Source organism: Lathyrus oleraceus, chromosome 3 (genome assembly GCF_024323335.1).
Source record: "Lathyrus oleraceus cultivar Zhongwan6 chromosome 3, CAAS_Psat_ZW6_1.0, whole genome shotgun sequence".
In the NCBI taxonomy this organism is placed as follows: domain Eukaryota; kingdom Viridiplantae; phylum Streptophyta; class Magnoliopsida; order Fabales; family Fabaceae; genus Lathyrus; species Lathyrus oleraceus.
Genome location: NC_066581.1, coordinates 403,736,189 through 403,808,277, shown reverse-complemented (window position 1 = coordinate 403,808,277; position 72,089 = coordinate 403,736,189). Strand labels below are relative to the sequence as shown.

General features: G+C 36.9%; 1 protein-coding gene, 1 long non-coding RNA gene and 1 other non-coding gene across 3 annotated transcripts; 2 read left to right on the top strand and 1 right to left on the bottom strand.

Annotated features, from left to right (window-relative positions):
• Positions 1–28,851: 28,851 nt before the first annotated feature.
• Positions 28,852–28,957, top strand: LOC127134178 (small nucleolar RNA R71). The gene has a single exon (XR_007807935.1). It is a non-coding gene; the product is annotated as a small nucleolar RNA R71 (small nucleolar RNA).
• Positions 28,958–33,142: 4,185 nt separating this feature from the next.
• LOC127127952 (uncharacterized) lies at positions 33,143–34,052 on the bottom strand. The gene is made up of 2 exons (XR_007805563.1): positions 33,601–34,052; positions 33,143–33,514 (listed from the first exon to the last, which is right to left on the bottom strand). It is a non-coding gene; the product is annotated as an uncharacterized LOC127127952 (long non-coding RNA).
• A 628-nt stretch (positions 34,053–34,680) lies between these two features.
• On the top strand, positions 34,681–36,994 carry LOC127127951 (ras-related protein RABA4d). The gene is made up of 2 exons (XM_051057214.1): positions 34,681–35,109; positions 36,376–36,994. Exons 1-2 carry the CDS (start codon positions 34,883–34,885, stop codon positions 36,815–36,817), a joined length of 669 nt encoding a protein of 222 aa, XP_050913171.1. The 5' UTR covers positions 34,681–34,882; the 3' UTR covers positions 36,818–36,994.
• The last annotated feature ends 35,095 nt before the right edge of the window (positions 36,995–72,089 follow it).

The following is a 72,089-nucleotide window of genomic DNA, read 5'->3' as shown; positions in this document are numbered from 1 at the left end:
GACAAACATCGATCATATTCAAATGCACATATTAATTCAAATTAAATCAATGGACGTTTACGCAAACAAAACAGAAAAAGTAAAACAAAAGCATCTTTTTTTTTGGAAACAAAATTGTATTGATTTTGAAAGAGGGCCTACAAACAGGCAATTTGTGTACAAAGAGACAGAAATCCTAGTAAGAGGAAATTGTCAAAAAAAAACAAAGAGAAAGCTATGCAGAAAGAGTCCTATTGATTTTAATTCCACTACTGTCATTATGTCTTCAAGCCTCTCATCTCCTGCTGTCGGATAACAGTGATTGGCTTGTTCATTCCTTTTGACTTGGGTGAAGCTGACCGAGGACGGGACATAGTCATACGCTTTAATCCCTAATTTTTGCCTGGACCGCCTTTTCAGGTTTTCAGTCCACCAAGATACCCTTTTTTGCCCAAGCCGCCTTTTCAGGTTTTCGACTTGCCGGGTGTACCTTTTCATATGTTTATCCCTAATTTTTGCTCGAACTCTTTTGGTTCGCCGGGATGCCCTTACTTTTGCCTAGATACGTCGACCTAGCGGGTCTCTTTTATGCGTAGTATTTTTTGACTATGTCTGCGTTCACGGGATGTGGGAAGTCTTCGCCATCCATCGTAGCAAGTATCATGGCTCCACCAGAGAATACCTTCTTAACTACACATGGCCCTTCGTACGTGGGGGTCCATTTGCCTCTGGGATCACCTTGTGGTAGAATGATACGCTTGATCACCAAGTCGCCAATTTGATACACCTGTCTCTTGACCTTTTTGTTAAATGCCTGGGTCATGCGCTTCTGATATATCTGCCCATGACAAACAGCCGCAAGTCTCTTTTCATCAATCAAATTTATCTGATCGAGTCGAGTCTGAATCCATTCATCCTCGTCTAAACCTGTCTCTTTCATGATTCTTAGAGAGGGAATCTGAACTTCCACCGGTAAGACGGCTTCCATTCCGTAGACTAAAGAGAAAGGAGTTGCCCCTGTCGAAGTGCGTACTGAAGTGCGATAACCATGAAGAGCAAATGGTAACATCTCATGCCAGTCTTTGTACGTTACTGTCATCTTTTGTATGATCTTCTTGATATTCTTATTAGCAGCCTCCACGGCGCCGTTCATCTTTGGCCGGTACGGAGAAGAGTTATGGTGTTTTATCTTGAACTGTGTGCAGAGTTCAGTAATCATCTTGTTGTTCAAATTAGTGCCATTATCAGTGATAACTCTTTCAGGGACGCCATATCGACAAATAAGGCTATTCTTGATTAACCGTGCCACCACATTCTTAGTGACAGAAGCAAATGAGGCTGCCTCTACCCACTTTGTAAAGTAATCAATAACAACCAGAATGAAACGATGTCCGTTGGAAGCAGTAGGTTTAATCTCTCCAATCACATCAATGCCCCACATTGCAAAAGGCCAAGGGGCTGTCAACACGTTTAAAGGAGCAGGAGGCACATGTACCTTATCCGCATAGATCTGGCACTTGTGACAAGTTCTGGAGTGATGGTGGCAATCAGCTTCCATGGTAGACCAATAATATCCTGATCTCAGAATCTTCTTGGCCATTGTATGTCCACTAGAGTGAGTCCCAAAAATACCGTCATGCATGTCTTCCATAATCTTTTCTGCTTCCTTTTTATCCATACAACGAAGCAAAGTCGAATCATGATTACGTTTGTATAATATTCCATTACTCAAAAAGAATCTAGCGGAAAACTTCCTCAGAATTTTTCTGTCATTGATGGACGCCCCTTCAGGGTATTCCTGAGCTTCTAAATATCTTTTTACTTCGTGGAACCAAGGTTTCTCTTCTACTTCAGCAGCGTTAAGTTCATAACAATATGCTGGTTCATCTAGTCGTTCAATGGTGATCCTGGGAGCTTCATTGTCCCATCTGACTCTGAACATAGATGACATGGTGGCCAAGGCGTCTGCCAACTGATTCTCCTCTCGTGGAATATGTTCGAATGTAATCTCTTCAAAGTATGGGATTAATGTCAACACCTGCTCTCGATAAGGGATGAGATTCAGATGTTTAGTGTCCCATTCTCCTTTGATCTGACTGATTACTAATGCTGAGTCTCCGTACACACTCAAAAACTTGATTCTCAGGTCTATAGCAGCTCTGAGTCCCAAAATACATGCTTCATACTCGGCCATATTGTTGGTACAATCGAAACATAGTCTAGTAGTGAAAGGCGTATGACAACCCTTGGGGGAAACGATTACAACACCAACACCATTGCCCAATGCATTAGAAGATCCATCAAAAACCATAGTCCATCGGGATCCCGGTTCGGGTCCTTCATCCGGTCCAGGTTCTTCATAATCAGTAACAAGCATGACATCCTCATCTGGGAACTCAAAATTCATAGATTGTTAATCATCCACTGCTTGATGAGCCAAAATGATCAGCTAGCACGCTTCCTTTGATTGCTTTCTGGGTAGTATACTGGATATCATACTCTGTTAAAATCATCTGCCATCTCGCTATTCTTCCTGAGAGGGCAGGTTTCTCAAATATGTATTTGATGGGATCCATCTTAGAAATCAACAAAGTGGTATGATTCAACATATACTGTCTTAGTCGGCGAGCAGCCCAGGCCAAAGCACAACAAGTTCTCTCGAGCAGTGAGTATCTTGTTTCACAGTCAGTAAACTTTTTGCTAAGGTAGTATATGGCATGCTCTTTTCGACCAGACTCGTCTTGTTGCCCCAACACACACCCCATTGAATTTTCTAACACGGTCAAATACATGATTAGAGGTCTTCCTTCAACTGGTGGCATCAGGATCGAAGGTTCCTGGAGATACTTCTTGATTTTGTCAAAAGCTTCTTGACATTCGTCATTCCATATCATCTCTTGATTCTTCCTCAGTAGTTTGAAGATGGGTTTGCAGGTAGCAGTTAAATGGGAGATAAACCGGGCGATGTAATTCAAACGTCCCAAGAAACCTCTGACTTCCTTATCTGTACGGGGCACTGGCATTTCTTGAATAGCTCTCACCTTAGCCGGGTCAACCTCAATTCCTTTACCACTGACAATAAATCCCAAGAGTTTACCGGATCTTACTCCAAAGGTGCATTTGTTCGGGTTCAATCTCAGCTTGTATTTCTTCAACCTCTCAAACAATTTGTACAAATGATCGAGATGTTCTTCTTCAGTATGAGATCTGGCTATCATGTCATCCACATATACTTCTATTTCATGATGAATCATATCATGGAACAAAACCACCATAGCACGCTGGTACGTTGCCCCGGCGTTCTTTAAACCGAATGGCATTACTTTGTAACAGAAAGTGCCCCATTGCGTCACAAACGTAGTTTTCTCCATGTCTTCAGGTGCCATCTTAATCTGGTTATAACCCGAGAATCCATCCATGAAGGAGAATACTTTGTGTTGAGCGGTATTGTCTACCAGAACATCAATGTGCGGGAGTGGAAAGTCATCTTTGGGACTCGCTTTATTCAGATCTCTGTAATCGACGCACATTCGCACCTTACCATCCTTCTTCGGTACCGGTACCACATTAGCAACCCATTGAGGATAAGAAGTAACAGCCAGAAAACCTGCATCAAATTGTTTCATAACCTCGGCTTTGATTTTCTCAGACATTTCAGGACGCATGCGGCGAACCTTTTGCTTAACAGGACGACAATCTTCCTTCGTTGGCAAACGATGCACTACTATATCAGTATCCAATCCTGGCATGTCTTCATAAGACCAAACAAAAATCTCTACATAGTCATGTAACATCTGAATCAATCTTTCTTTAATATTGTTTTCCAAGCCTGCTCCTATTTTGACTTCTTTCTTGTCCACTTCAGTACCCAGGTTTACAATTTCGATTGACTCTTCATGCGGCTGTATAGTCTTCTCTTCTTGCAGTACCAGTCTGGCAAGTTCTCCAGGTACTTCACAATCTTCCTCACTTCCATCCTCGGCTTGGTAGATCGGATTTTCAAAGTCATAATGAACAGTAGTAGAACTATTATCAACAGGATCCAGAGTGGGTATGGATCTGCAATTCGTTACGTGAGTGTGTGTAAGAAAACATAGCTTTTTCGGAAGATGACAGGAAAGATAAAGAGCGCAATATTTGAATGCAAAAAGTCCATTGATTTATTGAATGTGAATATGCTTATGAAAATGACAAAACCCTTAACAAATTAGCTATTGTGCCTCGGGCATAGACACAATGCTTTAAGAAGTTCAATTGTAAAAACTAAAAAAATTTGCAACACTAAAATAGACAATAACAATTACTCCTGACTAAAGGAAATCGGGATAGTGTCTTCATCCCTCCAATTATCGAGTCCGTCACCAATTGTTGGGAAAATCCAGCTATCCAGGTCGTAATCGCTATCAGCATCTTCTACAGCATTAACCTGATCTTTGACCATCCTTTCAGAGTTAAATCCCAAACCAGACTTTTCAGACTTGTATGGTACGTTGATCAGTTGACCCCAACCAGTACGACCACCATTTTCAACCACGGCTTGAGCGTCCTTCAGAGAAATCATGGCAGGAGGAGCACGAATAACCTTGGGCACAAGGGGAGTTGGCTTAAGGACAGGACTGGGCGGGTGAACCATTTCAAATGACTGAGTGGGAGTCTCAAAGAATTCGCCGTCCATCTCGACGTATCTGAAGGCCTGCACACTACTGACAATATACTCTTCTTCTCCACACACAGTGACAATCTTACCCTCTATTGGATACTTCAGCTTTTGATGGAGAGATGAAGCTACGACACTGGCCCCATGAATCCAAGGGCGTCCCAGCAAGCAGGAATAGGCAGGACGAATGTTCATTACGTGAAAGATAGTGTTGAAGACTTGAGGTCCTATCTCGATAGGGAGAACCACTTCACCATGGACAACACTTTTCGCACCGTCGTACGCACGCACCACAGTATCACTAGGTTTCACTTCGATGCTCTTACAGTCAAGCTTATCGAGTACAGCTTTTGGTAGCATATTCAAAGAAGAGCCATTATCGATCAACACATGAGCCAAGGTGATCCCCTTACACTCAATGGAGATGTGCAGAGCTTTGTTATGATTCTTTCCTGCTGGTGTCAGATCAGCATCGGAAAAGCCTAGGCCATTGTCAACAGTCAGGTTAGCAACATAGTTTTCGAACTGATCAACGGATGTCTCCTGAGGTACATGAGCGGTCTTCAAGAATTTGATCAATGCATTGGCATGAGATTCAGAAGATAACAACAAGGATAACATCGAAATTTTAGACGGAGTATGCCCCAGCTGTTCTACCACATCAAAATCACTCTTACGGATGATTTTCAGCATTTCCTCCACTTCCTGCTTGGCAACATCTTCAGTAGTAACTTCAACCGGTGTCTTTGACTGAGAAGGGTTGGTTACTGGTTCCTTTCCTCGAGTTTCAGGGACGGGAGGTGAGATTTCTGGAGAGAAGATCCTTCCACTTCGAGTAACTTTACTAGTCCCAACAATGTCATTAGGATTAGCAGAATTACCAACTTGCTTTACACCATGGATGTAAACATCACCTCCATAATTCCACGGAATGGCTTTGCTGGAGGAATACGGTACTGGGCCAGGTGCAGTAATGATTAGGGGAGCTACCTTGGGCTCAGCAGTGATCTTCACAGGCACTCTAGTAGCGGTAATCTTCACTGGAACTTTGGACCTAGCAATCACAGATATTTCTTCAGTAGGGTTTTCCACCTTAGGAACCTTTTCGAAGAGAATTGTGCGATTATCCATCAGCCGTTGAATACCATTCCTCAACTTCAAGCACTCGTTGGGTCGGAGCATACAGCGATTGCAATTTTCAGCACAACCTGGAAATAAACCAGCTTGCAATAAATTCTTCTTGATGATCAGGAGAGGAGATGTTAAATCAGCTACATTAGAAATGTGAGAATTGTCATCCACAGCATTAACAGTCTTGTCATGGTTAGGCATAGGTGCAGTGATGACATTAGGAGTCCCTGGAGGATCAAATTCAATTTCACCAGCGTCGATCATATCCTGAATCTTATTCTTCAACGACCAACAATCGTTTGTATCATGCCGGGGGCTATCGGAGTGATAAGCACACCTGGCATTGGGATTATAACGAGAAGAAGTAGTGTTGGGATTCGTAGGAGGATCTCTGAGGGTAATCAAGTTTGCTTTTAGCATACCCTGCAGTGCCTGTGCTAAAGTCATATTGATCTTGGTAAACTGCCTTCTTGGCCTGTCTTGTCTGTGCTGGAAGTTTTGAGATGGCGGTGCTGCAATCGTAACTGCTCCAATGGTATGGTCACGATTTTTCTTGTTACGACCCTTTTGACCGTACACAGCATTTGATTCGTTCCTCCCCTGGTAGGACCTATTGGTGCTTGCAGAGGTAGTCGCCTGTATCTTTCCACTTCGAATGCCGTTTTCAACACGTTCACCTGTCAATATAAGCTCAGTGAAACCCGATGAAGAACTTCCCAGTAGATGGCTGTAGAACGGGCCAGTCAATGTACTCATGAACATGTCCACTAATTCTCGATCAGTCATAGGGGGTTTGACTCTGCCAGCCAAATCCCTCCATTTTTGAGCGTATTCTTTGAAGCCTTCCTTAGATCCCATAGTCATATTCTGCAACTGTAGCCGAGTAGGCGCCAATTCAGAATTATACTGGTAGTGTTTGTAGAAAGATGTCGCTAAATCAGTCCAGGTGCGGATGCTAGAGCTTTCGAGCTGATAATACCATTCCATCTGTGTGCCAGATAGGCTCTCTTGGAAGAAATGGATCCATAGCTTCCTATCAGTGGTATACGGCTGAATCTTTCTCACATAAGCTCTCAGATGCATCTGAGGACAAGACGCACCATCGTACTTAGTGAAAGTGGGGATCTTGAATTTGCGAGGAATGACCACATCAGAGACCAGTCCCAAGCTTTCGAAATCCAGACCGGGCGCCTTCTGACCCTCCATAGCTAGTGTCGCACCTCAAAAATTATGATAATGCGATCCTCGCGATGGAACGCAGAAAAAATGTTGTTCGAAACAGAGTCGCCACCGAACTTTATTCATTCCAATGAAGGAATAGGAAAATATCGAGAAAACCTTTAGGAAATAGAATAATGGTCGTCGTAACCATATTTGGGTTCGGGAGTCGATTACGCAAGGGGAAGGTATTAGCACCCCTTACGTCCGTTGTACTCAACGGGAACCTCTTAGTCTGATTTTTCTATTTGACTGTTAATTGACTGTTAGTTGCTTGCTTCGAGTGATTAGAGTTGATGACAGATATGGATGAAGACCTCAGGAGGGGAGAAATGAGAGGTTTTTTATTAGTGTGCTCGCGAAGATACAGCAATCTCCTGCCTACGTATCCTTATGGTGCAATAAGGAAATCAGAGCATTCGTAGTTCGGGCTACTACGAATATTTGGTGTGTTTTGTTTTGATGAACGACTGTGTAGGTCGGCGTTCTAACGGCTAAACGCTGGCATGTCTACTCTCGGGGGAGGCTCTAGCACTGGTTTGTTGTGCGCATTAGAAAGGATTGACAGTGTTCTTTTGATGGGGTTTTGGTTTGGTTTCGATCGCACGGGGGCGAGAAGTTAGGTTTAATTTGTTGAGATGTTTTGAGAGAACGACGAAAGATTGAGCAATGTGGTGTTCACCAATCGTCCAATTCTTTCGAGGAGTAATAAGGCGTCCGCCTTCTACTCCTTTTTGGTTCGAATTATTTTGAAGGTTTGTTTGTGGGTGTTGAATATGCACGGTAGTGAGGCGTACGCCCCCTACTTGCTTATCCAAAGAATAATGAGGCGTACGCCACTTATTCCTTTATCCAAGTTTATTTAACGTGTTTTAGTCGGAAGTCGATAATTTGTGCAATATGGCGTTCGCCAATTATTCAAATAATCGAGAGATGTCGAGGCGTACGCCTCTCATCTTTTATCATCCGAAGTTTAAATTGTAAAAGATATGTTTGGATGTCGTATTTGATTTGTGAAAATAATTTGTATTTTGGGTTGGTAGGTTTGGATTTATTCGATTGTGGTTTTAAATTGATGACGAAGATTCGAGCAATGTGGCGTACGCCAATTATTTGAATAATCGAGAGATAATGAAGCGGATGCTCACTATTCTCCTTTTCATCTGAAATATGGAATTAAAAGGATTTATGATTTGTAGTTGATTTAGAAGATGTGATTTGAATATTGTATGATTAAGGGTTTTATTTGAATGACGAAAATCCGAGCAATATGGCGTACGCCAATTATTCGAATAGTCGAGAGATAGTGAAGCGGAAGCTTACTATTCTCCTTTTCATCCAAAATATGTAATTAAAAGGATTTGGAGTTTGTAGAAATGATTTAAAATATTATGATTTGAAATGATTTGAATTTAAAAATTAAATTTGATTTTGAAAAGTGATTTGAAATTGTGTGGTTTAAGATTTAATCGGATGACAAGAACTCGCGCAATATGGCGTACGCCAATTATTCGAGTGCTTGAGAAATAGTGAAGTGTACGCTTCCTATCTCCTTTTCATCTCAAGTTTATGTTTGAAAAGAGAAAAAACTTTAGAAGTTAAATGGTTTGGAAAAAGGTTTGAAGTTGTGTGATTGAATAAATGAATTTTATTTAGTGTATTATTTCATCTACTCGATTAATCAATAACCAAGTAGGTTTCATTGTAAGGAAGCCCAAGAGTAAGCTATGTGAGGTTGATGGCGATGCGAATAGCAATCGACTTACAAGGGTGTTTTAAAAATGGGCTCGATATTAAATCGAGAATTGTATGATTTGTGCTTTTTTGAAATTGGTTTATGTTGGATGATGAATTGAAATCGAAATAAAATTGGAAATGGTTTATGAAATGATGATGGAAAAGAAAATCCTTTGATTATTATCAAATTTTAAGTAAGTTGATTAATCAAATTAATTAAAACTAATTATCAAAATTATTTAATTATCTCAAATAATTAAGTTAATTAAGGTTAATTAATTAAAACCATTAATCAAACAAAAACTCAACTAATAATATTTTTTATGACAAAGAACAAATTAGTGACAAATTTGATTTAGAAATCGAATCGGAATCAGTTATAAAATGTGTTCAAGAACCGGTTCATACATAGCAACAATGAATTGGAACGTCGTATGTGAGATAGAAACGCGGTAAAGAAAATGAACAATTGATGTGTGGAAATTTGGGTGGTAAACCAACATGATATTGCCGAAACCACTATCAAAAATATGATTTAACAATAGACAAACTCATTTACAGTGACTAATGACCGAAAATATCTTATCATTTTAATATAACCGCAGGCATACTATGGCAATGTAAGCTGAAAAACTTAATTAATAGAATAAACCTCAGGCAATCAATACATTCATGGTGGTATAAGTCTCAACCTTAACGTGCTACAAATAACAACACATTTATGACCATACACATCCTAAAAAGCCAATGTGTTGCAGTAAAACAAATTGCAAATTCTTGCGTATTACAGAGAAGCAAAAATGTTCGATATTTTATCCAATCCAACAAGAACTTCATTACTATAACCAATATTAGGTCCAATGTTCTGTTATTTAAAATCTATAGTTGCAACAGGCCACGGTTAACGTAAAGTATTACAAAAATACCAGTTGCTCAATTGAAATTCATGGGTATCAAAACAACATAAAAGCTAATAACCAAAATGATCACCAGCACATACCCTACTCAAAATGGTATGGAGCAAAACAATTTCCATATTCAGAATCAAAACGGTATAGGGTACACAGAAAAACAATTACCCCAATAATAGCTTCAAAATGATCCGTAAATTCAACCAGCTTAAACACCCAGAATTAAAACAGTTAAGCATGTACATACCCTATACATTCCAACCAATATATATGATCAACAATAAGTTCTACTTAGCAGATGATTGAATTGGATGAGAACACCACTATTATACAGTCAAAGGGACTCGAAACCGTTACCCTAAACGAGGATCTCCATCGCTGTAAGCTGCTGGCGTGTTGTGTCGGAATGAACGGTTTGTGCTGGACGGCCTTAGACGGTCGGATCAAGTGATGAGATTCCAAACCGATCCACAATCTTGAGCCAAACTTTTCTATCTCTGCTTCGATTTTGACGCTTTAGCCATACTGAACATAGAAACCGGCCATTGGGGCTTACGAGAACAAAGTCGCCGAAAGGAATCGACCTGCAAAATAGCAATAAACTTATAACCTATCCAAGGTCCAAAACAGCCGTTAGCATGATTTTAGGGTAGCGGTTGTCGAATAGGTGGCGGTGCCGAGATTTGGTTGTTGCTGTCGGAGGTGTGGTAGCGATTTGAAGGTAAACGGTGAATTTAGGTTGAAGGACGGTTTAGTGGTTTGATGGTTTTTGAGAGGGTTTCGTGAGAGGATGACGGTGAGGTTGTGGTGGAGGTTCTATGGTGACGGATGGCGGCGGCGGTAATGGGTTTTTTGAGGGTTGGGTTTTGGAATGGACGAGGATGAAGGTGGCGTTTCCGGTTTTACACGGCGGTGGAGGTGTGAGTCAAATGGTTTCGCGGCGGAGAAAAAAAAAGTGAAGGGTTTTTGAGCTATGTGAGGAGAAAGGGTTTGGAGGATGGAGATGAAGTGTGAGAGGCGGAGTCTTGAGAGTGAATGAGGGGTTTTTTTCTTGAGAGAGAAATGTGTGAAGATGGTTTTTCAGAGAGTGAGAAATGTGAGTGAGGAGTGAATGGTGAGGTGCCTGTTTTGGTGAGGAATTTGAGTGGAGCTGTGAGTGAGCTGTGTGGGAGTCCGCTGAAGAGTGGATTGTGAGGTCGTTCCTTTTTTTTTGTGCAGAGTGAGAGAGGCATTTTAATACGTGAGAGAAAGAAGAGAGATTCCTCAGGATTTTTGTGAGATTTTTTTAGATTGGAGAGAGAATGAGGTGTGTGTACGGTGTGTGACTGTTAGAGAGATCCTGAGAGGGATTTTTGTGAATTTGTTTTTAGTGGATTAGGGTATCCAATGTAGAATATATATATTTCATAATTATTATTTACTCAAATGACAAATCCTAAAAAAAGATTAATTAATATTTAAAAAAATTAACTAATATTTAATTTTAAACACATTCTAATTATTTAATATTTAAAGAAAAAATAATGACCCATTAAAAATAGAAATTGAATGCAAATTTGTCCAGGAAATTAAATCAATCATACTAAAATTATCAACACAAAACACATTATTTGAAAAATACATTGTTTCCTCAAATTTTAACGATTCAACTGATTTTGTCTGTATTCTCAAATAAATTCATTCTGACTGACATTTTAGGTGTTTATTCATGATGCAATGTATGTCATGCTATGCATATGATGCTAAAATTAAAAATGAAATTAATTCTACGAAAATCTAAATATGCCCAGACAAAATTGGGGTACGACAGCTGCCCCTATTTAATTATCTTGAATTAGAAGGTAAGAATGACAATGGTCATCATACATTCGTGGTGGAAGGTAATTAAATACGAAAGGATCCAAATTTTGTCATTTGAAATGCAATGGAATGGATGCAGGAAGAAAATGCAACGAAATCTACAACACCAAGGTAATAGGGGTAGAATGTCAAACCAATGCCAACCCTCGAGTCAACACTCAAGCCTTGCAAAGGTTATTTCTGATGTAAAGGCAAATGTGCATGTTTTCTGACACCAAAAGGATGACAGTGGATTTAGTTGCTATCACCAAAAGGATGACAGAAATTCACCATGATTGTCAGGATTGTCATCACCAAAAGGATGATGGATAAGCCGAGCTTCAAAAGTAGTCATCACCAAAAGGATAATTGTTACAGTGGATACAACAAAGATCTCCATCACCAAAAGGATGATGGTAAGATCAACAACAAATCTCGCTATCACCAAAAGGATGAAAGCTAGACACAATCCAAAGATTTCCATCACCAAAAGGATGATGTCCGTCCCCAAAAGGATGAAGTTTATTCTGATAAAGTTTCCCATTACTGAGAGTATAGTATCAAGGCCATCACCAAAAGGATGATATTTAACTCATCAACTTCGAAGATCACCGTCACCAAAAGGATGAAGGTAAGATCCAACAACAAAACTTGCTATCACCAAAAGGATGATAATAAGTCGAATAACTTCAATGATCACCATCACCAAAAGGATGAAGGTATAGTCACACAACAAACTTGTTACCCCCAAAAGGATGATAATAAGTCACACAACTCAAAGGATCCCCATCACCAAAAGGATGATAGTAAGATCAACACCAAAACCTTGTTATCACCAAAAGGATGATAATCACCATCACCAAAAGGATGAAGGTATAATTAAAAGATAAAACCTGTTACCACCAAAAGGATGATAATAAGCACACAACTCAAAGGATCACCATCACCAAAAGGATGAAGGTAAGATCAAGACACAAACTTGTTATCACCAAAAGGATGATAATAAGTCAACAATCACCATCACCAAAAGGATGGAGGTTTAATTAAAAACACAACTTGTTATCGCCAAAAGGACGATAATAAGTACACACGCAATTGATCACCATCACCAAAAGGATGAAGGTAGGATCAAGACACAGACTTGTTATCACCAAAAGGATGACAATAAGTAAACAATCACCATCACCAAAAGGATGAAGGTATTGTTAAAAGACACAACTTGTTACCACCAAAAGGATGATAATAATCACACACGCAATTGATCACCATCACCAAAAGGATGAGGGCCTAATAAAGACACAAACTTGTTATCACCAAAAGGATGATAATAAGTCAACAACCACCATCACCAAAAGGATGAAGGTATTGTAAACAACAAAACTCGTTATCACCAAAAGGATGATAATAATTCAACAATCACCATCACCAAAAGGATGAAGGTATTGTAAACAACAAAACTCGTTATCACCAAAAGGATGATAATAAGTACACACGCAATTGATCACCATCACCAAAAGGATGAAGGTAGGATCAAGACACCAACTTGTTATCACCAAAAGGATGATAATAAGTCAACAATCACCATCACCAAAAGGATGAAGGTATTGTCAAACGACAAACTCGTTACCACCAAAAGGATGATAATAAGCACACACGCAATTGATCACCATCACCAAAAGGATGAGGGTAGGATCAAGACACAAACTTGTTATCACCAAAAGGATGATAATAAGTCAACAATCACCATCACCAAAAGGATGAAGGTATTGTCAAACGACAAAACTTGTTACCACCAAAAGGATGATAATAAGCACACAACGCAATTGATCACCATCACCAAAAGGATGACAGAAGGATCAAGACAAAAACTTGTTATCACCAAAAGGATGATAATAAGTCAACAATCACCAATCACCAAAAGGATGAAGGTATAATTAAAAGACAAAACTTGTTATCGCCAAAAGGACGATAATAAGGACACAACGCAATTGATCACCATCACCAAAAGGATGAAGGTAGGATCAAGACACAAACTTGTTACCACCAAAAGGATGATAATAAGTCGACAATCACCATCACCAAAAGGATGACAGTATTGTCAAACGACAAAACTCGTTATCACCAAAAGGATGATAATAAGCACGCAACACAATTGATCACCATCACCAAAAGGATGAAGGTAGGATCAAGACACAAACTTGTTATCACCAAAAGGATGATAATAAGTCGACAATCACCATCACCAAAAGGATGAAGGTGTTGTCAAACGATAAAACTTGTTACCACCAAAAGGATGATAATAAGCACACGACGCAAGTGATCACCATCACCAAAAGGATGAAGGTAGGATCAAGACACAAACTTGTTATCACCAAAAGGATGATAATAAGTCAACAATCACCATCACCAAAAGGATGAAGGTATTGCCAAACGACAAAACTCGTTATCACCAAAAGGATGATAATAAGCTGAAACAGACTCAATGATCTCCATCACCAAAAGGATGAGGGTAAGATCAAAACAAAACTCGTTATCACCAAAAGGATGATAATGAGCCCATAACTCAAACGGTCACCGTCACCAAAAGGATGAAAGTAAGACCAATCAACAAAACTTGTTATCACCAAAAGGATGATAATAAGTCAATAGTCACCATCACCAAAAGGATGAAGGTACTACAAACAACAGAACTCGTTATCACCAAAAGGATGATAATGAATCCACAATCACCATCACCAAAAGGATGAAGGTGAGATCATAACTTCAAAACTTGTTACCACCAAAAGGATGATAATAAGTTATAATAACTTCAAATACTGCTGACACCAAAAGGATGACAGTGGGGTTGGATTTTTCAAGTGTCACCATCACCAAAAGGATGATAGCTTAAACCAAACTCCATAGTCTCTATCACCAAAAGGATGATATTAGATTGAACTGGACGTCATCACCAAAAGGATGATGATTGAACCAAAATGACGAGGATCTTATAACCATAAGGATCGCCGACACCAAAAGGATGACGGTAGGCTGTAATAATTGTAGAGGTCACCATTCACCAAAAGGATGAAGGTTGAACCAAAACTTCAAGGATCTTCGACACCAAAAGGATGACGGTAAGATCACAAATGTCAAGGATTTACCATTACCAAAAGGATAACGGTTACCGTAAACAGGACAATGATTAATATTATTCCTCAATGGACTTTCACCAAAAAGATGACAGTGAGAACAATATTAGAGAACAAGGCTACTGACAAAGTTCAGTAAACCTGACTTGTTGGGTATTGTTGGAACTTTACTGGTTAAGACTTGCTAAGGGTATCGACAACAAAAGGTTGCAGAATAAATATTCTTTGGGGAGGTGTAGTTTCTGTCAACAAAAGGTTACAGGAAACGACTTGTTGAGGGACGCTCAACGTGAAACAAGGTAAGTGTTTGGAGAAACATTGTTTGATTAAGCTGAGGATAACATCTTATCAACAAAAGGTGGAAGGATGTAACTCAATGGGGAACGCCCGATAATAGGGTAGGAACTCACTCAGAGAAAGTGACAATGACTCAACTGAGGGTTGGCCTGGATGCCTACGACTAAACCTTGGATTTTGATTTGTGCTATATGCGTGAATGATATGTATGCGTTATGTATGAGGTGATGCATGTGATGCATGTTTGAATGCAAAGACCGATTGGCTTGTTTGGGATTGGCCCCCCTTCTCAAAGGCAATGTGTTTTGTGGAAACCAGCGTTGGTTGTATTTGTTTTTGTGAAGGTGCCACCAAGGTGGGCTTTGGTTTTTCTGATAATTGTCGATGTGGTTTGGATTATTGGTTGGTGGAAAGGATCTGACTTCCCGACACTCGGTAGTTGATGATATGATGAACACGCAACAGATGCGGATACTCTTGGTGCCCCAAGTTTGATCTCTTGCTGATATATTGTGCATTTGTCTTCGAGAAGATCTCGATTTCTTCTTTTGAGATGTCTGGCCAGCCTATAACTGAGCATAGCGACGTGATCAACGCATGATGATTGTGCTTTTGTCGTGCCCTAAGGATTTTTGTCAAGATGTGATATTGTACTGGTATGAACTTTCGACATCTTGGTTGTGAATTCAAGCAGTCACTAATGTCTGATGTAATCTGCTTGACTGACTTGAAGATATGAAGGGAAACTGCCCCTTGCAACTTGTCTTGCCCCCTGATTAGCCTTTGAGGGACCTGCCCCGGGCGGGCTGAGTTTTGAAGTGTTTTTCCTCCCTGATCGACCGATGCTTGGATATTTGTCTTATACTTACTACTTCTTAGGTCAACATAATCAAAATGATGCCATGCCCCTGATTCACAGGATGGTTTTCATTCGTGTCAGCACCAACGATCAAGTGCCCCTTGAATTGCCCCTTGTTGAAATTTTCTCGATGTCAAGTACTGACTGACAATTAAGAATTGTTATTCAAGAAATGGTGATTTTAATGCAACAGTTATGCAAGTTTTGAAAAACAATCATTCATTTGGAGTGTCGTGGTAGTGTGTGGCGAGTGGATCATGTGTCCAATCGTGGTGCTTGATTTAGCTAGCGTGTGAGTGATATAGTGAGAAGAGAATATTAGCAAATCTTTAGGAGTCAGTTTACTCAACCTTGTTGTAGTATGCTTTTAGAATAAACCCTACTTCAATTAGGTCTTTTGAGGGTTGTAACGTGGCTTGGTTCATGGTTATTGAAACAAAAGGATATAAGGCTCAAATTTTATTTTAACCCACCCCTTCTTCATGATGATCTCCAATCCTACGTTCAGTTAATTCACACACATTCGTCTTTTTGCAGGTGTAAGGATAAAGATGGTGATTCAAGGTCTCTTGAAATGGCAGCCACCTTATTTCGTTTTTCTGGATGTCGGTGACCCTTTGATTTTGGTATGGTGGTCACTGAATCTTGTTTTGTTTTGTTGGAGACGTTCATTGTCTCTTTCGATTTTTGTTTTGATCCCTAACTTTTGCATGGACCGCTTGTTGAAGCTTTAATCCGTCGGGATTGCCCCTGTTTTTGCCTAAGTCTCCTTTCAGGGTGTTTGACTTAGAGGGCTCTTTCTTTGATTGATTTTTTTTTGAATTGTGACTGCCAAGTCATTGGTCATTGCAGAACAACCGACATAAAATTTGGATTTGTATGGTTCCTTCGACACTTCAGGATGTGTGCGAAGAATATCATGTGGTTGATCCTTGTATGGGATATTTCACCTTTGTAATTTGAATGCGTAGTCAGATTAACTAAACACTACCCTGCCCCTGGTTAAGCGTAAGGGTTTTTTAGATCTGAACGAAACTCCTACTTCTAGGCTCGAAGTGGTTGACTAGGGATTAAATCCTTATCTCTCCAGTGTTTAGGGATTTGAAACAATGCCTGTACATCATCAGTAGGATTTTATCCGAAAGCATTCAATCAGCAATTATGAGTATTTTGTTTTCGTCATCCTCCTTCCAACATTTACTAATAATAGTGTGATAAAGGAGGTGAAGTGGAAAAGTATGTGTTTGTGTTTTTGCAAATGTGATAGATGAGTGGATATGAAAGATTGATTCAAAGCATGCATAATCATCACATTAATAAAACCAGATACAAATAACAATGTTTAAAGCATACAGTACTTAAACAAACAAGAAAAAATTACAAGAATGCAAAATGGTAAAATGGCATAATGATTGCCTTCATTCAAATGAACCGGCCTTCATCTTTCGATTTTTCGTTGGGATTTTTCATGCTTGTTCAGGCCGGTGGGAAGCTTTACCTTCGAGCTTCACTTGATTCTGCATGCGTTGGCATGGGGTTTGTTGCAATGTTTGGCCTCACTGGCGTGAATGTAAGTGCTTTACTATCGACCAAATCTTGAACCTTGTGCTTGAAAGCCTTACAGTTCTCTATTGTGTGCCCTGGAGCACCCATGTGATACTCACAGTGAGCCTTGGCATCGTAGCCTGGAGGATATGGTGGAGTTACAGGTGTTATCTCCTTCAGAACAACCGAGCCATCCTTTAGCAGGTAGGGGAGGATCTTGCTATATGATACTGGCAAAGGATCGAAATGTCTTTCTGGCCTCCTTGCCCTCTGCTGGTTAGGTTGACGTGGTTGTGGAGCACGTTGATGTTGATTCTGATGTGGGTGCTGGTGAGCCGGCTATTGATATGGTTGTTGATATTGTTGCTGATGTGGTTGCTGATATGGCGGCTGATACGGTGTCGGAATGACAGCGGCAACCTGATCGTAAGGCATAGGAGCATACGGGCGTGCCCTATATCCTCCTCCTCCCATTACAGCATTGGTCTGCCCTTCTGGCTTCTTTGGGAGATTGGGATATGGTTTCTTCATCCCACTTGAAGCGTTGGCAGCGCAAGGTAGTTTTCCTTTCCTGATTTGGCTCTCGATTCGTTCGCCTACGGAGACAACCTCAGCAAAAGTAGGGAAACTGGATCCTACCATTTTCTCCATGTATTGGGTATGCATAGTTCCCATAAACATGTCAATTAGCTCTTTGTCAAGGAGAGGAGGTTGGACACGAGCTGCAAGCTCTCTCCAGCGTTGTGCGTATTCCTTGAATGACTCGTTGTTGCGTTGAGTCATGTCTTGCAGTTGTGTGCGGTTGGGCGCTAGATCAGTGTTGTACTGATAATGCCTGAGGAAGGCTTCAGCAAGGTCTCTCCATGATTGGACCTGACCTCTCTCCAGTTGCATGTACCACTCCAAAGATGCCCCACTGAGGCTATCTTGGAAGTAATGAATCAGGAGTTGATCATTACTGATGTGGGCGGCCATCTTACGACAGTAGGCTCTAAGGTGTGTTCTTGGGCAGCTGATCCCTTTGTACTTGTCAAAGTCCGGGACTTTGAACTTTTGGGGAATCACGAGGCCTGGCACCAGACACATATCAACGGCGTCCAAATCGGGAGTAGTGTGAACCTCCAAGGACTTAAATTTCTCTTCCAGATCCTGGAGTCTCTCAACAGCTGGGTCTGGGAGATCTCCAACAGCAGGTTTGGCTGGTTGTGGCATGAAGAAGGCGTCATATGGATCCTCATCACCCATCATGGATCCATGTCGAGCAGATGTAGCAGAATGCTCGTGGGGGTTCAGGTTGACCATGGGAACAGGAATAGGGATCGGTCCTCCTCTAGGCTGATTAGCGTTACCATCAAGGTCAATCACTCCAGGGATATTGAGCGATGGCGATCCAAACTAAGTAGCAACTCTTCTGGCTTCGGCGTTAGTCTCAGCATCTTTCTCCTTCTGGGCTAAGAGTAACATGGTTTCCAGCAAGCGATCCATCTTTGCCTGCATGGAGTCAATGTCGGTCCTCATTGAAACCTGGTTTACCTCAAGCTGTTCAAGTGTCATCTTGTAATTGCGGCGTGTCTCGTACCGGTGTCGAGTAGTCAGTGTTACTGGACAAAGGGTAGAATATGGTGTGAGTTTTTGTTTCTGGGAAGATGATATGCAATGCATGTTGATGATATGCAAATGCATGAAATTTGCCATGATTTTTTTCACAAAGGAATACAAATACTCAAGATCATTCACAGGTCGAGTACATCAGGATAACAGGAAGAAGCCTGGGTTTCTATGATCACAAGAAATTCCCCAAAGGTAGGTTCTAAAGTTATGTTTTCAAGGAAGGAACTTAGACTCACGGATCAAGTTCAAAACTTCCTCGCAATGGTGGGCTAGCCACATCGTGATGGGAATTCTGAAATGATCTAATCTAAGTGGGATTCTTGTATTGTACGAACAGGGTGTAGACCCTTCGGTTCAATACTACATAATCACCGATCATGAAAACAAAACTTGGGTTTAAGGAGAGGTTCCTAGAGTCACGGATCGTGTTTAGAACCTCCCCCACAATGATGGGCTAGCCATATTGTGATGGAAACTCGAAACAGATCTACTCTAGGTGGAGTCTTCGTATTGTCCCAATGAGGCGTACGCCCCCCGGTTTAATACTACACAACTCCGGGTTCTAAGTTTTTCTCGAAGCTCGGGTATGGAGCTTATCTCACAACATACACCAAGTCCCATATCAAAGTATCAAGATAAAATACATACAACACAAGCAATCAGAAAAGAATACAGAGAAATAAACATGGAAGAAAAGAATATCTTCCAATAGTCCTAGCAAAATTAGACTAAGTTAGGCTAGACTCTCTCTTGCTTGGAGCAGGGTCCCCAGCAGAGTCGTCAGTCTGTCGCACCTCAAAAATTATGATAATGCGATCCCTCGCGATGGAACGCGGAAAAAATGTTGTTCGAAACAGAGTCGCCACCGAACTTTATTCATTCCAATGAAGGAATAGGAAAATATCGAGAAAACCTTTAGGAAATAGAATAATGGTCGTCGTAACCATATTTGGGTTCGGGAGTCGATTACGCAAGGGGAAGCTATTAGCACCCCTTACGTCCGTTGTACTCAACGGGAACCTCTTAGTCTGATTTTTCTATTTGACTGTTAATTGACTGTTAGTTGCTTGCTTCGAGTGATTAGAGTTGATGACAGATATGGATGAAGACCTCAGGAGGGGAGAAATGAGAGGTTTTTTATTAGTGTGCTCGCGAAGATACAGCAATCTCCTGCCTACGTATCCTTATGGTGCAATAAGGAAATCAGAGCATTCGTAGTTCGGGCTACTACGAATATTTGGTGTGTTTTGTTTTGATGAACGACTGTGTAGGTCGGCGTTCTAACGGCTAAACGCTGGCATGTCTACTCTCGGGGGAGGCTCTAGCACTGGTTTGTTGTGCGCATTAGAAAGGATTGACAGTGTTCTTTTGATGGGGTTTTGGTTTGGTTTCGATCGCACGGGGGCGAGAAGTTAGGTTTAATTTGTTGAGATGTTTTGAGAGAACGACGAAAGATTGAGCAATGTGGTGTTCACCAATCGTCCAATTCTTTCGAGGAGTAATAAGGCGTCCGCCTTCTACTCCTTTTTCGTTCGAATTATTTTGAAAGTTTGTTTGTGGATGTTGAATATGCACGGTAGTGAGGCGTACGCCCCCTACTTGCTTATCCAAAGAATAATGAGGCGTACGCCACTTATTCCTTTATCCAAGTTTATTTAACGTGTTTTAGTCGGAAGTCGATAATTTGTGCAATATGGCGTTCGCCAATTATTCAAATAATCGAGAGATGTCGAGGCGTACGCCTCTCATCTTTTATCATCCGAAGTTTAAATTGTAAAAGATATGTTTGGATGTCGTATTTGATTTGTGAAAATAATTTGTATTTTGGGTTGGTAGGTTTGGATTTATTCGATTGTGGTTTTAAATTGATGACGAAGATTCGAGCAATGTGGCGTACGCCAATTATTTGAATAATCGAGAGATAATGAAGCGGATGCTCACTATTCTCCTTTTCATCTGAAATATGGAATTAAAAGGATTTAGGATTTGTAGTTGATTTAGAAGATGTGATTTGAATATTGTATGATTAAGGGTTTTATTTGAATGACGAAAATCCGAGCAATATGGCGTACGCCAATTATTCGAATAGTCGAGAGATAGTGAAGCGGAAGCTTACTATTCTCCTTTTCATCCAAATATGTAATTAAAAGGATTTGGAGTTTGTAGAAATGATTTAAAATATTATGATTTGAAATGATTTGAATTTAAAAATTAAATTTGATTTTGAAAAGTGATTTGAAATTGTGTGGTTTAAGATTTAATCGGATGACAAGAACTCGCGCAATATGGCGTACGCCAATTATTCGAGTGCTTGAGAAATAGTGAAGCGTACGCTTCCTATCTCCTTTTCATCTCAAGTTTATGTTTGAAAAGAGAAAAAACTTTAGAAGTTAAATGGTTTGGAAAAAGGTTTGAAGTTGTGTGATTGAATAAATGAATTTTATTTAGTGTATTATTTCATCTACTCGATTAATCAATAACCAAGTAGGTTTCATTGTAAGGAAGCCCAAGAGTAAGCTATGTGAGGTTGATGGCGATGCGAATAGCAATCGACTTACAAGGGTGTTTTAAAAATGGGCTCGATATTAAATCGAGAATTGTATGATTTGTGCTTTTTTGAAATTGGTTTATGTTGGATGATGAATTGAAATCGAAATAAAATTGGAAATGGTTTATGAAATGATGATGGAAAAGAAAATCCTTTGATTATTATCAAATTTTAAGTAAGTTGATTAATCAAATTAATTAAAACTAATTATCAAAATTATTTAATTATCTCAAATAATTAAGTTAATTAAGGTTAATTAATTAAAACCATTAATCAAACAAAACTCAACTAATAATATTTTTTATGACAAAGAACAAATTAGTGACAAATTTGATTTAGAAATCGAATCGGAATCAGTTATAAAATGTGTTCAAGAACCGGTTCATACATAGCAACAATGAATTGGAACGTCGTATGTGAGATAGAAACGCGGTAAAGAAAATGAACAATTGATGTGTGGAAATTTGGGTGGTAAACCAACATGATATTGCCGAAACCACTATCAAAAATATGATTTAACAATAGACAAACTCATTTACAGTGACTAATGACCGAAAATATCTTATCATTTTAATATAACCGCAGGCATACTATGGCAATGTAAGCTGAAAAACTTAATTAATAGAATAAACCTCAGGCAATCAATACATTCATGGTGGTATAAGTCTCAACCTTAACGTGCTACAAATAACAACACATTTATGACCATACACATCCTAAAAAGCTAATGTGTTGCAGTAAAACAAATTGCAAATTCCTGCGTATTACAGAGAAGCAAAAATGTTCGATATTTTATCCAATCCAACAAGAACTTCATTACTATAACCAATATTAGGTCCAACGTTCTGTTATTTAAAATCTATAGTTGCAACAGGCCACGGTTAACGTAAAGTATTACAAAAATACCAGTTGCTCAATTGAAATTCAAGGGTATCAAAACAACATAAAAGCTAATAACCAAAATGATCACCAGCACATACCCTACTCAAAATGGTATGGAGCAAAACAATTTCCATATTCAGAATCAAAACGGTATAGGGTACACAGAAAAACAATTACCCCAATAATAGCTTCAAAATGATCCGTAAATTCAACCAGCTTAAACACCCAGAATTAAAACAGTTAAGCATGTACATACCCTATACATTCCAACCAATATATATGATCAACAATAAGTCCTACTTAGCAGATGATTGAATTGGATGAGAACACCACTATTATACAGTCAAAGGGACTCGAAACCGTTACCCTAAACGAGGATCTCCATCGCTGTAAGCTGCTGGCGTGTTGTGTCGGAATGAACGATTTGTGCTGGACGGCCTTAGACGGTCGGATCAAGTGATGAGATTCCAAACCGATCCACAATCTTGAGCCAAACTTTTCTATCTCTGCTTCGATTTTGACGCTTTAGCCATACTGAACATAGAAACCGGCCATTGGGGCTTACGAGAACAAAGTCGCCGAAAGGAATCGACCTGCAAAATAGCAATAAACTTATAACCTATCCAAGGTCCAAAACAGCCGTTAGCATGATTTTAGGGTAGCGGTTGTCGAATAGGTGGCGGTGCCGAGATTTGGTTGTTGCTGTCGGAGGTGTGGTAGCGATTTGAAGGTAAACGGTGAATTTAGGTTGAAGGACGGTTTAGTGGTTTGATGGTTTTTGAGAGGGTTTCGTGAGAGGATGACGGTGAGGTTGTGGTGGAGGTTCTATGGTGACGGATGGCGGCGGCGGTAATGGGTTTTTTGAGGGTTGGGTTTTGGAATGGACGAGGATGAAGGTGGCGTTTCCGGTTTTACACGGCGGTGGAGGTGTGAGTCAAATGGTTTCGCGGCGGAGAAAAAAAAAGTGAAGGGTTTTTGAGCTATGTGAGGAGAAAGGGTTTGGAGGATGGAGATGAAGTGTGAGAGGCGGAGTCTTGAGAGTGAATGAGGGGTTTTTTTCTTGAGAGAGAAATGTGTGAAGATGGTTTTTCAGAGAGTGAGAAATGTGAGTGAGGAGTGAATGGTGAGGTGCCTGTTTTGGTGAGGAATTTGAGTGGAGTTGTGAGTGAGCTGTGTGGGAGTCCGCTGAAGAGTGGATTGTGAGGTCGTTCCTTTTTTTTTGTGCAGAGTGAGAGAGGCATTTTAATACGTGAGAGAAAGAAGAGAGATTCCTCAGGATTTTTGTGAGATTTTTTTAGATTGGAGAGAGAATGAGGTGTGTGTATGGTGTGTGACCGTTAGAGAGATCCTGAGAGGGATTTTTGTGAATTTGTTTTTAGTGGATTAGGGTATCCAATGTAGAATATATATATTTCATAATTATTATTTACTCAAATGACAAATCCTAAAAAAAGATTAATTAATATTTAAAAAAATTAACTAATATTTAATTTTAAACACATTCTAATTATTTAATATTTAAAGAAAAAATAATGACCCATTAAAAATAGAAATTGAATGCAAATTTGTCCAGGAAATTAAATCAATCATACTAAAATTATCAACACAAAACACATTATTTGAAAAATACATTGTTTCCTCAAATTTTAACGATTCAACTGATTTTGTTTGTATTCTCAAATAAATTCATTCTGACTGACATTTTAGGTGTTTATTCATGATGCAATGTATGTCATGCTATGCATATGATGCTAAAATTAAAAATGAAATTAATTCTACGAAAATCTAAATATGCCCGGACAAAATTGGGGTACGACAGCTAGCATACGTTCTTCCAGCAACTTGTACTTGCCATCTCTTGGAGAGTACTGTTCATTATCATAATCTTCATCGTCGTTCTCAGAGTTGAAGAGATCAACATCCTCCTCTCCTGAATCATTTTCTGTCTCCTCTTCTTGATCCTTCGGAAGTCTAATCTTAACTCCCGCAGCTTGTCCTTTAAACCTTCTTCCCGGGTTAATGTAACTCACAGGTTTTTTGTCTTTCTTCTTCTCGAGCAAGAGAGCCTTCAGTTCCTCCTGCCCCTTGGATAAGCTCAACATCATCTCCTGGAATTGAGCATTCTGAGCCTGGAGATCTTTGACAGTTTGTTCGAGAGCCATTTTTCTATTTGCAACGAAGATCGTGAGAATATTGATCTTTTAGGATACCTGTTATGCAATGTTATGTTATGCTATGCAATGTATGAAATGTTTTCAAGGACTCCTGGAATTTAACTTTGCGTGAACCACCAAGAAAGGACTTTTATTAATAATTTTTAATCAATGTTCATTACAATAAATAATAAAATACAATAAAAGCTCAAGTCTCCCAGGGGCGGCTTCTTTTCGGGCGAAGATATGTATTGAGTCTTCGTTCCTCATTAAGCTGGCAGGTGAGTTCCAACACTTTCTTCCTTTCAGCACAGAACTGGGCTTCAAAAGTATCCCTTTCCTCCCTCAACTGGATCCAGGATCTCTTTAACTCTTCAACATCGGTAGGCATATCTGGATAAGGAATGATCTGAGGAGTACCTCCTTCAACTTCTGGTTCAACAATCAGCGGTCCGACTGCAAGGTATGGCATGACAAGTTCACGAGCTCTGGCGCGTACCCATCTGAGATAAGGTTCCATAGGAATAGAGTTTTTCTGTCCTAAAGTGCTTCTTTTCACCATGCCCCAGGCTCGTACAAATCTCTGACGGAGACCTTGGAAATCGTTGTCATAGTCAAACACAGTGCCCTGGATAATTATTTCATGTGGACCATCTCTTCGAGCATAACCAAACTGACGTAGGGCTAAAGCTGGGTTATAAGTAATACCTCCTCTTATCCCCAAGAGTGGTACGTTAGAAAATTCTCCACAACGGTCAATGATGATAACATTTTCTTTGAGATGAGGACACCAACGGATGTCTGAATGGGAGAGTGACATTATCCTTTGAGACCATTTCAGATTTCGCTCATTCTTCAAGATTGATTGAGGAAGGTGAGAAATAAACCACCTAGACAATAACGGTATGCAGCACATGAGAGTCCCTTGCCTCTTCATAGTACGGTTGTGAAGGGAATGCAAAATGTCTCCGAGCAAGGTAGGCACAGGGTTATGAGTGAGGAATATCTTAATAGCATTCACGTCTATGAATTGGTCTGGATTAGGGAATAACACCAAACCATAAATTAGTAATGCTAGGACATCTTCGAAAGCATGGACATCCATAACTTTTAGGAATTCTCGGGCCTTATTTATCAGAAATTTGGCAAGTAAACCCTTCATTCCACTACTTGTTACCCAATTGGCTTCAATGTCTGACTTTGTCACGTGTAAAGCTGCGGCAACTTCTTCAGACTTTGGACTCCTTTCTAAACCACTGAAAGGTGTTTGATCAAGAATAGGTATCCCAAGCAGCCTGGAGAATTCTTCCAATGTGGGCACCAACTGATAATCTGAGAAGGTGAAGCAATGATGTTTAGGATCGAAGAACTGGAATAGAACTCTCATCATATCTTCTTTGAAACCAGTGGTAACCAAATTGAGGATAGAACCATGTCTCTTGATGAACTGAGCATGATCGGGAAGCTCTGACACCAAATCCTTTAGTTGAGGAAAAATTGCTACAAAATTGATCCGGATGGTCTTCCTGGAAGCCATAACATGTCTAACAGAGCAAAGCTAAATCCCTAAGTCCTTGAAATGGTTAGTACAATGTCATGATGTTATGATGTTATGATGTTATGATGTTATGATGTTATGATGTTAAGTAAGTAACAAATACAAACAAGTCACACAACGATCCTTCCTAGGTTTTAAGGCTTGCATGAGTTCCATAGATAAGTACCCTCCCCACTGAAGTTTGGTTGGTTCAACCTGTCCTAGATCAGTAACCGGGTTCTAGAAGGATCTCAAATCATTGACCTTCCTTTAAGTCCACTTCAGTGCAACACCAAGTGGTTGACCGAAGCTTCTCTAAAGTCCAATCTCAAAGAGTGTAGTATCGAGTCTCAACCAACCTCAGTCGGAACCGAAGTCAGTTATCTCACTACTTTCTAATGGCTAGGATGAGTCAATTAGGGTTCTAAAGGTCTGGTTAATGCTTTGACGACACCACGCGGAAGCCAAATGTTTCCTCAAGTAAACATGAGGAACATCAGGACATCCAAAGTGTCACATTAACCGTAGCCATCATTTTGACCATTCCAGTATACGCCGGATAGTCGCGATGATCTATTGCTACTTACCTAAGGTACACTAGATCCGGGTGTAGGATCTTTCACTCAAGCATAAAATACCCAAGCAATCCCTTAAAAGTAAATCAGACAATTTGAATAAGTGATCTTGTTTTTAAGGTAACCTCTCTTTTCAAGGGTCCCCAGCAGAGTCGCCAGTTCTGTCATACGGTGAACTGACTTTTTGTGTTTATTGCTTTGGAAAGCAAATGTCGCGGTTAGCAAGAGTCGCCACCGGCTTTTCTTTTATCCAATAAGGAAAGGTGGAAAAGAACAGGAAAGACCTTGATTAGATTTTTGGGTTCGGGAGGTACATTATACAAAGGGAAGGTGTTAGCATCCTTTGTATCCATGGTTATCCATGGGCTCTTAATTGCTGGATCACTTATGTTTGTCTGAAAAAAGTGTTTGTGAATTGCTTAAAAAATGTTTTGAAAAGAGAATTTAACTTTGTAATGATTCTTGTATGAATGTATACAAAGTGGTTATCTCGTTTAGTTTTGAAAGTTACTTAGAAAAATATAACTCGGTAATGATTCTAGTATGAATGTATACCAAGTGGTGGTTTTCTCAAGATGTTTTGAAAGGTGTGGGGTGTGAAAAATGTTTTAGGTTGTGAGCCAGCAATTAAGGGTTATACCTACCCAAGGTCTTTATGGGCATTTCCTATCCTTATGAGGGTAAAATTGTCCTTACTATTGAGAAGTAAGTAGTTTTATCCTTTGGATGTAAAAGGGACATCGTAGGGTCATCGATTGGTCATTGAAGGCAACATTTGTAAGGATACCTTAGCATTCGAAGGGACGATCATCATTTAACCGTAGGCTACAATGAAGGGTCATCGAGGGGCAAAATCATATATTCGCAGGCAACATCCGAGGGACTATGATTTATTTTATAGGGATATGATGATTTAATCGAAGGGTCTTTGCTAGGTGTATCCCCACATTCGCGGGACATGACCATAATACCGTAATATCGTAAGGCAACCATGAGAGGTCCAAGATCACGTATTCAAAGGCAATATTTTACAATCGATTAGGTTGTTGTAATCAATTAGGTAATTAGGTCCATATTAATTAAGTAATCAGGATGAATCTCCACATTAAAATCAATTAAGTAAATAGGATGAATCTCCACATTAAAATCAATTAAGTAAATAGGATGAATTTCCACAAGGGTATCCCACAAATAAAGTGGGATACCTAGCAAGCTATCTTCTTCGGGAGTATGTGAGTCTTTACAATATTCAGCAAACAGGTCAGAATACCAAATGGGGGTGCAATCGAGGATTACACCGCAAAAGAAACACAACAGTAGGAATGTCAGGCAAAATAACGCATGATTAAAATAGAACAGATCAGACAAGCATAGAACAGAACCGCCAAAATATTAGCGACTGTCACGTTCGCCTCTGCCTCGCCTAGCAAAGGCTTAGCGAATACTCGCTACATGCTCGCTTAGCGATGTGCTAGCGAGCGGTTGCGGGTTTTGAATTTCAGAACAGTACGATCTCAGCATGCTGCACGCCCTATGGCATTCAATTACAGAAATAACATGGTCCAACATTCAGGATATTCAGGCACATTTAAACTCACATGCAAACTCTAATTACATATCCAGAAATTCAATCATGATGCATTATGTAGTGAGATATTATAGATTGGAAGCATAAAACAGTAGTGATGCGCAAACCTATTTGCAATTGAATTGCAACGTTGAATTGGCAGGTCACTTTTAGTATCGGATTGAGTTGGGCGGAGGTAAACCTTGTGCAGATGAGTTGCCTTCAGGGTTTCCGTTAGGGTGCTCTGAATTCTCTTGGTTAGCCTCCAAGGTTTGATTGCTAGGGTTCCGGTTCGTCTCCTTCTGTTGTCTTTCTTTCTGACTGAAATGTTGGTATTTATAATGGTTTGTTGTGACCTAATGGGCTCAGAACGAAGCCCAGAATTTTCTGGTATTCGCAAGCTTCGCTAGGCGAGTATTGTAGCGAAGGGTTCACTAGGCGAAGGAGTTGCTCGCCTAGCGAGCATGCCAATTTAGGCCATTTTTTGGATTTGGCCATCTGTGAGCTGGGTCTTGGTTCCTTTAAGGTCAATGCCTTGGAAAATAAGTTGGGGTGCCTCAAAAAATGTCTTGCAAAATTAACGGGCGAATGGGGTATGACAAGTTGCATCTAAAAGTATTTTTGGTTGCGGTTGAAGTCCAGTACGGAAGATATGAATTTGAGTAAGATCATCAAAACCATGGTTAGGACATCTTCTCAACATTGACTTGTAACGCTCCCAGGCTTCATAAAGAGATTCACTTGAACATTGAGAAAATACAAAAATTGTGGTTTTGGCCTCCATAAATTTGTTATGTGGAAAGAACATATCAAGAAATTTTTCCTCAAGTACATTCCAATTTGTCATAGTCTGAGTTGGTTAATCAAGATACCACTTTTTTGTTTTCCCAATCAATGAATAAGGAAACAATCCCATGAACACTTGTTCTTCGTTTGCTTCTAGAGTTCCAAGTGTACCGACAGTCTCATAGAACTTGATAAGGTGAGTATATGGATCTACATGGTCAAGCTCGGTAAAAGAATTTGCATACAAGATTTGTAGCAATTCGGTCTTCATTTATGGATTTCTCGCATTTTGTGTGGGTCTAAAAATATAGGCATTTCTTATTGGGTTGTTGACATAAGGCCCTCTTATGAATATTGGTTCACCCATAGCTTCTTCAATAAGAGGAGTTACTGAAGAAGTAGAATTAGAAGTTCCTTCATGTTGGTTTCTTTGTTTGGCTATTTGCTTTCTCTTTCTGGTTTTGTTGTTGTCCGAGTTGTTCTTTCAATCTCAGGATCAAAAAGAAGTTGTTCTTTCGGTAACTTTCCTCGCATAAACAGAGTTATAAAATGTTAACCACACAAATTAAAAAACACGGGGGATAATAAATAGAATGGTACAGTACGTAATTACTTAAGACAAGATAAATTATTGCTATGCTTGCAATATCTAAACACCAATCCCCGACAACAACGTCATTTTGTTAGAATACGGATAAAGTATTTTTGTATCGTCTCCACATGGATTAGTGTGATATCATTTCCGTCCCACAATTAATATTGTTATAAGGTATGGTTTAAAAGGGTTTTTGATTGTGAAAAGAAATAACTGCTTTAAAATATAACAACGGTAAATGATTTGGAAATTAACGGATAAAGAAACATGTCAAGATTAGATTTCATTAACTTTTCTCATATATACCCAATCAATCTAGTATATGAACATTGTTATCAATCACGATAATCACGTATCACTCTTCAACACCAATCATGTCTAACTGGTGTTGTGGGTTTTCAACCGTATTGTTTAGTCGATGATCTCGCAACCTATTAAGCAATATCGTAACTTTAAGACTTGATATAAGTGAATATCAAATCCCAAATCTATGTCTAGACTTTGGTCTTTGATAGATGATGATCTTAGGTCAAGGTTTGAAAGATATTTCTCAATAATAGTTCAAACCATAAAAGAAAACATGAAAACAAAGATACATCTATATTGATTCATAACTAGTTCGTATAACAAGGATAAAAAAAAATACATACGAGTATTGTTAATTACATCTAATCCAGACACAAAGGATTTAGCTACACATCATCATGGTAGCTAAATTCATAAGAAAGAAGAAGAGATGAATCAACATCAACAATGATTTCCCGAGTATTCATGTGTATCTAGCTTTGATTCTCCAATTTCTGAGTTTCTCAGAGTTTTTGGTGTATTTGATTCCCAAAGTTGGTGTCTAACCCTAAAAAGATGAAGTGAGGGGGCTTTTATAGAAAGACAAAAACGCATACCGTGCTAAGCCCCATCAGACCGCGCTTAGCGAGATTAGAAGATAAAAAGGAGCAAATTGTCTTAAGTGCCGCTTAGCACCACTATACCGTGCTTAGCGGGGTAGATCTTGTCCAGAAAAACTGGGTTAGGCTATGACCGCGCTTAGCCCCACCTGCAGGCATGCCTTTGATCCAAAATTGAATGTTGAAGTCATTCTTTGGCCGTTTAACTTCTAAAGCTCCTTCAATGCAACAAAACTACTAGATGAGATGAAAAATTGATTAAACTTCACAAAATTCACATGATGAAATTATAACACTATATTTACACAAAAGTTGAGGGATTGACATTCAAATCCAATGAATTAAGCTAAATAAGTGCCACTAAATTATACAAACAATCAATATAATTTGACCCTTATCAAGGTACCCCGCCACAACTAAATGACCAATCCAACTAGAAGCATGATATATGATATTATATTGAAGTGGTGCAATTAGTAAAGTAAAGTAATCACTTGCTCACTCAAGTGATCAATCCAATAAATTCATTAAGAGATAATTATAATAACTACAAACATCTATTTATAACATACTTGTGTGTATCCTAACTTAACACTTTAATTCTTATTTGTTATACATCACCAATATTCCTACATGACACCTCTCAAACTCGTCTTCACTTATTAAAAGGCTAAATCACATACTTATTCTTTATTGAAGATCCATTCACATACTAACAAAGGAAAAAACATATTAATCTAACTATTAATTATTAACTTTTATATTTATTATTTTCGTAAAACTTATAGAATTTACTTATATTTTTCTTAAAATAATTTTTTTTATTTATAAAAATGAGAGAAAAGAAACTTAGATATATCTTTTCAATATAGTATCTCTAAAATAATCTTTGTTTCTCTTTGTTTAAAAAATATTAATGGTACAGTACTTTTTATCATACCATTTACAACAACAAATACTCTCATTAAAAGATGATGGGTGCTTTTAACATTTCATTTTAAAATCACATTTCAAAAACTTAAATATGATATTGTACCTATATCATTTTCTTACATATTTTTTTACCTATTTATGACAATCATAACAATTAATAAATTGGAATAACTTATTTTTATCTTAAGGAATATTTCGAAGGAGATAGATTCAAGATTGATTTTAAACTAAATTTTCTAACAGCACCATAATTACTCCAACTAAATATATTTTCTAAAATTTTAATATTAAAAGAGATGTGTGAACCTTATGGTGTGTTTGGTTCGGGACAGATAGATGGGAGGGGAGAGAAAAAATATTTCTAATAAAACGTGTTTGGTTCAAATTTTAAAAATGGAGAGAATACTTATAATTAAATGGTAAGTTATAAATTTTTTAATCACTCAACATTTGAAATTTTGTGTTTCATTATTTTTATATATATTTTATTATCAAAAAATATTTATAAATTTTTTATCTTTGAATATCATATGACTTATTTAAGATTGTAAGGATAAAAATATAATTATTAATAAAATTTCTCCTTTGAACCAAATATATATATATATATATATATATATATATATATATATATATATATATATATATATATATATATATATATATATATATATATATATATATATATATATATATATATATATATATATAATTAAAAAAATTCTCCCCTCTTTTTTCGTTCCATAAAATCCATCCCCTATTCCCCATTTGTTTGAAACAAATACACCCTTGATTTCTATCAAATTTCATTAATGACATAGATAATAACTAAAATTTGATAATGTTGACATAAATTCGTAAAGTAATCAAAAGTTGTATTTAATAATAATTATAAATAAAAGCTTTAAATTTTATTCAAGACTAAAAGTAAGTATATATTTATATAACTTAAAAATAAATATTTAAAATAAAAATACGTGCCACACATCAAAAAAAAAACAGTCATTTGCGACGTGATTTTCACGTCACAAAGGTGAAAATCACGTCTCAAAACTAAATTAACGTCGTAGTTTTCCACGAGGCAGTAGCAGTTGTGACAACCTTTTTGCCACGTGAAAATCACGTTACAAAGTTGCGTCATGATTTTCACGTCACAAACATTTGTCACGTGATTTTCACGTCACAAACTTTTGCTGCAATTATGCTACAAAGCAGGTGTATTGATCAAGCTTGCAGGTTTGTCACATGAAATTCATAATCAGTTTTGCGTCATGTTTTCCACACGCTATTAAATTGAAAAATTATAATTGATTAGCGTCGTGTTTTCTATGTCACAGATTAATTTTTTATTAAAAAATATTTAATAAATAATTAAAATACGAAATTAATAATTAAAAAATTATAAATTTATTTATAATAAAAAATATTAATTTCAATTAAAAATTAAAAATACTAATATCTTTAAGAGATTAATTACTATACACTATCAGTGTAAAAAGTTTTACACCGTCGGTTCATCACCATCACCCGTTTGTATTACTTTATAGATTTTTAAAATAAAAGTCAAACTTCTTTTAATATCCAACGTCTATAATTAACTGATGGTGTAAAACCCTTTTACACTGACAGTGTATTTCAATTAATCTCTATCTTTAAATAATAATTAAAAATATAATTTTCAATTAAAAATGATTAAATTCAATATAATTCCAAATATTTTATAAAAATTAATATTTAAAAGTAAAATAATAATAAAAAAATCAATCAACATCATCAATCATAGCTTTCTCCACATCACTGTCCATTGGATTATTTGTTTGATTTCCTTGTTATGAGAGAAATTATCGTATTATTTCTTCCATCTGAATTTGTCTCTTCTTCATTTCCTTCATTCTGGCATTTATCGCCACCTCACATTCTGTGCATCGCGTCTCGTCTCAGTTAGCGACAATTGTTGCACTGTTTTCATTATCTCGAGTGTCATTTGTTGTGGACGTGACAATCCTTCTGCAACTCTTTCAAATGATATATTCCCTAAAGTAATTGCCAAAATACCTTAATGAAGCAACACAATATATTTTATAGAGATGCAATTTCTTGAATGAATCTCTTAATAACCTAATATAAAAAAAATATTAATAACAAAATGAAATTGAATTAAACAAAAAGAAAAGAAAAGAAAAATAAAGGAAACAATTTCTTACCTTTTAACTAATTGGATGATGGATAGAAAATTGAAGTTTAAGATTTAAGGTTGAAAGAGAGAAGGATTAAGTATGAGATTGGAAGAGAGAAATAAAGGAGCGGAGAATGAGACTGAGATGAAGAGTGAAGATGAAGTGTAGTTTTGTGCATGGAGGAAGAGCGTTGCAAATTATATATCAGAGCCACCGTCGTGAAAATCACGTCGCAACTCAGCGACATGTAAATCACGTGGTACCTGAAAGTGACAGTTGTCTTGCGATGTGATTTACACGTCAGTACTATTGAGATGTCAGAACGACTCTTTATCCTGACCAAACACCAATTCACTTAATCAAGATTCCCACTTGATTTCTTTGATTTTCTAAAAAGTATTTTGCGACGCGATTTACACGGCACAACTTAATTTTTATAAAATTCGAATCTCCCCTCATGTGAAATTACTGACGTTTTTTTTATTTAAAAATATATATTGTGACGTGTTTAACACGACGCAATCTTTTAAAAAAAAATTATAACATATAACCATCTTTTATTTAATTAATAAAAAACATTAATAACCTGAAAATCAGGTTACATCTGTCTGCCACATGATTTTTCCGTCACAATATTATAATGTCGGGGGATGTTTTCTTGTAATGCAAAAAAACATTTAAACTTTGAATATCATTCTCAACTTAAAGATATATTTTTCTTTTTAAATGAAATGTACTTTTTTATGATTTATTCCTATATTAATTATAATTCACAATAAATTATCAAAATATAAATATATTGTTCATATTTATTATTTTTTAACATAATTAAAATTCAATACAAAATATATAAAAACTAATTTACAAACGGACAAGCCTAAATTTAGTTGTATTTTAAGTTTTAATGGAAGAAAACCAAAAACAATTGAAATGCACCTGATTTTTGTTTTTTTTAAAATTAAATTATCTTGATTATTTTGTTTGAATAGGAAAAATACTAACTTAAATAATAATAATAATAATAATAATAATAATAATAATAATACTAATAAGAATAAGAATAAAAAGTTGAATTCTCTTATAATATAATAATTGATAATTATTCCGTGTAACGCAAGAAAAACCAGATACACTCGGATCGAAGAAAAAAAACACAATTTCATTTTCGATCTCCATTTTGACCCATCTAACCCCTTACCCAGATCACACATTTTCCGCATTCAATCAAACAATGAATCAATCATCAACGATGATACACAGATTAATCATTTAACTCGATGCATGTTGAATTGGTTAGTGAATTGTGACGATGTCGAATTTGTACGGTGATTACAACCTGAAGATCGATTACGTTTTCAAGGTTGTATTGATTGGTGATTCCGCAGTTGGAAAAACTCAACTACTCGCTCGTTTTGCGAGGAACGAATTTAGCGCTGATTCTAAGGCTACCATTGGGGTGGAATTTCAAACCAAAACTTTGATTATTGATAATAAAACTATTAAGGCTCAGATATGGGATACTGCAGGTCAAGAAAGGTATGGATTTTATTGATGTGATTATTATTTTTTCCCATTCTGTTTCAATTTTAATTTATGATATTGTAATTATGAGTGTTTGGATCAATGTTTTTTCTTCCTTTCTTTTAGGTTATTGTGATCATGTTGTATGATAAAGAAATGTTAAGTTGGAAAATCTAAATTCAACAAGTTTCGAAATGGTGATATAAGTGTTAGGTTTGATTCATAGATATACAGGTTTCACCACTTGTTCTTTATGTAGTGTACCTCAATATAATTAACCGTGATTTTTCAAGTGTTCATAGTTGGAACACACAAAATCATGGTTAATACCTTTTAAATTCATGGTTAATGAAGTTTAGTTGGTTGTTAATGAGTTATACAATATGGATATATTTATTAATCTCTTTAAGTAAAGTGTTCAAACACTCTTAAGCACGGATACCTCTAGGAGTAGGCGCGTCGCAGTGTTTAACACACATCGGTATTTTATATTTAACGGTGTTGGTGTACTATATTTCTGAATTATCGGTGTTGAAGTGTCTGTGTCATGTCGTGTTCTGGTGTCCAAATAGAGTTCGTGTTTTATAGTTCAAACATGAGAAAATGTTTTCTAACACTCATGCTTCCTAATATCAGAGTTAGACAATAGATGTTTTACAAAGTGTTGAGAAGGTCATAGCAATGTTGTGTGTTCTACGACTGTAAATGTAATTTTTCATATAAAAAGGGTAGCACCGCCGCATATTACGTGCTTTCCTTCCATTTCGGTGTAATCCTTATTAATTGAATATATGATTCATTATTTGTTATCACTCATTGAACTTTGTTAACCATATTTTTGAACTGCATTATCTATTTCAAATATGTTAAATTTAAGTGTCTCAAATTGATTATCAAATAAGATTTATGCATATGGTGATATGCAGGAATAATACGATGATGTCTGGAAATGTTAATTAAACTGTCAAAATGGTGATGTTTTCTTGGAAGGTTAAAGTTGAGAGGATAAATTTATGATGTATGTTTTAAATATTGATCATGTAAAGCTTTTGGTATTTCTGTTATCAAGTATTTTGTAGTGTGTGATAGTAGTAATAGGTAAAACAGCATGTCTACTTATTGTATTGAACATTCAAGCATATTTGTATGATTCTGTTTTCTTGAACAGATTAATAAAATCGGTTTTATGATGATGTAACCAAGATTTGCATTTAGAATTTCAATATTGAAAATGATCTTACGCCGATAACTGTTAGATGTCATTCATTGCACTGACTTCAGGTACAGGGCAGTTACTAGTGCATACTATCGAGGCGCAGTTGGGGCAATGATAGTTTACGACATGACAAAGCGTCAATCGTTCGATCACTTGGCGAGATGGCTGGAAGAGTTAAGAGGTCACGCCGATAAAAACATTGTCATCATGTTAATCGGCAACAAATGTGATCTCTCTAGTCTTAGAGCAGTTCCAACAGAAGACGCGGAGGAGTTTGCACAAAGAGAGAATCTCTTCTTCATGGAGACCTCAGCACTTGAATCGACCAACGTTGAAACTTGTTTTTTAACTATATTAACCGAGATATACAGAATCAATGCAAAGAAAACACTCAGTTCCAATGGTGATCCAGATCAAAATACCGCAGGACTTATGAAGGGAAGTAGGATAATTGTTCCTAGTAGTGAAATGAATGGATCAAAAAAGGGTTGCTGTTTTGCCACTTAGGTTTTTTTGTATAATTTGATTCTTCTTGGGAAGCAATGCATATTCTTGACTTAAGTTCTGCATTGCTATGAGATTTTGTAGAGAGGGTAATTACTTTTCTATGTGATTTTCCCATTAGGTTTTAGCTACATTGAGGTTATGTATTCAATTATGTTAATAGAACTTGTCCTTCCTTCATTATTAGGATTATCAATGGAAGCTAACAACTTGTTAGATGCTTTCTATGAAATATAGACACTAGACACGATATTGACAATGATACGTCGACACTGATAATAATTTGAAAAAATTAATAAATGGAATGCAATCACTAGTGTTGTTGTCGTGTCAGTGTCCGTCACGGATACATTCACGCCTTCACATTGTAGGAGAAGAACTTGTCACTCCAACCTGGCTGCTTCTCTTTAATAACATCAATGTATATCTTTACAAACTTCATTGTTTTCACTCAGATTACTCCTCTCAATTTTGATCTTACTTTTGATGTGTAGATAATGAGGGTTTTATTGGCCATGTTTTGACAGAATATCAATGGGTATATGCTTAATTTGATGAAATTGAGGTTGAAAAAAGATTTAAAAATACTATATAGTTGTCTTGGTCGATGAATTTAAAGCTAAAATGGTTTGAATGATGAAGATAAAAAAAAAGTGAACTACGAAGCTTTCTATTGGATTTCATCTGATAATTTAAATAATGAGGCAGTGAAGGGTATATGCTGAATTTGTTCATATGCTTCTTTTAATTGCAAAATAATATATAAAAGGAGGGGATAGAACATCTAACAAAGTACAGAGTTTGTAGTTTCGGTTAGCATTGTGCCTAGCTGAAAACACCACAAAGCAAGCAGAAAAAACAACTCCATACTCCAAAGAAAAATCTACACCTCTACGGGGGATCAAGTCACCAAGATCACCATCAACGGAACAAAGACTTTCGATCCACTCCAACCTCAAATTCAAATAAAAAACTATCAAATTGTTATTGATTAAGATAGATGATAGGGTTCTGAAGTCAATTAGAGTAAAAACATGAGTTCGTCACTGATCTACCATGATATCATTTCCAAGCAAAGAATTTGGTCTTTTCATCCACAACTTTCACATTTATTGATGAACCAAAGAAAATAATATCATTTCGAATATTCCAAATAATATAAACAATAGAATGCCAAATCATTGCAAACCCACCATAACCCTCGCCCTACCTCCAAGAGAGAGAAGAATTCAAAAAGAAGTTTAGGATCCCTAGGGAGAATCATTGATCATCCCACTTAAAAGATCATTTACTACACAATCGAACCTATGTTGCAAGTAACAAACAAATGGGAAATCGACTTATCCTACCCCACACACTTATGGGATCAAAAATCACCATTCACTTAAATCGAATATCGTTAAATGACTTCTTATCTCGCTGAAGTTGCCAACAAAAACAATTACCATTCACCATTCTTTACTGTTTAGCTTTTAATGTGTCTTAGAAGAAAACAAAATACAAATAGGGAGTTTTATACATTTTTGACTCTTAATTAGGAAATTTCAAAAAAATATATATTTTATTTCATTTTTAGTGCATTTTTATCAACTATGATTATCTTTTCCCTTTTAGAAATTAAAGAAAAATACCAAAAAAAAATATTTATTTACTAATTTTTATTTTTATCTGTTTAATATTATTATTATTATTTATTTTTAAATTCAAAAAAGTCAAGATTCTCTCACTTTTCAACATTTTCCCCATTTAGAGTAACTCTTAATTTTCCCTTCTTTTTGTCGTATTTTATTTGCTACCACTTGCATGACTAATGATTTACACATTAGACAATGATGACACCCTTTTATGTCACATAATTTGAAGTCATTTTCTCACTAGGAAACACACACAAAAAAACCCTCTAAAAAAGAGAAACCCTAAGTTGGCACTATAAAAGCTAACTTATGGTGTCTTGAAAAGGGAGGTTGAAAACTTAAAAGAGATAGACTTAGAGAGTTTTAGAAGTTTCTTTATAACATAAGAGAGACTTAGAAAAATAGAACAAGAACCACCAAAAATATCACCACATAACAATATTCATCATCCTTTAAATCATAACAACTGCCTCCCATTAAAATCACCACATTCACCTTTGACAATAACAACTTCATCTTCTTCAACTTAACTTGTTGGAGTTTGTAAGTCTTTCTATCATTCAAAACAATGACTCATGTAACATGTATGTTTTGATAGTTTAGGTATTGTAATATTCATGTTTGTAATGTTTTATAAATATTGATGTAGTATTCATGTAAAGTAGGTATGATCATGTTATTATGGTACTTTAGAGTAAGTTTAGAAGTTGTTTTCATGTAAGTATCCATTTTATATTGTTGTTTGAAGAATAATCAAGAAAGAGAGGGAAAGTTGGGTGCTGGAAGTGAACAAATGCAAACAAACAAAAAAAGAACATATTTTGGATGCGTTGATGAACGTCAGAACGCTGACTGTCGTCACTGAAGTTTGCGTCTGTGACGGTTTGTACGTCAACTGGGTGACGACTGTCACTTGGCCTCAAGGGAATAAGCATACACGTCACTACTGGTGACGATCGTCACCACTGTATGATTCAGTGACGGTTTGACCATCACCAGAGTGACGACCGTCACCCTGGTCTGACCCGTTCCAGACAATAAATTACCAAAAACAAATTGTTTTGCTTTATTTTTTTCACTTTATTTAACTTTTTTTTCATTTTATTTTAACACTTTTGAAATTTCATAAATAAAAATGGATTAAAAATGGATAGTCGGGTGTACACCCTTTTATCTTCGAATAATCGAACGCGAGATGCACGCCTCATTTTAGTTCGAGTATTGGTCTTTCACAAAAAGTATAATAATAACGACATTCTAAATTTCATGATTAGAATCGGATTAAAAGGGATCAATCGGATGTAGATCTTTTTATTCCTCGGAGAATCAAACCCTAGGCGCACCTCAAGTTAGTGTTTACCTTGAAAATCGGTAAACAACCGTTGATCTTCCAAATTTCTAAATTTGGTTACTTGAAGGATCGATCAGATTGATCCTAGGACATGTGCTAATCCTTTTTGAAATGAATTTTGGTAGTAACGAATGCTCAATAATAAGTGCAAAATTAGAGTTTGAAAACTAATAAAAAGGGTGATATGAACGAGAGAGTTTGCAAAGGATTTGTAAATGACAAAGTAAATGTCAAAAGTACAGGAATCTTGAAACTGTAAAGTAAATGTTGAAAGCAAGGAAAGAACAAGGAAATCTTAAAACTGTAAATGACAAAGTAAAATGAGGGTGTTTGGAATGAAGAAGTAAGGAAGTATATTTCTGGAAAAAAGTAAAGACAAATTTATATTGCTTTGAAGTAACTAACAATGGTGTAAACGACGTACATCGTGTGATTTACGATTCTTCTTAACACGATTACTTGGTAAATTTACAGGTTTTTGTACACAATTTGACACACCATTTTCTAACACTAAGACCCTATATTTATACTGGATCGAGATAACCGTTTCCGATGGTTCTTCAATTACATTGAGACACCTGGCGCCTTGCATGTGCGCATTCATCCATTATGCTCCACGTGTGCTCTCAACGGTTTTTGATGAAGGCGAAGTTCCCTCCCTTATTTGAATTTTGAATCTTTGATCGAAAACTGTTTTCAACCGTTTTTTTAAGAGATTCTTCTGGAATCTTAGCTGGATGCTGATCCTTATTCACCTTGCCCAGTCGAATCATCTCTAGTTGGTCGAATACTACTTCCTGGTCGAAAAACAGTTGTACATATGAATTCCAATTTTGGTAATTCTTAATGGCATTTCCAATTTTTGTAATTCTTAATGGGCGTCGAAAATATGAGCTAACAAATTACCCCCCAAAAATGTTATTTTCGACACTTGTAAGAAAAATACATTTTTTGAGACCTTGTTTCGACGCCTTGATAACCCTGATATTGTGCCAAGTGTCCCAATGTTAGCAAAACTTTTCAGTTTCTCCAACTTGTCTGGTGATGTCATAGTCATCATTGTCTTTTTCCTACCTACGTCTTTTCAGCCCACAACCGAATCTTTTTTACTCATCATGTTTCCTAGCTTCTAGGAAATCATGGGCTACAACATTAATTGTCCTCTCCATTACACTGCCCAAGGAAGACATGTGTCACACTAACTAGTCCACCATTAATACTGATTTGGAACGCTCTCTCTTCCAAGCACCTATAAAACTCATTTACTTACCCATTTCACATTTTTCTTACGCCTTTTGAATCTCCAAGCACTCTAGCTCTCTTTTCTTCAAATATTCTTTCAACCAAACCCAGATTTCCTTCAAACTCTAACAATGGAAACCTCAAAGCTCTTAAGGGAACATGTGTCTCTGTCAAAACCACTGCCCATAGGACAAAATCTACAAAAAGATCTATGAACTTCCTCCATTCGCCATGTTGTCTGCTCCACTCGCGGTTGGCAACCGACAATACATTCCAGAGCCTTAGACAGAAGAACAACGCAGAATTTACGCTTCTCAGGTACTTATTCCTGTTTTCGCTTCTGAAAAAAACTTATGAATTATTTGGGCCCTTAGCTGATTTAGATGATGATGCTAGTAATCTTAGAGAATTCTTCCCCTCTTACCACAAATGCAAACCCATAGGGCAGGCTAGAAACCCTAGAACTGAAACTACCTCCACTGAAAACCCTAAGGCTGGGGATATTATAGATCTGAGGTTTATGAATAATGGTTTCAGAGCCTTCCGTGCTACTCCCACCTTTAAAGATCCTACTGATTACCTAAATTGGTTAACCAAAGTAGAAAAAGTGAAAGCCCAGGCCTAGAAAGACATAGGAATATATGACCTGATTATGCTGTCGAAACTGAATTTAGATTACAACACTCCCATGTTGATTTCCTCGTTGTACTTCTGGGACAATACACATTACACCTTCCACCTTCATCGTGGTATGGCCACACCAACCCTTTTCGACATGGCCGTTATCACAGGGCTGAAGCCTACTGGACACACTTATGACCCCCGACATCGATTCTATGGATACCATCGCCTTTTCGACCACCAGAGCAGCGTACTCGACCCATATTGCTCATTACCATGATAAAGATACTGATGTTGTGTCCGACGTGGAACATATAGCCTTCTTGGCCATTTTTTGTTTGAAATCCCTACAAGTTACCAAGAAATACCTTACTCTAGCGAACTAACTACACGCGGGGCACGATATCTGCCTAAGTGAGATGATCATGGCAAGCCTTTTTAAATCTTTGAGCGATGGAGTGGCTCAACTGAAGAATTTGGGGGACAAAGGGAACCTTCTCCTATCTGGCCCTTTTTGGTTATTACAACTCTAGCTCAATGCCACTTTCGAGGCCAACCTGCTGAACAAAGGCCTCGTTGACGAAAATGCTGAGGAGATCCAGAACAGAAGGGTCGAAGGCCCTAGGTTAGCTCAGCTGACTCCAAGTGATGAAGGAAAAAGTATCCAACCAACTTTCATGAGTTATATCATGATGTTTGCTAAGCGCCATGTCTTCACTTCGAGCATGGCCCCATTCTCCTTCAGGAAAATCGGTCCCAAATGGTTTACTAGGACCTTCCCCTCTCCATCCAAGAAACAGGAGACAAAATCCTTACTGATTTGGGAAGCCTTTTGACTCCCAGGATTCTAACCCTTCGACTCAACCCTTCAAAGGTTCAGGTTACTTTGATAACCTACCAACCCAACCTCGTCGCTCGATAATTTGGGTTAGTTCAGGTCCTCCCAAAGTTCCTATATGACAAGAAAGGTAATCTCCTTCTCCATAATGCAGTCCATACCAAAGCTACTGCTCTTAAACAAATAGCCAGATATACTGGCAAAACCCAGCTTACTCCATTCAACTCCAAGCCCAGCTTCCTCTGCAGTCGAGAGTTTGGGAAATGGTGGACTCAGTACTACGTCAAAGAATTTTGTAATATCACCTCTTTTATTCAACTATTTGACAAAGCTTTTCTTCTTGTGCAGGAAAAGACCAGGAAAGGTACTTACACACTTATAAGAGAAATTCAAGATTTTCAAAGCTATTTTGAAATTGCCTATAGGCCTGATGATCTTAGTCGAACCATCCGCGAAGCAACTGTCACTCTTAAAGAGAAATTTTCAAGGAAAATGGAAAACTTAAAGATTCCCTCATACGTTCCTCATGAGAAACGCTATGAAATGGCTCTTGACTTATTTCCCACAAAGTTTCCTCCACTGCCTAATGCTGACTTAGGAGTGGCCCTTGCCCCTCCATTTCCAGATTGGTTTATTTGTGGGGATTCCATTAAAATACTTCAACTGTGAGAGAATTCTTTACCTTGAATTAATTTTTAATGATAGCAAATTGTGTGATCATCATCCAAATGTTGGTTGTGCATTGCATTACATGATACATGTGTGTTTATTATGTTTTTCATCCCACTATATTGTTGCATAACTGTACATATAAACCTACATTGATATTTCCCTTTAAATATCAATTAAAATGCATTTTATGTCAGTAAGCATCGATACATAAAGCCTCTGCATCGATACATACAGCATGAAATAAATCACAAAACCTTTCTGTTCAGTATGCATCGATGCATACGAACCATGCATCAATACATGGAAGACAAAATACTCTATGCATCGATACACACGATCCCTGCATCGATACATGACAAATTGAAACAGCCTGTGTATCAATACATACGCACCAGGCATCGATACATACTAGTGTAATAAGCACTTGCATAGATACACACGACTTTTGCATCGATACATGAATAATAAATTTCACCAAAATTTACATTACTTACAGTATGCATCGATGCACACTATCATGTATCAATACATAAAGCTGTTTTGTGGTATAACAGCAACTGTTTTTGCAGCATATAAAAGACAGGTTACAACAGCAGTGCAAAATACGAATTCATTGAGGGAAAACAATTGAACACAGATCAAAAAGCAGTGTTGGAGCAATTGTTTTGAGAGCACATAGAAACCTGAAAGAGACTTCATCTTCTTCATCTTCTCAATCACTTTTCTTCAAGAACATTTACACATAACCATTCTTGTTCTTTGGATTAAAGAAGCATCGAGATAACGTTCAGTGGTACGATCAAGGATCTAGCTGTGGTTTGCAGTGGAACGATCGAGGATCTAGCTGAGTCGAAGATTGAAGGGGGTTTCTAGGAAAAACCTACTGGTTTGTCCTTCAAGAACTGGAGTGTTCTTGAGGGTTTGGGAGTCACATTTGCAGAACATATTCAGCCGCAGCGTTGCGTTTGGAGATCGGGGGATTTCGCAAGCAGGTCGTGGAACCGGTGAATTGTTTGCAACTTTGTGCAGGAAAATCTTGATCGTGCTCAGATCAAGTGAAGGTTTATACAAGAAGAGGTTCTTAGAGTTTAGAATTCTGTCTTTGTATCAAAACCTTGTATCAAAGGATTCGGCAATAATTGATAATCAAAGTTCTCAATTTCATTTGAAATTGAGAGGGAGACGTACCCACACGCGAGGACGACGTGGGGAACTTCCTTACCAAATCTCTGCGTATCGTATTCTTACCTTACTCCTCTTTACGTTTTTCAAACTGTTTTCGCAATATCAGTTAGTGTGTGGTGATTGCTTCTTTTTCAAGACAACAGTGGCAAGAAAACTTTAATCAAACTCCATTGCTGTTCATTAACGATCACACACACACCAACTGTTTGATAAAACGGTTAGCTAGATTTTATTCATTGGAAATAGACTTTAAGGATAAGTGCATTCAATTAGTTAATATTCTGGTGTGAATTGTTTCTGTCATTCTCATTAAAATCCAGCAATTACACTTGTGTGTCCGGCTTTCTAGTAGCGGTTCAGAATAGACGGAAGTCGATTCGGGACTGATTTTTCCGCCATTTTTGAAAACTCTGATAAAACGTTAAATCCGTTAATTTTAAAGAGGTGATCTATTCACCCCCCCTCTCGATCACTAGCCACACCGTCTAACAAGTGGTATCAGAGCGCCGGTTCGCTGGTGCTCTGTGGCTGCCTGTAACAGTATGGATTCTGAACCAAAGGGGGCGTATAATAGAGCGCCTATTTTCAACGGTGAAAACTATGGCTACTGGAAAGACTGCATGCGAGTTCATATAAATTCTGTGGATAGGTTAGTATGGGCTGCCATTGAAAACGGTCCGTTTCAAATCACTATGACAAATGCGGCTGGCGCCATAGTACCTAAACCAGAAGATGATTGGAATGAGAAAGATGAGAAAAAGTGGTCGTGTGATTGGAGAGCTCGAAACATGTTAATTTCAGCACTTGGTGTTGATGAGTATTATCGAGTATCCCATTGCACGACAGCTAAAGAAATGTGGGACGCTTTAGAAGTTGCCCACGAGGGTACTACTGAAGTAAAACAGTCCCGCATTAACACACTCAATCAAGAGTTTGAGCTCTTTCGCATGAAACAAGGAGAATCCATCTCCGGCATGCAAAAGAGATTCACCCATCTAACTAACCGATTGAATGCTCTTGGAAAACCTATTTCCAATGAAATTGCTACTAATAAAATTCTCAGGTGTCTTAGCAGGGAGTGGCAACCTAAAGTTACAGCAATCAAGGAAGCCAACGATCTTACAAGACTTACGATTACAACTCTATTTGAAAAGCTGGAAGAACATCAACAAGCTTTGGAAAGTCTTGAAAAATATGAGAATAAAAGTAAAAAGGAAAAGGAGAAGAAAAGAGACAAAGAGGGAGAGAAGAAGCCAATAGCTCTTGTGGCCTCTAGCTCTAAGTCCTCACAAAAAGAGCAAAGCGACAATGATTCAAGTAGTGACAAAGACTCGGATGATGAAGAAATGGGACTGTTTGTAAGGAGATACAATAGGTTCATTCGAAAGAATGGAGTCAAGCATTCCGACAAAAATCTCATGAAGTTTCGAAAACAATCTACAAATTCGAAACAAGAAGAGAACAAGAAGAGTAGAGGAAGAGGATCCTGTTTTAATTGTGGTAAATCCGGACACTATAAAACGGACTGCCCTATGAAGTATAAGGATCAAAGAAAAGATTCGCCAAAAGGGTACAGCAAACAAAGAAGAGCGTATATTGCATGGGAAAGTGATAGTGATTCATCAGGCACACAAAGCTCAAGTGATGATGATGAAGCTGCAAATCTGTGCCTTATGGCTCACACAAAAAATCTGTCCTACCACAAGAAGAAAAACAATGACAAAAAGGTAAAACAAGCCTACTACAATAATTTCTCCTCTATGTCTTTTTCGGAACTAAAAATAGCTTTTGAAAAACTGCATAACGAAGCTGTAGATGCTTTTAAAAGACTATCTTCCGACAAACATATTTTCTCTTTTTTGGAAGGTAAAGTAAACAAAGCTGAAAATGATTTAGAAGCATTGAAAACTAGTATTGCAGAAAATTCAAAAACTATTGATATTGACGGATGTAGTAGAGTTAGGTATTGTGACGCTTGTTATATTTGGCAAAAAGAGGTAAACACTCTTAAGGTCAAATTAGAGAAAGCGCTACAACCTAAAGTTACTTATGCCGTTGACCCCAAGTTGTTTAAGAAGTCATTGAATCCTCCATATGCAAAATACTCTTTTATTCTAAAGGATTCAATGAACAAGAAACAACAAACACATCATCATGGTTTATGTCATTATTGTTGCCATGCTGGCCATACCATTGAAAAATGCAAATTTGGGAGATTTCTTGTCCCTAAAGGCATTTATCAATGGAAGCCAAAAGGCAACCATGTTAGCACTTACCCACTTGGACCCAATGAAAATTGGGTACCAACTTCTCTCTTTTGATGTTGTAGGATGAGTGCCTTGCCTCCGCAGATAGAAGGTGGTTTCTTGACAGCGGCTGCTCGAGGCACATGACCGGTGACATATCGCTTTTTATAGACTTCAAGGCGAAGAAAAAGGGATATGTTACTTATGGAGACAACAACAAAGGAGCTATACTCGGCAAAGGTAGTGTAGGTAATCCCTCCACCACTACTATTTCAAATGTCCATTTAGTTGAGGGACTTAAACACAATTTGTTAAGCATAAGTCAACTATGCGACATGGGCTATAAAGTTTCGTTTACAAAAACTTGCTGCATAATTGAACATGCTGAACAAAACATTGTGTTTAAGGGTGTAAGAGTAAACAATTTCTATATGCTTGACTTGTTTGATGTACCGTTAACAAATACTAAATGTCTAGTCACCTTGAATGATGATTCTTGGCTTTGGCATAGACGTTTAGCTCATGTTAACTTCGATTTGCTAAACAAGGTTGTATCTAAGGATCTAGTAGTCGGTCTACCAAAAATAAAATTTTCAAAAGACCACCTATGTGACGCGTGCCAAATGGGAAAGCAAACAAGGGTGTCTTTTAAATCTAAAAATGTAATTTCAACTTCACGACCCCTTGAGCTTCTCCATATGGACCTCTTTGGACCTTCTAGGACAAAGAGCCTAGGTGGAAATTACTATGGCTTTGTAATAGTTGATGACTACTCTAGATTCACTTGGACTATATTCCTTCATAGCAAAGATGAAACTTTTTCTGCTTTTAAAAATTTTGCAAATCTGTCCCAAAACAAAATGAATTCCAAAATAGTTACAATTCGTAGCGATCATGGTGGTGAGTTTCAAAATTATCACTTTGAGAAGTTTTGTGACAAGTATGGCATTGGGCATAACTTTTCAGCCCCTCGCACTCCACAACAAAATGGCGTTGTGGAGCGTAAAAATCGTGTTTTAGAGGAGTTGGCAAGAACAATGCTTAATGAGGGTGGATTACCAAAATACTTTTGGGCTGATGCTGTTAGCACAGCCTGTTATGTTCTAAACAGAATCTTAATTCGCCCTATTTTGAACAAAACTCCTTATGAACTTTTGAAAGGAAGAAAACCAAACTTGTCACATCTTCACGTATTCGGTTGTAAATGTTTTGTTTTGAATAACGGTAAGGAAAACATTGGGAAGTTTGATGCAAAAGCGGATGAAGGTATTTTTCTTGGTTACTCAATGTCAAGTAAAGCATATAGAGTGTATAATAAGCGTTTACTTACTGTTGAAGAGTCGGTTCATGTTTCTTTTGATGAGTCTTATCCAAAAAATGTCGGAAAAGGTATTTCTTTTGATGACGCAGGTGTATCTACAGAAGACATACTCAAGGAAGCTGTTGAGGAAACTGATCAGTCCAAAACAGCTGCCCATGAGAAGGAGGAAGATACAAGTCATGAAGAAATTGAGGAAGAAAAGACAGCTGAAGTGAATGATCTTCCAACAGCTTGGAGATCCTCAAAAGACCATCCCATTGACAACATTTTGGGAGACATTTCAAAGGGAGTAATGACCCGGTCTAAGATAAGTAACTTTTGTTCTCACTTCGCGTTTGTTTCACAAGTAGAACCTAAAAATGCCAAAGAGGCCTTGATTGATGAATTTTGGCTAATGGCCATGCAAGAAGAGCTTAATCAATTTAAAAGAAATGACGTTTGGGAACTTGTCCCTCGTCCGCGAGATCATCATATCATAGGCACTAAGTGGGTTTTTAGAAACAAGCTTGATGAAAACGGAGTGATTACTAGGAACAAGGCACGCTTAGTAGCACAAGGATATAACCAAGAGGAGGGCATAGACTATGAGGAAACTTATGCTCCAGTTGCTCGCCTCGAAGCTATACGTCTTTTGCTTGCCTATGCGTGTTCTAAGGATTTTAAGCTTTACCAAATGGACGTAAAGAGTGCCTTTCTTAATGGTGTCATAAATGAAGAAGTATATGTTTCACAACCTCCCGGTTTTGAAAATGCTGAAAATCCAGATCATGTTTACAAATTAAAAAGAGCTTTGTATGGTCTTAAACAAGCCCCTCGGGTTTGGTATGAAAGGCTTAGCAAATTCCTAATTGATCATGGATATTCAAGAGGTAAAGTGGACAATACACTCTTTATTAAACACAAAGGGAAGCACATTCTTTTAGTTCAAGTTTATGTCGACGATATCATATTTGGTTCAACTAACATACACTTGGTCGAAGAATTTTCTAAGGTTATGCAGGGTGAATTTGAGATGAGTCTAATGGGGGAGCTGAACTACTTCCTAGGACTGCAAATAAAGCAACTTGATGAGGGTACAGCAGTATGTCAAACAAAATACTGCAGAGAACTACTCAAGCGCTTTGGAATGAATGACTCAAAATCGATTGACACCCCAATGCCTACCAACGGAAATCTGGACAAGGATGAGCATGGTAAGTGTGTAGATGTCAAAAGGTTCAGAGGTATGATTGGATCTCTCTTGTATCTTTCTGCTTCTAGACCTGACATAATGTTTAGTGTTTGTATGTGTGCACGCTATCAATCAAATCCTAAGGAATCGCACCTTAAAGCGGTAAAGCGCATATTTAGATACCTTCACGGAACACCTAAATATGGGCTTTGGTATTCCAAAGGAAGTGATTGTAGCTTAGTAGGGTACTCCGATTCTGATTTTGCTGGCTGCAAATCAGATAGGAAGAGCACAAGTGGTACATGTCACCTGTTTTCAAACTCCTTGGTCAGTTGGCATAGCAAAAAGCAAGTTTCTGTGGCTTTGTCAACTGCAGAGGCAGAATACGTTGCAGCCGGTAGTTGTTGCGCTCAGATTTTATGGCTGAAGCAGCAACTACAAGACTTCAACATTCAACTCAAACGTATTCCTATAAAATGTGACAACACTAGTGCAATAAACCTTACAAAAAACCCTGTTTTACACTCACGCACTAAACACATAGAGATTAGACATCATTTCCTTCGTGACCATGTCGAAAAAGAAGACATTGTCTTTGAGCACGTTGATTCCAAAAATCAGCTTGCTGATATTTTCACTAAACCATTGGCAACGGAACCTTTCTTCAACATTCGTCGCGAATTGGGAATCTTAGATCTTTCTCAATTGATGTCATAAGCTTGTTACCTCTTAATTATATTATGCCTCACCATGGTTGATAAGAGTTGTTTTAGATGTCAATTATCCATCACAAGAGTTCTCCAACAGAGGTAATATCAATCCTTTCTACAATTTTCTTATTGCCAAGTGATTGTGTATGTTAAAACAAATGTTCTTACTCTAGTTGATACAAAATTTGATTGCATATACTCCTGTCCATATCGTGTGCACACTAAAATTTGACTTCTGAATCTCTGTTGAGCATAATCATCATGACAGTGCATAATGCATATTCATACTGCATTAAAAATTCATTAAAAACTGGTTCAGCATCAGTATGCATCGACACAAACGAAGCCTGCATCGATCCATATATTCAAAAATTCAATTTTTTCAAAAACTGCTTCAGGATGTATCGATGCATCCATCGCATGTATCGATATACAGGGCAATTGTAAACACTTGGCATCGACGCATCCATCGCATGTATCGATACACATGACATTTTTGAATACTAGGCATCGACGCATGACTATCTGCATCGATACATACTGATGCTATCTGCATTAAGTGCATTTCTTTCTCTCTCATGCATCGACACATCAGCCAATCATATCACTTCCTATCTCATTACTTCATCTCATCTGCCCTCAAAAACCCCAAAACCAGTGGCTAACCCTAATCCTTCTCATCTTCACTCTCTCTCACAAACGTGGTAAAACCCTAAATCTCAAATCACCATGCCTCCACGCACTATTCCAGCCAGAGCCAAAGGAAAAGGAAAGGGAAAGGAAGCAGCCGGTACTTCTCAGCAACCACCAGATGTTCCTTCAAATGCCTTAGACATTCTTCATCCTGCCGTTATTGCTGAATTCGAGGAATCCTTCAAGGCCAGGTTGGTAATGAAACCTCATATCTTTGATAAAACAGATGCTGTTCATCTGCACTTAAATGAAGTAGTTGAACTCTTACATGCACAAAGACTTGGGTCTTTTCTATCTACAAAAGATGACTATCATGAGGATTTCATCCGGGCCTTTTATGCTGGTTTACAAACTGGTAGAGGCTATATGTTCTGGTGTTCTATCAGAGTCAGCACATATACCTTTGAAGCCTCTGATTGGGAAACGGTATTTCAAATGCCGTCTCCGTCAATGGTTTTCAAGTGCTGGCATGACCTGCATTTTGATCCTGAATTTGACCTGAAGGACTTTACAACTTCTATTCTAAAGATTGATAGACCGTTGAGTGAAGACGAACACGTCACGTCAGGTATGATCAAGCAAACTCCGCGTATTCTTCACTGGATTATCACACACATTCTGCGTCCAACAAACAGTGGACACTCTCGGTTGGACAGGCCCAGCATACATCTTCTCTACATTCTGCAAAACAAGGTTCTCCTAAATTGGGCGAACTACTTTGTTAAACGTCTATTTTTTGTGCGAGACAGCTCCAAGAATGTGGCTCTAGGTTATGCATCTCAAATAATGAAAATTCTTAAGTATTGGAAAGTTGCAATACCTATTGTTCCTCTCCTATCTCCATCGGCAGCTCAAGAGTTTGACTCTGCCACTCTATCGCATATGGGATATAGGTGGGACAAAGACCGCAAATGCTTCTATTTCTTCGAAAGAAAATCCAAAACCAGAATTTACAACTTTGACGTGCCTTCGGAACGCATCCATGTTGCTGAAGAACAGCCTGATAAAGAAATGCAGGATGCACCTGAAACAGATGTGCCTCAAGCTGAGGCCAATACTGGTTGGGGTGAGTGGGTGCCACGAAGGTGGTCTCCCACAAACTACGTACCTGAACCTACAACCCCTCCATTCTCCGGTGGTACTTCAGCCTTAACACCGAATGCGGACATCACTCATATGCTTCAACAGATGGAAATTGTCAACAAAGAACGCCATGAAGAAGCACGGTACTGGCATGTTCAACAATCTGAATGGCACAACGAGCATCGGGACTGGCATGATGAGCATACACGGATGTATCACAATCAACACGCTTGGCACCAAGACTTGGTTAAATGGCATCAGGTTTTCTACAACGAAATGTCCGGCTTTATGGATGACTGCCGTGGAAATCCTGGGATTATGGACAGCTTTAGAAGCATTGAAGTTCAGAACCGATTTCGGCACTACTCCTTCATGGGCCAAAATCCAGACACAATGCCTCCTCCTCCGCCTCCGCCAAGCTACCGAGATCCTGACAGACATGATGAAGAGTCCTGTGGTGGCAACAATCCAAATTAACCCACCATCCTTGCATCTCACTGCATTTCATTTCATATTGCTCAAGTTTCATTTTGTTGCACAATATATGGTTTAGCTTATGTAACTCTTAAACTCGTCCGTACCATTAAAATGCTTTTCAATTTCTGTTTATCTCTTTTGTTATTGCCTTTATTCGTCATTCTTTGTGAATGATTCTTCACCTTGACGCTTCATTCTTTGTGATTGATAGCCGGTTATCCATTTTTGCCATGTCTTGCTTCACTATGCTACCTTGATAAATTTGTCTCTTCCTCTTTTTGATGTTGACAAAGGGGGAGAAAATGCAGATATGCACAAACTCAGGGGGAGTATCACACATCTTGCCAAGAATTTGCCATCATCAAAAAGGGGGAGTTTGTGAGAGAATTCTTTACCTTGAATTAATTTTTAATGATAGCAAATTGTGTGATCATCATCCAAATGTTGGTTGTGCATTGCATTACATGATACATGTGTGTTTATTATGTTTTTCATCCCACTATATTGTTGCATAACTGTACATATAAACCTACATTGATATTTCCCTTTAAATATCAATTAAAATGCATTTTATGTCAGTAAGCATCGATACATAAAGCCTCTGCATCGATACATACAGCATGAAATAAATCACAAAACCTTTCTGTTCAGTATGCATCGATGCATACGAACCATGCATCAATACATGGAAGACAAAATACTCTATGCATCGATACACACGATCCCTGCATCGATACATGACAAATTGAAACAGCCTGTGTATCAATACATACGCACCAGGCATCGATACATACTAGTGTAATAAGCACTTGCATCGATACACACGACTTTTGCATCGATACATGAATAATAAATTTCACCAAAATTTACATTACTTACAGTATGCATCGATGCACACTATCATGTATCAATACATAAAGTTGTTTTGTGGTATAACAGCAACTGTTTTTGCAGCATATAAAAGACAGGTTACAACAGCAGTGCAAAATACGAATTCATTGAGGGAAAACAATTGAACACAGATCAAAAAGCAGTGTTGGAGCAATTGTTTTGAGAACACATAGAAACCTGAAAGAGACTTCATCTTCTTCATCTTCTCAATCACTTTTCTTCAAGAACATTTACACATAACCATTCTTGTTCTTTGGATTAAAAAAGCATCGAGATAACGTTCAGTGGTACGATCAAGGATCTAGCTGTGGTTTGCAGTGGAACGATCGAGGATCTAGCTGAGTCGAAGATTGAAGGGGGTTTCTAGGAAAAACCTACTGGTTTGTCCTTCAAGAACTGGAGTGTTCTTGAGGGTTTGGGAGTCACATTTGCAGAACATATTCAGCCGCAGCGTTGCGTTTGGAGATCGGGGGATTTCGCAAGCAGGTCGTGGAACCGGTGAATTGTTTGCAACTTTGTGCAGGAAAATCTTGATCGTGCTCAGATCAAGTGAAGGTTTATACAAGAAGAGGTTCTTAGAGTTTAGAATTCTGTCTTTGTATCAAAACCTTGTATCAACGGATTCGGCAATAATTGATAATCAAAGTTCTCAATTTCATTTGAAATTGAGAGGGAGACGTACCCACACGCGAGGACGACGTGGGGAACTTCCTTACCAAATCTCTGCGTATCGTATTCTTACCTTACTCCTCTTTACGTTTTTCAAACTGTTTTCGCAATATCAGTTAGTGTGTGGTGATTGCTTCTTTTTCAAGACAGCAGTGGCAAGAAAACTTTAACCAAACTCCATTGCTGTTCATTAACGATCACACACACACCAACTGTTTGATAAAACGGTTAGCTAGATTTTATTCATTGGAAATAGACTTTAAGGATAAGTGCATTCAATTAGTTAATATTCTGGTGTGAATTGTTTCTGTCATTCTCATTAAAATCCAGCAATTACACTTGTGTGTCCGGCTTTCTAGTAGCGGTTCAGAATAGACGGAAGTCGATTCGGGACTGATTTTTCCGCCATTTTTGAAAACTCTGATAAAACGTTAAATCCGTTAATTTTAAAGAGGTGATCTATTCACCCCCCCTCTCGATCACTAGCCACACCGTCTAACATCAACAACAATCTCAGAAAAAAGCTCAGCGGGTGGTTGCGACTAAGCATACTCTAGGCAGTTTCAAAGGGCATCTTCATATAGGGATCGAAGATTTCAGGGTGGTGTAAGCACCGTTGTTCGAACCAAGAAGACAAACTCTTCTGCGCCTGTCTCCGCACCTGATGTTTTAAATAGTACCGGCGAACCTACTTATCGACCATCATCTAAAAAGGGGTCTATAAGTGAGATTAACCAACCTTCACATGGTGACCTCGACGCTTCACCACCGAAGACTGCTACTCAATATTCTCAAACCAGCGACTCCGGTCACGAAACTTATTCAAGCGAAGAAGGTGGGAATAGAGGCAATCCAGACCCCATGGTTGAGGATGAGTTAGCTGAAGACGAAGAAACCCCTGGGGCTGATTTACATACCAATGAAGGAGCGAACGATCCTCAGGGAAAAGGTGGAGATGTCGAAGATATGGTTGTGGAAGAGGAAAATAAAGGAAACCATATCATAAACCCTAATGATGACGAAGGATTTGAAGGGGGAGAGTCTAATGTCGGCGAAGAGAAAGCTTAAACTCAAACTTTTGTCGCTCCCGCTATGGATGATGTTCCAACGGCCATCATTTCGTCGAGCAGTATCGGTGGTTTTTCTGCAGAAAAATTGGTTATTTTGAAACAAAGCCAACCCCTTGAGTATTTGAAGGCTATGCTAAACTGCAGGGAAAGTTCCTCTAACAAAAGCCTTAGTACTTCAGTGTCTTAAGATCAACCTTCGAGCACTCCTGCAGGAGAAGTTCTTTCTAAGATCAAACACAAAGTCTTCAAATGTGACTTGTTTCTGTTGCTACTGGATGATCCCCCTGCCCCTTTGACTCTAAAGGCTCTTCTCAGCCAAGTCGACCTATTGGAAGTTTCTCCTGAAGTGGCAAACGTTATCTTGGAGATAAGAACTATGATCGACCAAGCTGTCGCAGATCATAAGTTGTTACCTCAGCTCACAGGGGAAATTGGGAAAAAGTTTGGTTCTGAGGCTGCCGCCTGGGATGCTGCCACCGAATCTACCAATAGGGTAATGGAATTGGAACACACCAAACAGAAGAACAAGGAAAAGGTCGAAGCTCACAACCGTGACATTTCTTCCTAGAGGAAACAAATAGAAGAACTTCAGGCGAAGATCTCTGATGCCGAAAACAACAAAAATCAACTCTTGGAGTTTGACGAAGCTTTAATGGCTCAAGAGCTATCATTTTCCATGGAATTTGTCGAAAAGGCTCAACAACTTGAGTCTAACGTTAAACTCCTGCGATCAAAGAGATCTTTGTGCGAAAAATGTCTAGAGCTTCTTAAGGCCAAGTATCTTCAGATCAAGGACAACCTCCATTTCTAGTTTTTCTTTATCTATTTTGCAATGTAATGATAATTTTTATTTGTCATGAATATTGGTCCTTTGGACCTTCGACTTCAATATAACCATCTTGGCATTCTTACCATATTAGCTTTGTTTTATTTATATGATTATTCGTCTCTTATTTTTATCTCTTAGAGTGTTGGTTTATATTTTTTCAAATATTTCCCATTTACTCTTAGAATCCTTTTATCTTCATTAAGCTCTTCGATTTCATAGGCACCATTAGAGAATATCTGTAAAATCTGGAAAGGGCCTTCCCACTTTGGGGACCACTTCCCCATGGCTCTATCTTTTTGATCCATTGGAAGGATCACTTTCCAGACCAAGTCTTCAGGTGCAAAACTTTTGAATTTTACCTTTTTATTATAAGAGATTTCTATTCTCTTCTTTTGTCTTTTTAGCAATTCTAAGGCATTTAACCTTTCTTAATCCAAGTCAACCAATTCATCCAATATCATGCTCCAATATGACTCTGTTGGAAGTTCATGGTGTCTTTGAATCCTTATGGATTGTAAGTGAATTTCTACTAAAACAGCATCATGGCCAAACGTTAGCCGAAAGGGGGTCGACTTAGTGGCCTCTTTGGGAGAGGTACGACATGCCCATAAAATATGGTCCATAGTTTTATGCCAATTCCTAGGCTTCTTCCTTACATGCTTTTTAATCAAACCAATGATCACTTTATTGGCAGCTTTGACTTATCCATTGGCCTGAGCATAATAAGGCATCGACGTTAACAATTTGAAGCCCGTTGCTTTGGAAAATTCTTGCATTTTTCGACCAATAAATACTGAGCCTTGGTCTATTGTAATCGTCTCTGGGATTCCAAATCTATAAATAATGTGCTTTTGGATAAATTCGATCACATCCTCTTGGTTCACATTTGGTAAGGGTATAACTTCAATCCACTTTGTAAAATAATCAACTCCCACCAATATATATCTTTGATTTTTAGATGATGGAGGTCGAATTTCTCCAATCAAATCTAAAGCCGAACCCCTAAATGGCCAAGGCTTGATGATAGAATGTAATTCACTTGCAGGGACATGTTGTATGCCTGCATGAATCTGACATTCTTGGAAACCCTTTGCAAATTCAACACAGTCTTTCAACATGGTAGGCTAATACATCCCTTGGCGAAATAAAAGCCATTTCATCTTATGACCGACTCGGTATGCCCCCCACGCTCCACTTTGTACAGTTGAAAGGGCTAAGTACGCCTCTGACTCACTGAGGCACTTTAGCAAAATTCCCTCAGGAGATTTTTTAAATAATTCTATACCCAAAAGAACATAACTCAATGCTTGATACCTGGTTTTTCGATCAGTAGACGCTGTTGGATTCTGCAGATACACCACTATTGGCTTCCTCCAATCTTCATCTTCAAATTGTCTATTGCCAATATTTCAAAATTTCCTTCATCAGCATATCCTAGATTTGTCTTTTCTAAGTCTAGGGGTGTTAATCTGGTTGCCACGACCTTTCCCCTGACTTCAATGACTTTATGCAAACTTTCTTTTGAAATTTTATACCCGGATGCAATCTGAGCCAAATCGTTAGCCACTTGGTTTTCTAGTATCTCCAGGAAACTTGGTGAATTTGGGGATTTTGGTTCTACGGGGTGCTCCTGCTTGTAAGATATAATTTGACAAAGACGACGTATAATTTGGCCTTCTAAGGCCAAAATTTACCCCATTACGAACCATGGTTCTTTCGACTATAGCTGCTAGATTATTATCTATTGCCACATCGTCATGTCGAACTTGACGTATGATATCATCAACATTTTGGTTTCTATTCACCATTAATATCCTTGATTCCCTGGGTATTTGTGGTTTAATCCTAGGGGGCACTGCTACCCCCCCCCCCCTTGGTTTTGTGGGATCTGGTTAATGGTGAGGTCTTCTTCAAAAGTGGCCTCTTGATTCTCTCTTATCCAATCTCTAGGAGGAGGTCGTTGGTTCTGAGGTACACCAAGAAACTCAGACATTCAAGCCACATGTGTTGTCATCTGTTGATTCGACTGAGTCGTATTTTAAATCAGAGGATTCAACACAGTGGTCAAAGTCTGAGTCAACAGTTGAACCATTTCTTGATTGCTTTCGTCCATCTGTTGCCTCCATGCTGCTACAGACTTATTGGTAAGAGTAGGTAGTTGTGTCGGGTGTCTCAAACTTGAAGATTGGTTAGTTCGACCCATGTTAATCCCAGATCCTTGCACTGGAGAATTTATGTTAACCACCGGTTCTGAAAAAGTAGAACCAGCGTTCTGTAAATTGGCCATCACTGAAGTTGGCATTCCATACGGTTGTTCTCGACTACCAAATGGTATTGAGAAACCAGGGGGTACCAACGACCTATTTGGAATATCTCTAATTGGTGGGGGAGTATGAGGAGGTCCCCTAGGCCCAATGTAGGTTAAAATTGGTTCAATATGGGAGATCGAATGCGTATGCATCGAACTCGTCATAGAAAGAACTACTTTGGACACACGCGTTGTGTCCGTGTTTGCCCATATCGAAGAAGAAGGGGGTGTTATGTTACTGGTTGATGGATTTTGAGAGTTTTGGGTCTCTGGAGCATTCACATTCGCCATCCTCGTATGGGATTCTCTCCCTGTTTGTTGTTCGCCGTTTATGGCTATTTTACCACTTCTTAATAACATACAACGAATCTTTTCCCAAAAAAAAAACTTAACAACCATAACTACACACAATACGTAACATTAGCACTAGTCCCACCGGGCGTGCCAATTTGCTTACCTTGATAATCGGTACGCAACCGCTGATCTTCCAAATTTCTAAATTTGGTTACTTGCAGGATCGATCAGATTGATCCTAGGACATGTGCTAATCTTTTTTGAAATGAATTTTGGTAGTAACGAATGCTCAATAAAAAACGCAAAATTAGAGTTTTAAAACTAATAAAAAGGGTGATATGAACGAGAGGAATTGCAAAGGATTTGTAAATGACAAAGTAAATGTCGAAAGTACAGGAATCTTAAAACTGTAAAGTAAATGTCGAAAGCAAGGAAAGAACAAGGAAATCTTAAAACTGTAAATGACAAAGTAAAAGGAGGGTGTTTGGAATGAAGAAGTAAGGAAGTATATTTCTGGAAAAAAGTAAAGACAAATTTATATTGCTTTGAAGTAACTAACAATGGTGTAAACAACGTACATTATGTGATTTACGATTCTTCTTCACACGAGTACTTGGTAAATTTACAGGTTTTTGTACACAATTTGACACACCATTTTCTAACGCTAAGACCCTATATTTATACTGGATCGAGATAACCGTTTCTGATGGTTCTTCAATTACGTCGAGACACATGGCGCCTTGCATGTGCGCATTCATCCACTATGCTCCACGTGTGCTCTCAACGGTTTCTGATGAGGGCGAAATTCCCTCCCTTATTTGAATTTTGAATCTTTGATCGAAAACCGTTTTCAAGCATTTCTTTAAGAGTTTCTTCTGGAATCTCAGCTGGATGCTGATCCTTATTCACCTTTGCCCAGTCGAATCATCTCCAGTTGGTCGAATACTGCCTCCTGGTCGAAAAACAATTGTACATATGATTTCCAATTTTGGTAAATCTTAATGGGATTTCCAATTTTGGTAATTTTTAATGGGATTTCCAGTTTTGGTAATTCTTAATGGGTGTCAAAAATATGAGCTAACAGTTAGATGATTCCGTGATCTAATTGTGAATCTTGCTTTTTAGGTGATATGTTTTTAACAATGATATCAACTTTTGATTATGACAACCAAAGAATTATGATAAGTCACGCATGAACATATAAACGGATAGAGATGCAGACAAATATTACAGCTAAAGTCTCGTTTCAAGCTACTCAATCATATGTCAACATAAAGAGAAGCATTTGACAAAGTCTTGAAGCAATTTGGTGATATCTTAACTTAGTAATGGTGCTCTCTTATTTTAGTAATGAGTGGACTATTTTAAGGCAAAATGCTTTTTTTTGAAAAATAATATGGCTAAAGCACACATACAAACTATTTTCAAACATTCTTTACCGAAAGAAAATATTTTGAAAAACATCTAGAAGTTGTGTTAGATGAATTGGGAGTAGTCAAAATAGTTATAGGAGAATTTTTTCCTTTCCTAATCGATTAGAACATTTTTCTAATTGATTAGAAATAAGAAAACTTAAGGCCCAAGCTATCTTGAAGGTGCATTGATTTTGTGCAACATTTAGATATCTTAAACTTCCTTTTGAGAACTTACAAATGATTATTTCTATCTTCTAATCGATTAGGAATAGATGTTAATTGATTAGATTATTACAAAATACTTTTATTGTAATTTTCTTTTTTATCCAACCTCGGGCCTATAAATAGAGGTTCCATTTCTCATTTCAAACCATCCAGAATCGTGTTTTTACACTTTCATCTCTCTCACTCTCTCTCTAACATTTCTTTAACTTTCTCTCACTATGTTTTTAGCCAAACTACTTTTGTGAGAAAAGTCCTTTCGTGAGTGAGATTATTTTTGTAATTCTGGAATGGATAAAATTATAAAATTCACCAAGGGTTTTGTGTATACCTTGGTTAAATACTGTACAATTAAGGATTTTTTTAGGGGTGAAGCTAAACCCGTAAAAAGCTTATGTTTGGGATTGGGTATTTCATTTCTAGTTTAGGTTGGAGATCAACCTGTATAAAATATCTTGGGTTCTTGGTTAACTCGGTGTTAAAACCAAGACGAGTTCAAGCTCAACCCAGTATTTAATCTTCATATCTTAGATATCAGCTCGGTATTAAAATCTCTCAGGTTTTTGGTTAGTCCGTGTAAAACCAAGATATTGAGCTCAAATGTTTTGGAGCTTAAAGACTAACCACTCAAACAACTGTGTTTGTGAATATAAGACTAATCATTTCAATCCACCATTTAGGAAGGAAGATTATCCCCTTCACTCTCAAGCTATTCTGAAGAAAATACGCAAACATACACATCCATCAACTTGTATATTTTGGTTGAAGTTCAACCAATATTCCATGTATAAGGGGGTTCGTGAGTATTTCCTGCTAAAATCTCTCAAAGTATTATTGGAAAATCTCAAGATCAATTCTTGGGGAGAGGAGTAGGTCTCTTTTTTTTTACCAGACCTCTATAATTCTTGGTGTCTCTCTTTTCCCTTAAACTCTTTTAATTTCCGCAATTTATTTTTTACTTTTTATTTTTCCACTACTAAGTTTTTCAAAATGCTTTTTAACTCTGATTTTATTTCCCAATTTTTTTTAAAAATCATGTTTTTTCAAACCACATAATTCATCCCCCCTCTTGTGTGTGAAGTCTCAAGTCCAACACCAGTTGAAATTTTAATCAATTGTTGAATGAAGTAGAAGATCTTGAAGTCTGAAAGTGAGAAAGCTCGTCTGGTTCCGTGTTTAACATTTTAGAGTGATTAATTTAAATTATAATATGTCAAGAGTAATGTTGGAGAAGTAACTCCAAGCACAAGAGGAGGAGGGGGTTATTGTGGTATTAAAATATCGTGATTAATTTAAAATTAATTACTAAAAATAGCAGTTTGTGTTAGTATAGTTAAAAATAGAGATAATAGCAGCAGAAAATGGAAAGACGAAAATGTAAAGGAAAGTAAATAACTGAACATAAAGATAAGTAGTTAATAGAGATTGCACAATGCTTTATAGAGGTTAGGCCGATCTCTTGACCTACTCCTCTCCTCAGGAAAATATTCTTGAGAGTTTCACTAATAATATCTTTTGAGATTTTACCAGGTTATGTCGAAGAACCTTATTACAATCGACTAAGAGAATTTAGCAGTTTGGTCTTCACATGATAAGTTCACAAACCAAAGACAAGATTTCGATCACCTGATCTCCGAAACAAAACAGAGGTTTAACCATGATAACCTCAATAACCAAATAAGAGAAACTTCAAGATAATTGCACTCTTGATAATACAGTTGAATACTAGTACAACTGAAAACCTCACAATTGTATTTTACTCACAAAAACACTAAGGAAACTTTAATTGAAAGAAAAGAAATGAGAGAGAGAGAGAGGGGGGGGGGGGGGGTGGAATGACAATGAGATGCTAAGAATCTGAATTTTTGTGTGTGAAATAGTAAGAAGACGCCCTCCATATATAGGAGAAAATGTAGCTCAAAAAGAAAATTGAAACATGGGATTTTTAATGCTCATAATCAATTATGCCATAAGGATAATCGATTATGTAATGTAAATTTATAGGTTTTTCAAATTTCACAATTAAATGAGATGATAAAGTAACCCTAATTGATAATAGATTATTCAATCTAATTTTCACTCATAAGGAATATTTTTGCTAGTTACCAACTAGCTACTTGTGTAAAAGCACTTTCTTTAGATTTTATCAAAATGAGAGGATCCTCAAAAACATTTTGGTGAATGTGTGATAGTTTCCTTAGTAACTTATAAGCTACTTTAACACTTTTATAATACTCTGGTAACTCTGACTCTCTGTTAAGCACATGACCGACAAAGTGGGTTTTCGCACTTCCTCTCTTTCAAAATTGTAAAGCTTCAAGTTCCTTGCTACATTATCTTTAACTTAGCATTTGACTTTAACCTTGAATCTTCCCACTAATAAGGCTAAAGATGACTTTAGAATGAGCAACATCATCAGAGACAGTTGGAAAGATAACATTTAGGACCAACATGATCAAGTAAAGGATCAAACATTAAGATTCCACTGAACATCATAGTCATCCTATTTAAAACCACCAGGATCCGTGATCGATGATCCATAAATTGATCACAACATTAGCCGCAGTACCTGGAAACACATATATTGACATTCTTATACATTTGATGATTATAATACATCTCTCAGGGAGGTGGATAAAACAAGAGAAACAATGTGAGAGATTGGAGTAGTGAAACCCCCTGACAAATATACAGAGTATACCATACTCCCCTTATATATATATCTACACACATATAACTAAAGAAATCAAAATCCCACGATGCAAAGAACACACACACAAAAAGTACCAAAATCACTAAAGTGGAAAAAATTGGCATGTCCCCCTCTTGGTAGCTAGCCACTCTAGAGGCCACAATAGGTATGCCACACGTAAACCTTGGGCCAGATTTTCACATGTGGGAGGGGGGAGGAGATTACAAATTTTCTCCATGTAGCCTTGTTCCATTTACTCCATTTTAATTAACAAATTTAAGACACATAGCTAAAATAAATTTGATGGATGTGATAAAATAAATAAATAAGTGAATAAAATAGAAGAAAAAAAACTGTAATGTTCCCATGTACATTTCCATTATCACCGAATTCTTTCTTCCACTCTCTTCTTCATACCACCCCCATCTGCCATAATCACTTACTCTCAGAACCACCACCACCATTGTTTGTAAAAATAGTAATATAACCAAGAAAATAGCTATACATAATAACAACAAAACGACGGTAATAGAGATGAATTGGTAAGACAATAACAGCGAGACAACGCTATAATACGATGGTGAACATTTATACGGCGATTATATAATATGCAAAATAGTCATACAACATAGCAAAAAACCAACGATAAATGTAAGAAATCGATATGACGGTAATGACGAGACAACATTATAATACGATATACATCTATACAATAATAACAGGGAAACAAAGATAGCGGCGAGATAAGGAGTGGTAATATGGCTGCAATTAGAAAAATAGTTATAGACTGTTAGAAACATAATTTAAATCGAATGATCGAGACTAGAATCATGAATGATGTCACGTTCCTTAAAAGTATTTCAAGCACCCTCTTATAATCTTAGAGTTGGAACGCAAGAATACCCAGGATAATACAGCCTTCTAATCGAATTTTCATAAGACTAGTGAAGATTCGAATGAAGGGAAGAGTGTCTGGAATTATGTGAAGAGGACGTATATTTTTTTTTATGTTTTTTTCTGAATCCATAATGCTCAGTTTATAGGCTAAAATGGTGATGTCTCACAAGGTTGCAACCCTTGATGAAACGCATACTTTCAACAACACTTTTTTTAGAAAGTTGTAACTTTTCACCTACAGCAACAGTTGAAAAGCGTTGCATATTTCTGATTCATAAAACAAACAGTCAACTACAACGGTTTAGAAAACGTTTCTACTTTTGAATTCAAACAAACTGTCTATTGCAACAGTTCACCAACTGTTTCCTGTTTTTATAAACACACTTGAATTCAAAAGGCAAGCAGCCTACTGCAACAGTTTATCAAACATTGCACTATTTTGCCTACAACAATGGTTTGGTTAAATGTTACACTGTTTTGCATTCTACAACACTTCACAAAATATTGTATATTTTCAAATTCAAAATACTAACTTCACATGCATATTTTCTTGTCATTTTGGAACACACTCAAGATTATTAATTCTTAATAATTTACAATAATTCCCCACTTGTCCTAATAATGACAAAATCAATTCCAGAAAAAGAGTAATAAAGAATGTTAATACAGTTAGATATCTTTCGATTTAAAACTTAACCTTAGTGAGGACAATGCAAAATCTAATCAGAATGTTAGGTAGCAATGCTTTTAAACCATTAATCCATATGATTAGGTCGGCGTTACCTTACACATATTCTTTAAGGGTTCTTCCCTTACATATCTCGCCTAGCACTTATTTATGGCCATATGCTTTCTTATTTCATGAATTTTTCGTGAGAGAAACTCCAAGTCTCACTTTGAGACGACACCATCTCGAAATTCACATAGGTGAAGTTCATATTGTATCCTTTTCCATGAGACACATATCCTCGGTATTGAACTTCATTAAGAGTTTAAATAAAAACTCATCCCTAGTTTTAAAGGTCAACATTATCACGAAATGTTTGACAAACATCCAAATCAATAAATTGTTGTTACCCATTGAATCTTGAAGTTAATGTTCTGTTAACGTAAGATTGGGTTGCCGCCGCTGTCAGAACTCTTACTCAAGGAGTTTCAACCTTATGCCTCTCGAGGTTGTTTTTACTAAGTCTCTGGCTAGTGACTTAGTAAATGGATCAACCAAATTATAATTTGATCATATATATGTGAATGAAACGATTACATCCTTAATCAATTTTCTCACAAAAGAATGTCTAATTCCTACTTGCCTAGACTTTATATTATACACTTTTTGTATGCTTTAGGTAAAATGACTTGACTATCACAGTGTATCAACACCTTTGAAACATTGTCTTTAGCCAGTGTAACTTCTAACAAAAGGTCCCTCAACCACTCAGCTTCTTCACCAGTGGAAGCAAGAGCCTCGAACTCTGATTCTATGGTTAAAGAGTGGTCCATATTTGTTTCTTGCTCTTCCAAGAAATTGTACCCTCGGCTAGTGTAAATATCTATATAAATGCTGATTTATGATATTCAACACTTGATATCAAACTCGTATTTGTATATCTTTCTAATATGGCAAGAAATCTACCATAATGGAGACCAAGATATTTTGTTTTCATAGGATAGCCAAAAATCCTATTTATGGCCTTCTAGTGCTCACCATTTAGATTGTTAGTAAAATCTACTCATTTTTACTAATTCCAAATGTTATGTCGGGTCTAGTACATTGCATGCCCTTGCAAATTCCAATTGAGCTACAACTCTTCCATCATTCTTTTGAAGTTTGACACTAGAATCAAATAAATTACTTAATTTCTTGAAACGTAAGTGTTTGAACTTGTCAAATAATTTCTCAACATAATGTTTTTGACTAAGTTCATAACCCCCACTGTCGCGGCTGGAAAAATGACAGAGTCGCCACCATCCTTTATTCATTCCTAAGAAATAGGAAAATAATGATAAAACCTAATGACTAAGGGTGAGAGACTAGGTTCGGGAGTCAGTTAAATAAGGGGAAGGTGTTAGGAATCCTTTACCTCCATTGTACTCAATGAGATCATTCTTTAGTTCTAGGGTTAGTGTGTTTCTAAGGAACATTTACTTTAATATTTATTAATTGTTTAATTATTTATTTATTTATAAAAATGTTTTATTATTTTAATAAGGAAATCACTAAGAAATATTTTTGATTATTATACTCGCTAGAGTCTTACAACTCTATGCCTACGTACCCTCAAATTTATTGAAGGATCAGAGTCATGTAGTTCATCTCAAAATTTTTTGGTTGGTTTATTGTTTTTATCCCTTGAAAATTCTCACCTTGATTTGAAGAAAATGCCTCAATACAATAGGGTGGAGGTCTTACAATTTGAAGTGTGTTGAATTTGATTTTATCTCTCTTTGATTGATTGCAAAAAAATCTCATTACTTTGATTTAAGAAAATGACCCCTAGTGATATTATATCATTATTTCAATATTAAAAGTTTGATTTAGAAACCCAAAGACCGTATCCCTTATATGACATATCCCTTATCCCTGACTTTAATCCCTAACAATTGTTATAGATTTTGTCCCATGTTATCCTTAAGTTATTCAATAATTATCCCATTAATTACAAAAAAAAAAATTAATACTTAAATATTATATATTTATATGACATCTCCCTTATCCCAATTTCTATCCCCAATTTCTATTCATTGATTTATCGTTATCCCAATTTCTATCCCCGATTTATATCCCTTGATTTATCCCTTAAAATCATAGGATTTTATCCCATATTTATCCCTAAGTTTTTTATCCTAAAGTTATCCCTACATTATTCCATAGTTATCCCATGAATTTTTATCCCTTAAAATCCTAGAGTTTTATCCCATAACCTTATCCCATATTATTCCTAAAATTATTCCAATTAATTATTTGCAAAAATATAATTATTACTTTATTTAAGAAAATAAATTAAAAGGGTAATTATATAAACCCAAGGGTTATATCCCTTATCCATAATTTTTTATCCCTAAAACCCTAATAATTTATCCCTATTTATTGCCCCAAAAATTATCCCTATTTATTGCCCCAAAAATTATCCCAAACTATCCTTAAATTATCTCATAGTTATTCCATAAAATTTTATCCCTTAAAATCCTAGAGTTTTATCCCATAACCTTATCCCATATTATCCCTAAAATTATCTCAATTAATTATTTACAAAAATATAATTATTACTTTATTTAAGAAAATAAATTAAAAGGGTAATTATATAAATCCAATGGTTATATCACTTATCCCTGATTTTTTATCCATAAAACCCTAAAAAATTATCCCTATTTATTGTCCCAAAATTTATCCCAAAGTTATCCCTAAATTATTCCATAGTTATCCCATAAATTTTTATCCCTTAAAATCCTAGAGTTTTATCCCATAACCTTATCCCATATTATCCCCAGAATTATCCAAATTAATTATTTGCAAAAATATAATTATTACTTTATTTAAGAAAATAAATTAAAAGGATAATTATATAAACCCAAGAGTTATATCCCTTATCCCTAATTTTTTATACCTAAAATCTTAAAAAATTTATCCCTATTTATTATCCCAAAGTTATCCCTAAATTATCATATAGTTATACCATAATTTTTTTTATCCCTTAAAATCTTAGGGTTTTATCCCATATTATTAGTTTTTGGGCATAAATCTTTTTTAAAGAAAGTGTGTAGAAATGGTTTATATTAAAATAATTATAATTATTCAAACACAATCAGTATTAACATGATCACAACAACAAAAATAAACCAATATCCTAAGCAAGTATTAGGCATCAAATAAGAAACAACATATCAAATAGTTATATAAGTGAGGGAATAAGAGAAACTGACCTACGCGAAGAAGATTATTCCCGGTTAAGGGAAACCAACCTACGGGGAGGAGATTGTCCCCGGTTAAGCAGTAAGATTCAACCTTTTTTTTTGTTATTCTTTCTTGCCCTTTATGTTTTTGATCATAGCCTTCTCGTAATTCCTCTTCTTCGTTCGCGCCGTTTAAAAAGATTGATGATGATGAAGACTTTAGGATTTTGGTGTTGTTGTTCCTGAATGTGAAGAGCAACAACTTTAGAATACTGGATTTAGTAAATTGTGGATACTCAAAAATGTGAAAATTGAGTACTATTTATAGGTAAAATTAGGTTAAAAAAATTAAATGAAATTGAACTGTTTAGGAATATTTTAATTTAACCTGATTTTCTCAATTTCTTAAAGCCTAAGTCCATATTTTAAATAAATAAAAATAAGCTAATTACCTAATAATAATAAAATATTTTGATTTTTCTGATTTATTTTGATTTTTCGAGATTTTATTCATAAAACCATGATTTTAATGGAAACATAATATTTTAAAATATGCTTTAAATAAAAATACGAAAATTAATAATTAAAAATATTATTTTTGTGATTTTTTGTAGTTTTGAAAATGAATAGAAAAGTTAGAAATAAAGTAAAACAAATAAAAGGGAAAAAATACTAAAAGTGAGAAACATAGGATTCAAATGCATGCCCTCTCACACTTATAACTCCTTACACATGCTCTTCTACCAATTATACTATTTCAATTATTTGAAATAAAGTACCTTTGGCAAAGATATATGATAACGATCTAAATATCTCAATAACCTTGAAAGAATCTTAACTATTTTAAACTTAGATAGTTCACTAATTAAAATATCATCCTAGTCAATAATAATTAATAATTTTTCTAGCCTAATTACTTAACTAAACAAATGACCAAATGACTTTAACCGGTATTTTCTAATAGATTGCAAACTATACGTTTTTCTAAGTAGTTAATACAATTATATGTTAGCTTGACAAATTAAACTATACCCTGAAAAATTCTAAAATAGAAATTAAACCCTAATGTAAGATCAAACTCCTTAGGGGAGAATAAAACGTTAAAAGGGTCCCCCTTTAACTTTTTAAGTCTTTGGGTTAACCAGATAGCCTGTAAGGAGTTTTGGACATGTCAGTAATCTAAACTCTGAGTTAGCTGAGAAAGTGGTCAAAATTAGAGGTACGACACTCACTATTTCGCTTTACTTTGATCCCCAAAAGCGTGTCAACTAGTCCAAGATCATTCATATTAAATGTGGAAGTTAGAAACATTTTTGTTTCTAAAATTCCATTCATATAGTTTCTAATGATCAATCATATAATCAATATGGAGACAAATGAATATCACAATATTCTCACACAACTTTGTGTACACACACTTGTAACAAGAATTAGATTAAGAAGGTTTTTAGATAATCATACATGATGATGCAAGAAGGTTTTAGATGAAGTGATAGATAAAACTATGAGCAATCTAAAGTAGTATAGTATAAATTGAAATGATCACCTTAGTTATGTTCACCTGTCTCAAATCTTCACTTTAATTTCTATGTTAAACCTTCTTGATCGACTTCATCGTTGATGTGTATGACATTTTTGATCCTTTCTTTGAAAATCTTTGTCTTTATCAAAACTGAACTAAATATAAGATGTATTCTTCATAATCTCCCCCTTTTGATGATGACAAACTCTTTGAATTCTTATTTTGATAATGATTTAAAAATCTCCCCCTAAGTTGTGTGTCTCCCTATTAATTGGTGAATCTTGCAATGACAAAGTAAAACTTTTAATGTCATTGTTTAAGTGCTTGTTTTTTAATCCATACACGAATTTGACAAGCTTCCACACCTTTTGTTCAGTACCAAGAAGCACATAACCTTATGGTTACTCCATTTAAATCTCCTCATCGAGACTCCATTTTGGAATATCGTTTTCACATCCATTTGATGAACTATAAGGTAATGCAAATAAACTAATGCAAATAATACTTTAATTGTCGCCATCCTTGCTACCTGTTGTAGTACCCTAAAATTTGCCCTCCTTTTTTACTTTTCATCTAAACTATAACTTGAGATCCATCTATACTCATTAATGCCTCATTCATGTGCATCATTCATTCATGATTAACACATGCTAACAAACATCATAGATTCAAGGTTCACAGCTATTGAAAATCTCGGTTTTGGCCTAAGGATTATGCTATGGATCACCATATGGAGAAACCCTAATTTTTGGATTCTTTGAGACTGTGTTTCTTGAAGATTATACCATGGTATTCATCTGGGCATCCAAACCCTGATTCTTGATCTTGATTGGGATCTTGTGTTTGACCTTCTATCACTGACTTGACTTTCAAACCCTAATTGTGGGCCCATGGTTTGAGATGTTGCTTGTGGAGATTTGTGTTTGGTTTGAAACTCTAATTTTGATCAGAGAGGTTCATGAATCATATGTCTTGCTTTGATACGTTAGAAACCCTAGTTGAGGCTCATGACTCGATTACACCACTTGAGTTGGCTTCTCACCTGGCTCGAGATTCTTGTTTGATACATAACTTTGAACTTTGACCTAGTAAACCCTAATGCATGATGTTATGTGATTGATTCAAGGCATGTTTGCATTCATGTTTCATTAACCTCATGGCCTCATGATCCATTTGATTCGAGTCTTATTTCATTCCCGCTTCATCCATTACTTTCATGGTTTTATTAAAATGACAAGATTCATTAATGCTTTGATTTATAGTCCCATTGATACAAGTTCATTGTCCATTTGATCAAGTCATTCCATAACCCATTAATTCCATTTAATTCATTCATTCAAAGAAAGTCAAGCCATTATGCCTCACACATGATCCCATGCATAAAAAACAAGAAAAAAACCATTTTATCATGATGGTAATCGATTACCATTTTTGGGTAATCGATTACCCTGCTTCCAGTAGCCAAAAAATCATTATTTTTTATGGTAATCGATTACCATGATTGGGTAATCGAATACACTGCTTCCAGTAGCCTAAAAACCCATTTTTGATGGTAATCGATTACCATGTCTAGGGTAATCGATTACACCTGATGGCAGTAGCCAAAATGCTGCATTTTCCATCAGTAATGCAATATCCTTTGCGCTCCAAACCAATCCCAATGCTTGCATCAATACACATTGAAATCTTTACATGATTATGAAGCAACCATCCATATCATTCATGCATTGGATCAAGCTCTTAACACTTCAATTCCCCAAACTTCCCAAGCTAACTCCAAACCAATTCAAACTAACTTCAAACCTCTTCAAACTAATTCCAAACCATTTTAACTAACTCCAAGCCTCATTTAACTAATTCCAAGCCACATCAAAACTAACTCCTAACTTCCATTTGATCCAAATCTATAATCTATATAAACTCATCACTCTCATCAAATCAAAGGATGACCAAAATCAGAATCCTCTCAAATTACTCATTGCAAATTCAACTTTCCTCTTCTCACTAGATCTTCTCCAATTCCTCTCCCTAAACCAAATCTCAAAACCACCATTGGAGTAAGTTTCACATTGAAGTTTGTTATTAATTAAGCTAAACCTCTTGCCTTCAACAATCATCCCTACATTCGTATAATCAACGTCAACAACAACAATTCAATGCAGAATTTTTCAAAGTTGATTCTTGAAGAGGAGGAGTTCATAGTAGAAATAGAATATTAAAGAGTCCAAGTAGCATACCTCTGGTTTTCTCTCCTCAATCTTCATCACCTTCAAATTTCAACAAGTTCCAAGACAATCCTCTGTCTTATAGGTCAGTGAATTTTCATCTTTTCTTATTTTATGAATTTTTGATAGCACAATGTAGCTTATGTAGTGGAGAATCAAAATCACATGGTTTAGTGGTTTGATTCTCCTCCATCTCCATTTAATTTTAGATTTTGTGCTTAGGGTTCTTAACTTTAATGGCTCAATTTCCGGAATTTGTTAATTTCTAGTTAGAATAGATGAGAGATTAGGATAGAAGAGGTTGAGAGGAGTAAGAAAATGGTGTTTTTTCTTGATTCCGGCCAACTCCGCCGCCTCCGGCGCAGTGGTGCCAGAGCTCCGGTGGTGGTTCCTTTTTTACATGAAAATTAAAAGTTGATGTGTAGAGAAGACAAAATAAGTTTGTTGAACTTTTGCACTCCCCTTTGCAATTTCTGTTGGGCTTAACCATTAAGCCCAATAGTTTGCTTTCCACACCCCTGGTTTGCTTAATACTTGCTTAATCCAACTACACTTATTGTTATTTAGGCTCATTCTGTTGGGCCCCAAAACCCCTATTTTTGCTGAATTCTGCACTATATTCAGGGCCTGCACCCCCTTTGGTCCAACATTTTAATTATCACTTTAACTACCTCTAATTCCATTTTATTTTGTGTTGGTATTTTTGGTAATTATTTTGTTAGCATTTTAATTAGGTTTAATTAGACTTTAGATTTTAATTAGAATTTAGGAATTAATTGGATTTTTGTATAGTTTTCTAATTAGATTTTAATATAGTTAGAGTAGGAATTAGAAAATAGTTAGATTTTAGTTAATTTTAGAATTTAGTTAATTCTTGAATATTAGAATAATTCTAGAATTTAGGACTTAATCAATTTGAAGTTTCTAATTAGACTTTAATTGGAATTAAATTTGTGTCCACGATTGGTTAGTTTTGTGAATTGACCATTTTACCCCTTAGGGGTTATTTTGGCATTTTGACCATATAATTGCATGTTTCCATAGATTTTTAACATAGATTTCTAATTAAACTTTGAACCATATATTAATATGATCCCTTAGAATAG

Bases quoted from the DNA above. Each gene is read 5' to 3' on its own strand.
- LOC127127951 (XM_051057214.1), top strand. From the start codon at position 34,883: ATGTCGAATTTGTACGGTGATTACAACCTGAAGATCGATTACGTTTTC. The intron at 35,110-36,375 runs GTATGGATTTTA...CACTGACTTCAG, and splicing joins GATACTGCAGGTCAAGAAAG to GTACAGGGCAGTTACTAGTG.